The sequence below is a fragment of the Aegilops tauschii genome, chromosome 7, assembly GCF_002575655.3.
Source record: "Aegilops tauschii subsp. strangulata cultivar AL8/78 chromosome 7, Aet v6.0, whole genome shotgun sequence".
NCBI classification, from domain to species: domain Eukaryota; kingdom Viridiplantae; phylum Streptophyta; class Magnoliopsida; order Poales; family Poaceae; genus Aegilops; species Aegilops tauschii.
Window position 1 is genome coordinate 642,951,872 of NC_053041.3, and position 56,907 is coordinate 643,008,778.

General features: G+C 43.7%; 3 protein-coding genes and 1 pseudogene across 6 annotated transcripts; 1 reads left to right on the forward strand and 3 right to left on the reverse strand.

Annotated features, from left to right (window-relative positions):
* Positions 1-1,301: 1,301 nt before the first annotated feature.
* LOC141027588 (uncharacterized) lies at positions 1,302-3,480 on the reverse strand. Its single transcript, XM_073504672.1, has 2 exons — positions 3,009-3,480; positions 1,302-1,411 (listed from the first exon to the last, which is right to left on the reverse strand). Exons 1-2 carry the CDS (start codon positions 3,478-3,480, stop codon positions 1,302-1,304), a joined length of 582 nt encoding a protein of 193 aa, XP_073360773.1.
* An 11,083-nt stretch (positions 3,481-14,563) lies between these two features.
* Positions 14,564-17,018, forward strand: LOC109766623 (disease resistance protein RGA5). Its single transcript, XM_020325393.4, has 2 exons — positions 14,564-15,634; positions 15,777-17,018. Exons 1-2 carry the CDS (start codon positions 14,847-14,849, stop codon positions 16,489-16,491), a joined length of 1,503 nt encoding a protein of 500 aa, XP_020180982.1. The 5' UTR covers positions 14,564-14,846; the 3' UTR covers positions 16,492-17,018.
* Positions 17,019-17,113: 95 nt separating this feature from the next.
* LOC141027589 (disease resistance protein PIK6-NP-like) lies at positions 17,114-20,050 on the reverse strand (annotated as a pseudogene).
* Positions 20,051-20,057: 7 nt separating this feature from the next.
* Positions 20,058-23,555, reverse strand: LOC109766617 (uncharacterized). 4 transcript variants are annotated; one of them, XM_020325389.4, is made up of 6 exons: positions 23,184-23,554; positions 22,261-22,365; positions 22,035-22,146; positions 21,882-21,943; positions 21,356-21,703; positions 20,058-21,259 (listed from the first exon to the last, which is right to left on the reverse strand). In XM_020325389.4, exons 1-6 carry the CDS (start codon positions 23,205-23,207, stop codon positions 20,381-20,383), a joined length of 1,530 nt encoding a protein of 509 aa, XP_020180978.1. In that variant the 5' UTR covers positions 23,208-23,554; the 3' UTR covers positions 20,058-20,380. The 4 variants fall into 4 exon arrangements, with proteins under 4 accessions (XP_020180978.1, XP_073361669.1, XP_020180979.1 ...); XM_073505568.1 differs by lacking the exon at positions 23,184-23,554 and adding an exon at positions 22,738-23,152; XM_020325390.4 differs by lacking the exon at positions 21,882-21,943 and having other exon boundaries at positions 23,184-23,555.
* Positions 23,556-56,907: the final 33,352 nt, after the last annotated feature.

The following is a 56,907-nucleotide window of genomic DNA, read 5'->3' on the forward strand; positions in this document are numbered from 1 at the left end:
CAATGACTCATTGTTTGACATGTAATATGTAGTTATGTATTGATGTAGTGTTTTTCTATCTAAAAGCTGGAGCACACTGGTGATTGTTTCCACTTTTACCTTATTATTGCTTGGAACCTGGGAATTGCAGCAAAAACTGGCTGATTAATTGTCTGTAGAAGTGCATGCTCTAGCCAATGCAACCAAAAGACCGACCTGATGGAAGAGACTATGCATCACATTATACGTCAACACTCCCCCTCACGTGTGGCTCCCTTAGGCCTAAGTGTGGACCAAAAGTGGGCTGCAATATAATTACGCCAGCCAGGTCTTGAACTCAAGACCTCTTGGCTCTGATACCATGTAGAAGTGCATGCTCTAGCCAATGCAACGAAGAGACTGATCCGATGATTGTATTGGCTAGAGTATGCACTTCTACATTGTCGATCGATAAAATCAATTAATTGACCGATTTCCAATTAATTTCTAATCCTCAGCTGACCGAAACGCTAACGACAAAGCCATATCCTCAACATTGATACTAGCTAAGACCTTTTGTTACATTGTGTGTGTAATAAAAGGGTTTGGTGCATCAGGTTTTTCATCCCATTGTTTGTATTCAAGTACGAGCACAAACAGTGGGTTTTTCTGATGCATGTCGAACACATGACCTATTTTTCTTATTCTCTTCTCCGACATTTGCGTCCCTTATGCAAGTCTCTATTGCATGTGTCACCTAAGCTATTTTCTAAATCTTGTAAGCTATTTAAGAAGGCAAGAATTTTATGCTTCGCCAACAAACTGAACTGACCGGCTGTAATTGCCGCGAAATGTCAGGTTCATTTTTTTTTATAAAAATATCAGATCTATTATAAAGATTCATCAAAAATATAAAGCACCCCAAACATATTAAAAATTACATCGAGGTCCCTGGACAACTGAACGACCATTGCCGACGCAAAGAGCCACCGATGTGCCGCTATCGCCACTCCCATACCGGAAGCGGCCTGACCTTGTTGATGACAGTCGGGAAGTCTTCGTGCATGTGCCCCTAAGGACCAGCATTCGGGAGCCTCAATCGTCGCCATTGAATCCTTGAATCGATCTGAAGAACCTGACACTAAATCTCACCGTTGCTTACGCACGACGAGAAACCCTAACCTCACCGCTACGAGGAGCTGGCAAGACTCTATGCCGGAGCTCCATTTAATCCGTCCCGACGAACGAACTTGAGGAGGATCGGAGCCTGAAAGACTGACTCGAAGAAGAAGAGCCGCCATCCGTCCAAGCGCCGCCCTTGCGAGAACCAAAACTCTACCTATCTAAGCCGAGGCACCAAGAATACCCTCGTCGCCACTGACCGTCGGAGTTGCAGGCAGAGGAGGTGAATCCACGGGCTCACCGGCGAAGATCGAAGGGAAGAAGGCTCTCCCTAGTCGCAATGTCAGGTTCGGTTTGTTATAGTATACTGGCTGAACCGGTTGTAGTTGCCTCCAACTCTGAGGTTCAGATTTTTATGATTTGGCAACCAACTGAACTAAACTGTCTGTAGTTGCATCGAGATGGTGCTTCAGATCTACGAATTTCAAGAGCACCTTGGTTGACAGCTTCGGTTTGGTCTTGGTTTATAATTGTTACACCCGAAATTTCATTTTCTGAAACTGTGGTATACACTGTTCAGGTTATGGCCAAGCTGAGGCCAACATTATCATCCCACGGGTAGAGGTAGCGGTAGAAATAGAATGTCCACTACTCAGACTCATTACAGAAGTAGAATGCTCTTCAGCAGAAATGGTTCACATAACAGCTGCGCTTAGGAGCATCTCTAATAGAATATGCAAATTTGGAGATGTAAAAATTTAATCTTAAGAAAAACGAGACCAATCTGGGCTAGACTAGCCTGTTGGCATTTTTTTATAGAAGAAAACTCCGTGAGCACCAAGCGCTTGAGCCGATACTCGAACACTGGTGAGCTGGCTGCTAACTCCCGCGCCTTGCCAACTTAAGCTATCCTCCGTTCTCAAAAAAAAGAGGGGGGGGGGGGGTCCAACAGATGATGCAAAACGGAGATGTAAAAGAGTAACTCGAATAGAAGATGAAAACTAGAGATGCAAAACTGATCGCCAGCCGCACGGCCGATGTAGTTGTTGTGCAGTTGTTGTATAGCCGCACAAATTGAAATAGAACATCCGATAGTCAACTTAAAAATTGCACATGTCCACAATATCAAATTATTACATAATTCATTGGATCCACAAGGTCAAATGCAACACACATAAAACATAGTTTTGCACAATACAAAAAACAATAAATGAAACTAGGCGCCTCTTTCGCCATGATATTTCCAATACTCCTCCAACAAATCCTTCTGAAGTTGATTGTGCGCATCGGAGTCTCTAATTTCATTGTACACCTTCATGAAGTGTTTGATTCGCTCCTCTCTTCTCATCGGCATAACGCGTATGCCCATCAAATGATAGAAGGTGTACTCTAAACCCTGTCCACGATCATTCTCAATGATCATGTTATGCATGATCGCGCAAGCAGTCATGATATACCAAAGGGTTTTTTATCCCGGAATCTAGATGGTCCTCGCACAGTAGCAAATTGGGATTGAAAAATCCCAAAAGCCCTCTCAACATCTTTCCTAGCCGCCGCTTGTGCATTGTGAAAGATGAGTTTTTTCTAACCTTGGGGTTTTGCAATTGGCTTGACAAAAGTACTCCACCTCGGGTAGATGCCATCCACAAGATAGTACTCGTAGTTATATGTGCGGCAATTTGCTTCGAAGGTCACCGGTGATGCTTCTTCATTTGCTAACTTGGGGAAAAGAGGTGACCGGTTGAGCACATTGATGTCATTGCAAGATCCAGGCATCCCAAAATATGAATGCCAAAAGCATGTTTCTTGATCGGCAACGGCCTCAAGAATGATAGTGGCATCCTTCCCACGACCCTAGAAGTGCCCATGTGATGCTCTTGGGCAATTTTTTCATTTTCAATGCATGCAATCGACGGACCCTAGCATACCTGGAAACCCACGAGCTTTGTTCATCTCCAACAGCCTCTGAGTGTCCTGAGCATTGGGAGCTCTCGAGTACTCTGCACCGAACACTTCTACCATAGTCTTTGCAAATTGTTTGACATAGAAAATAGAAGTGCTCTCTGCCATCACCAAGGTGTCATCAATGTAATCTGCCGGAACACCGTAGGCCATCATGCGCAATGCGGCAGTGACCTTCTCTTTGGTGCTATGTTCAAGCAACCATGTACAATTCCTCCTCTGCTCGAAGGATCGGTCATGCTGCTTCACGGAATTGCAAATGTGGATGAACAAGTCTTTGGACATTCTGAACCGGTGTCGGAAGTAAATCTCCAGAAAAATAGGTGGTGAACCGAAATAGTTGTGCATCAACCGCTTGTGCGCATCAACCGATTCTCTCCGAATAAACGCACGGCCATACACAGAACCACCGTGCTTCTGCTCCTTCCCCTTATGCATCGCGACTAGCATAGCAATATCCTCTTCTTCGTTCAAATCAAATTACTCATCCGACAAGGAATCGTCCACGAAAGAGGAGTCAAATGAGCTCATCTACAATGCGGAAAATCACCGTCAAACTAACTCTCCAACCCCAACAAAAAAAGGTCAACTTTCATCATTTTTTTACCTTCGGGAATTTCATCAAACCCCTTGCTTGTGGGGTGGAAAAAATCGGTCGGCTGCGGATTGGGCAGCCGTTCGATGGCGGCGGGTGCGGGTAGCAGCGAATGCTCGACAGAGGAGATGGTCGCAGGTCGGCAGAGAAGAAGGCGGGAGCTCGACGCAGCCGGCGGCTGGCTTCGCATGGCCGGAAGAAGCCTATCCCATCGTAGACCTCGCTGGGGAAGGCATTTAGGCCAGCCGCAGCTGCTGGAGATGCTTCGATTTGGCGGTGGCCGAAAGTGAATCGGCGGCTGTGTGCGGCGGGTCAGCGAGGCAGGCGGCGGGGGACGATGGAGCGAAGTCACGGCGGGCCCGGCAACCGCCGAGCGGGCAGCGGTTGTGGCGATTTGGTGCGGATTCGGCCGGCAGCAGAGGTGGGCAGGCGGCGGCTGGTGGCGCGGAAGTGAAATGAATGACAGTTGAGTTGGCGGGCGGTTGCGTTTTTACATCTCCATATGGTGGAGATGCAAATTTGCACCACGATGTGTTGCAATTTACATCTCCGGGAGGTGGAGATGTAATTTTTTTTGCATCTACACCATCTGTTGAAGAAGTGTTTTTGGGCCTCGGAGATGTAAAAAATTGTTACTTTGCATATACATCTTCTATTAAAGATGCTCTAACAAGATCATTTTATCTTCAGTTTTAATTGCACTTGTTTCCCTCCTTCCTGCAAAGAAAGGTTCGGTTGAAACTGAGTCTTTGGCCTCACAAGGAATCAGGAGCGGGATAAGTAAGTAGTGCTCGTTAATGTGAAAATCAGATATATTTTTTAATTGAGTCGTCATAAAACAAGACCAGCTTTTCTTCAGTTGTGCAACTGTTTCACCGTCCTCCAAACCAGCCTGTCTGCATCACTCAGCTTGTCAAGAATATTTCACCAGACCAATCACTCTGCATAACCCAACCCCTATATCCGGGGATGATTTCGCTTCGACGTTTCGCCACTTGTGTGAAAATGACTTCCTGGTAATCTGGTATTGGACACGTGCATTAGTTTGGTAGGTGGAGGGGTAAGATCTGCTTGTAGATCTTACTGTCCCATGTGAATTTTCTTAACGTGATGTCCAACAATTCGTGTGGATCTAGCGATTCTGTTGGAGATTTGCTTCCCAGGTCAACCGGCTGGTTTGTCAGGCGGTGAAGCCTCATATGGCGACGTGGATGGCCCATGCATGTACATCTAATTTTTTTTATATGACCACGTGATGGCCCATGCAACCGTTTTTTCTGCTGCTTCAAGACTTTGCTACCGTGTCGTGTTTGCGTTTGTAGTTGGAGCGCCGCGATGGTTCCTGACGTCGCTTAGTCAGTTTGTCTGCCGCTTATCGTTGTTTTCGACGTTGTTGGGCTTCTATAAATACAGAGCTAAGTTCTTGACGGAAGGCCAAGCCGATCGAGGCCGGCGGCGACTTCGAATGCCTCTTCTCCCCCTACGCTGACGCTGGGCCGCCCTGGCTCCTCTCGGTCGGCCTGCCCACGGCAGCCACGGAGACGGCGAGCTCGCGACCTTCCAGTCTGCCGGCGCCCCGCCATCCGGCGTCGCCATCTCGATCTCACATTCGCCCAGGCCGCCGGCGCCTTTTCTTCCATCACCACGGGAGGTCTTTGCCCCACGTCGTCGCCGTGTAGAGGTGCTACCTCGCCTAAGCCGTTGTGAGGAGGCGCCCCTGCTCCTTCCTCCTCCGCGTCGTGTGAACCACAGGATGGCGCTCTCCCGCCTCAACGAGGTGTGCGCTTTGCTCAGGACTGTGAGTTCATCGCCTAGACAACCGCGACGGAACATGCAGTGCAACCGGTACTACGGCTGCGACGCCGCCGTAGCCGCCGACCTCGACCTAGACTGGACGCTGTGAACTCTGCCGTGGAGCTACTATCTCCGGGAGGGCGTGCTGGACCTCGATGAGGTACACGCCGTGCTCGACAGGGCCTGGTCCAAGCCGCGTGAGGAGACTGCGCTCCGCGGGATCCAACCGTTGCAGCGTCCTCGATCTCAGAGGTTCGCACACCAATTTGTTTTTGTCTTACCCTGCCGGCCTGTGAATTTGTGATTGATTGCGCCGGTGCGGAAAAAGTCCAAAACAAACCTTCAATTTATAGGCGAAAGCTAAATCAAACCCTAAACTCTCAATCCCTGAAATCAGCACACCAAACTCTCTAATCCCGGTCTATTTTAAACCTTGACAGAACATAGCCGGGATTTGCTGAATTGGGCCGGCCCAGTAGCGCAGTTGCTCGCGCGCGCACTAATCTGGTTTTTTATTAGTTTCGTCCTTTTTCGTTTTCTTTTCTTTTTTCATTTTTACACATGTCTAATTTTTCTCAGTACCCAATGTACATTTTTAACGCACACATTAAATATTTTTGGATAAACTTTTGATATTTTCAAATACATTATGTACATTTATAAATTACATGTTTTCAAAACTTTTTGAATACATGGTAATATTTTTTCAACTACATGTTTTACATTTTCTTAATGAGAATAAACATTTTATAAAACTACACAACACTCTTTTACGTGGTTCAACATTTTTATATTTGCATACACTTTTTTCAACGACATGCCACATATCTATTAAGGTTATGACACATTTTTTTATATCATGCAAACATTTTTTTTACATTATAAACACATTATTTTAAAAATGCCATTCTTTTAAACATTATAAACACATTTTTTTACATTATAAACACATTTTTGGGAACTCATGATCATTCTTGAAATGATACATTTTTTGAATGTATAAAACATTTTTTTTAATCACACAAATATTATTATACATTTTATAAACATTTGGATTGGCCCGTACATTTTTTAAAACTTGTGATATTTTTTAGATGTAACAAAATATTTTCAGGTTTCAGAAAATGTTTATGTATCAAAACGTGTCCCCACTTTAAATTTTTGCTAAGGTTGCAGAAAAAAATTATGTTTCAAAAAGAGTTTGCACTTTAAAATTTTGTTCAGGTTTCAAAAAATGTTTATAAAGGTGTTCACTTTTTCAAAGTTGTTGGTTTTTTAAAAGTATTCAAAATTTTCAAAAAGTTCTCGCACTTTATAAAATGTTCAAAGATTTCATAAATAAATATATTTTCAATAATTTTTTGCCCCTAAAAAATGTTTTCAAAGTTCGACGCTTTGGTTTCTGATTAAATATTTTGGGGCCTCGGACTTTGTCGGTCATAGTCGTTTGGTGTACTGGCTACCAGGTCTCAAGTTCGACTCCACAGCATACTTCTTTTATTTTCCAATTATTACGTCGCCCGTTAAGAAAAAGAAAGAAAGAATTTTTTACGTCGTGTGTTAAGGAAAAAAACTCGCTTCATGTCCGGTGGGCTGGCCCAGTCGAGTCCACTGGCAACAATCCGGAACATTTTTAAATACATTATTTATGAAATAATTTACGAAATTCCAGAAACAGTATATAAAAAACGTCAGACAATTTTGAAAATACGAAATACTTTTCATAGCATGTGAAAAACTGTTGGAATTCTGAACATTTTTTGATAAATGTGATTTTTTTAAATGCTAATAGAGTTGATTTTGTGGGAAACACGAAATTCCAAACAGTTTTTAAAAACACAAAAGAATTGAATTGGTGCAAAAAATAGAAACAGAAACATTTTTAACTTTTGAACAATTTTAGAAATGTGCGAACTTTTTTTAAACCTCACGAATTCTTGTTGTGTTATAGTGGGCCGGCCCAAATTCTAGTCCGTGAGAGTAGCTGAAATCCCGGTCGGGATTGTAGTCTTCCCACTGTGCCAAACTGGTCTAGGGTCCAAAATAGACCGGGATTACAAGTTCAGAGTGCCAATTTTCGGAATTCAAAGTTCAGGGTTTGATTTAGCTTTCATCTACAACTTTAAGGTTTATTTTGGACTTTTCCCCGCCGGTGCTGTTCCACCCGGGACCGGGCTGTGCATGGTGCGGCGGTAGTTGATGCAGCCGCCTTGGGCCCGTGCGCCGAGACGCAAGCGTGGACGTACGCTCAGCAGCAGCGGCACCTAGCGCTGCGGGACAGCCCGCTGATGTGCCTCTATGCGCAGTGCGCCGGCCGGCCGCGCCTCGGCCGGCCTACCATGGGATGGCGAGTACACAACGGTTATCTCTTCCTCCCTCGCACTCTACGCCGTGCGGCCTGCCGTCCGTGCTGTGTTGTTTGCGTGTGTCCTGCCGTCCGTCCGTGCAGGTTGTACATCTTCGTATTTATTTACTTATACGAGCTCAAAGGTTCTTATATTAACTACAAATTACATGTGCTTATACTTTGTACTACTATATATCCTTGTAAGTATGCCATGACACACAAACATGGAGAAATTTTAGAAAACAAATCTCTAGAGCTCAGCGTAATGGCTCTCGGAAAGAAACGCATTGGCTCTGGCCATTATAGTACCAGGCAACAGAACAAGCTTCTGAAGCTGAACTGATGCATTGTTTAACTCATCCTCAACCTGTGTCTTGTTTCTCCATGATTCAAGTGGAAGCAGCAATGATGGCCGCACCTAGACATGAATCTTTTTATCTTATACTGTATTACATTTAATTGGATATCGATTAAGTTGTGGGTTTATGTGCCCACAATTTACATAATTTCCTGAAGTTTTGTAAGGATAGCACTGGTTAGTTGTTGCCTGTCATGCTTTACTAACATATGTGTCACTTGACTACAATTAATAACTGAACCAATTCCAGTCAAAACTATTTATTTACAAGATTTATATTGTAACTCATTTTTCACCAGTTCTCTATACTTACTAAACAGTATGGGTTTACCCCATTCTCATATTTGTTATGTAGGAATCAATACTAAAAATATGGTTTTACCCTCTTCTCATATTTGCTGCATGCAGGCGTCAACTTGTGATGAATTTGGAAGACACACTGTTAACTTACATAATAAGATCCTTAAGGCTGAAAAAAGGCAAGCAATGGCAAGGTATTAACAACCTATTTTTCTCATGTTGCTTACTGAAGGTGAACAACAAGATGCATTTTAATGGCCTTCTTGACCTGCTGTTTATTTTAGATTTAGGTTGGTCCAGATTTTATTATTCATATGAAAACTGTAAAGTTTGTATTGTCATGTTCTAGCTGTTATAATGCTTACCATGTCAACAGGACAATGCAAGGTGTTGTTGTGAGTTGTCGGTTTCAGTATTCATTCTTTTCTGCAGCACACCAACTTTACATGGACATCTTACGTTTTTGTCCCAGTGTTTGATTTTGAAAGCTTACTTTTCTGTCTCAGTTTATATTTCTGAGAAGAAAAAACTTAGTTTATGAATCAAAATTTGTATGCGCGGTCTACCTGGTTTATACTACAATCACTGTACCTTTTCTTCTTTGTGTGATGTGTTCCCATCTCACTAGCTATGTTTCTCTGTGTTGTATATTTGTTTTTCCTTTGAATGTTATGAGACAATTTGCCTGGCTGGTGGCTGAGAAAATGTTTTTCAATTGCTATGTCATGAATGCAAGTAGTCACCAGTCCGACAAAAAAAAACTGCAACAGATGGTCGTACCTATTGGTATTTCTTCCTATACATAAACATTGGTATTTTCAGTTTTATACACAAACATTATCTCGATGTATAGCTGAAGTCTATATGGTCATAAATGATTGGTTCAGGCATAGGTTCATGCACATTATTTGCCCCATGTATGAACTCTCATGTTAACTACTAATATGACAGTCCCTCGGCTAATGGTGCCTTTATATACTGAAACCAACGGAAGGAAGTTATCATTGCAGCATGCTCTTTGTTTTATAGAACGGCATGGCGAGAATAAGTGAGTCTTATTGAAGAGGTCGCAATGTGTATTTCTCTATGCCTCTTTCCAGTTTATCTTTCTACATACAGGGTTCACTTATCTTAAACCAGTAACATTTGTTGTGAATGGACACATCGTATCGATAAGCATTAGGCGCGGCGTGCTGCCGCGCGGGCTAAGCTAGTTACGTACTATAGGATAGACCACAAAATCCCGTGTCTGGCACGGTTGAAGAATCCTATTCCGCCAAACTGCTATTGTATATCTTATTATTGTGATATTTTTCGCCATTTGGCGCGAAATAGTGTGTTATGACACACCCCCCCTAAATCTAATGGGCTAGCCCAATAGACTGCACTGGGTTATACCATGTTTTGAAAGGTTCCCTCCGGTTTTTCTCGTGGGGTTTTCTCTGTTTCTTATTCTATTTTTTTCTTGTTTTAACTCGTTTTTGTTTGGTTTTAATTTTTTATTTTTCTTCTAGCTTTCATTTTATATAAAAATTCATTAACATCCTTTTGAACTGATTTTTTTTAATCATGATTTTTTAAAATTCGTGAACTTTTGTCAAATTTTAACTGTGTAGGTGGGTTTGCCTGAACCTTCAACTCCCTATGTTTCTAAATATAAGACCTTTCAGTATATATATACGTATTTTAGAATGTAGATTCACTCATTTTGCTTCATATCTAATCCGCATTGGAATCTCTAAAAAAACTTATATTTAGCTAAGCTTCCCTCCAGTTTTTCCGACGAGTATTCGGCTTTTTTGTTTCTTTTTTTTATTTTCTATTTTTTATGATTCGTTTTTATTTTTTAATAATTAAGATTTACTTTTTATAATGTGGATATAGTTTACAAGTCGTAAAAATTTTGTGCGAACATTTTCTAAATTCATAGCCAATTTAAAAATTCATGAATATTTAATACATATCTGTACCTTTTTTAAATATCATGAGTTTTAAATCCAAGAACACGTATAGATTAGTAAACATTTCTTTCAATTCATGAAGTTTTTCAAATTCATGAATATTTTTAAAATCCGTTAATATTTAAATAAAATTAGATCTATGAAGTTTCTTTCTTTCACCAACGTTTTCAAAACAAACAGAATATGGTAATGGTTTTTCCCGAGCCAATGACACAGGAACGAGCCAAAAAATAGCCACCTCTAAAAAAAGAGCAAATAAAATAGCCGAGCAAGTCGACGAACCAGCCAACGAGCAAGCGAACGAAACATAATCGTTCACGGCCTAACTTTCTGCTACTCGCACTTCAAGCGCAGAATAGGAGGTCATATTTCGTGTTTCAAGCCACGATTTGCCCCAATAATGCCTGCTCGCCGCGCTCAGTTTGCTCGACTGTATGTTCATAAAAATTTTGCCGATTCTGTTGTATCAATTTTTTTTTTAGAAAACAACATCAATTACAAAAATGTTCCTGGATTTTAAAAATTATTCATAGATTTTCTTTAAATGTTCACAATATTTTTCAAAAGAATGGTCATGAAAATTTAAAATCAAATATTACAGGATTTAAAAGTGTTAACAAATTTTGAAAATGTCCTATCTTTAAAAAATGTTCATACATTAAAAATTGAGAACTTTCCAAAATTTCAATAATTTTATAAAATTGAATCTCATAAATAAATATAAAATGTTGACAAATCATTATCTATATTTTTTTTACCAAATTTATAAATATTCATGCGTTAAAAACTATTAAAAAATATAAAACATATAAAAATTGATAAAATAAAAAATAAAAATAAAAATAAAAAATGCAACAAGATAAACATTAAAAGCTGCATATAAACACCAAACTATAAAAGAGACAAAAGAACCTTCCGGAAAAAAATATTCAATAATACATGAACCTGGATGTATCCCCACAATGAACGGGAAATAAATTTTTTGATATTTCCTATATATTGCATGAACGTTTATTGGGTCATTCTTTTGAGGATTTTTTTTTTCTTTTATCCCGTTCTGTAACGGTGCTTTTGAGAGATTTTCGTGTTTATTTGAGTGTCGTTCTTGTTTTTTTCTATTTCTTTAGGTTTTTTCTTTTTACTTCCTCCATCCCAAATTAGTTGTCTTTGATGTTTTTAGATACGGTAATTTAAGTGAATTAATTTGTGAAGGATGTAATATTTTTCTATTACTCTCAAAATTTATTCAGGAATTAAAAAAACAATCATATTGTTTGTAAGAAAATTCTCAAATTTTAAAAATGTTAAGGAATTTCTAAAGATGTTCACATTTTTTTCAAATGGTCATAAATTTCAGAAACAGCTCACATAAAACTTCATGTTTTTATGAAAAATGTTAAGTTTTAGAAAAAAATGTTTTTATGTGTTAATGAAAAAACAAGAAAAGAACACTTGCAAACCGCAAAAATAATATGAAAGGAGGGCCCCATGACCTACTTGCCAGGGAGGATAGGGGAGAAGACGATGGGAGTGGACTGTGGAGGCTTAGAAGAAAGGGCAGGGCAGAGAAGGAGTCTGGGGAGAAGAAAAACTGGTGATGGTGTGCATCATGCTACAGCGAGGTTTGTCATACAACACTACATATGATGGTGTGCTCTCCGCAATATTTAAGCGCCTAGGTTATAACGTACCCTCTAGATCGGTTAGCTAATGGAATTGATTAGTAGTTTTGCCATGATGGGACAGAGAACCATCAACCATGGCAGCTAAAGTAGATTTTAATGAAAAGGCCACCAGCGCTCACATGGCTCCACGCTCCTCCAAACTACTGCCTAACCGGCTCCTTGACCTCGCTCTTCTCAGGCAGTCAAGCTCATCACCATTACTCCATCCAACACCATCAACCATGGCACTTGTTGTCTAGCGTGCGGCTTCTTCTTCTCCAAGAGGGAGATGGTGGGGACGGGGGCGCTGGGCTCCGTCATCATCAAGCTCGCCACCTTGCTCGGCAATGAGTACACGATGCTCAAGGGCGTTTGCAAGGACATCGCGTTCCTCGAGCGCGAGCTCCGCACCATGCAGATCAAGGAGTTTTCGAGCATCTCTTGTGTATGTGTGGCGCTCCGCAATTTTTAATCTTTTCTGTTTTTAATCATTTTATTCTTTACTTTTTAATATTTTCCTTGTTTATTTTCTTTTATTTTCCCATTTTTAATTTTTTCATAAATATATTATGATTTTTTTCAAATGCGTGAAATGTTTAAAAATGTGGAAATTTATGTCTTGAACCATTTTAAAACATAATTAAATAAATATTTATCTTTAATTTCAAAAAATAAATTGAGTGAACATTTTTTTTAAAATTGTGAACAAATTTAAAATTTCATGAATCTTTTTTTATGTGTGTATATTTTAAAATTTCCATGAACATGATTTTAATATAAGACTTATTTCTGAAAACATATGAAATTTTTTCTAAAAAATTAAATGTCATGAACATTTATTAAAAATGCATGAATAATTTTAAAATTTCATCAATGTTCTTCTAAATGCATGGAATTAAATATGTGAACACTTTTTTAGAAAATTGTGCGAACCATTTTATAAAATGATATGGAAAATGTTATCATCTTTTTTACCCAAATATACTGATACTTATAAAAGTGAAAATAAATAAATAAAAGTTAAAAAAGTAATTGTGTACGCAAGGTCATCGCAGATGCGCTCCACCTTACTCACACTTGGCCCGAAGCATTTACTAGCGCAACAAGCAAAGCAAGGGTAGCGGTTGCATGGAGCTAGATATCGATACTCCCCTCGAGAGGACGGTTCAGTTGGATTTTCAGCTATTTTATCAGTTTATGCTCACTTATCTACTTCGGCATTTTGTTATTTGGATGCTTTTAATTAAAAATGTTCAACAATTTTGAAAAGGTTTACATTTAAAAAAAATCATGATTTCCGAAATGATCATAGATATAAAAATGGTAAAAATTAATAAATATTATTCACCTATTTAGAAAAAACATTCTTAAATTGTAGAAGTATTCATGAATTTTTAAATTGTTCCAAAATTTTGCATACAATCATGACTTTTGAAAAGCGTTCACAAAGTTAAGAATTGTTCACAAATTTAGCCGCGTCCTACTTATGTTGGATTCGCACATAGTATGGTATGTCAAATATAATCATGACTGTTTCCACTTTGTTCCCTCAGACATATCCCAAACTCCCTCTATTTGACATACCATACCATACCATGTGCGAATCCAACATAATCGGGTATAATTGTTTTTTTGAATCCGCAACCTACTTATACTTGTCCCGCTTCCATATACGTATAAAGTCAAATATGATATGGTATGACAATTATCCTACCGTATCGACTCCGGTTTCGTTCTAACAAGCAACCCACTTATCTCTTTGAATCCTCTACAACAATCGAGGGAAAAGCTCGAGATAACCAATAATAACACAAACAAACATCAACCTTCTCCTAAAGTACACAGGGGGGATATGAGATGGGCCGACGGGAGTGGACTTGGGAGGCATGTGAGGTTAGGGATGGAGAGAACATGGCAGTGAGAAGAACATGGCTGGTACTTTTCTTAACTACCCCTAGACTACTGTAGAAGCAGCACTTAGGGTTCAAAAATAGAAAAAAAAAATGAACGTTGGGCGTTGGATCTTGGATGAATGCTCGAGATGGGCTGCGTGGAGCTGGTGAAGAGACCTGTTTTGTATATTGGTGTTAGTCAAGGGGTTTTCATCAAATGTATGAAGCTTTGCACACCGGCTCCCGCACACGAATCTAGAGCATCCATCGAAGATCCGACGGCCCATTTTGTGCCATCATCAGTGTTGGCATAAGTATTTAATCACTAACCCCTGACAGAACATCCAGTGAACACGAACCTAGTGGACCTAAAACAAACTCCATGCTCCAGCGAGGTTTGTCAGACAATACATATGATGTTGTGCTCTCCGAAATATTTTAGTGCCACCTCTAGTGGCTTTGCCTTTGATGGGACAGAGCCGTATTCCAAGGAGTAAAACAAAGAGCAGGACCATGCTGCATCCTGCATGGTTGGTTCAGCAGAACACTTGGTTGCTAAGATAGATTCACATGGGAAGGGATGCTCATCGTAATTGTTTATCTTCTTACTACTAGCAGGACACTTTGGTTCGCTCAGATTCAGTCTGAATGATCCCTTAGGACCCGCCTGGCAGCCTCATGCGATGGGCTTCCGAGAAGCTCCATAGCAACAACAGAGGTACCACACACACACACACACACACACACACCACGCTCCTCCACCATGGCCTAACCGGCTCCTTGACCTCGTTCTTCTCAAGCAGTCAAGCTCACCCACCATCACTCCATCCAAGTATCCAACACCATAACCCATGGCACCTGTGTAGCGGCTAGCTTCTTCTTCTCCTAGGGAGATGGTGGGGACGGGAGCGTTGGGCTCCGTCATCGTCAAGCTCGCCACCTTGCTTGGCGACGGGCACACGATGCTCAAGAGCGTTCGCAAGGACATCGCGTTCCTCGAGCGCGAGCTCCGCACGATGCAGATCCTGGTGAACATGCTGGCGGGCATGGAGGGGCTCGACAAGCTGGCCATGGGCTGCATGGGCAGCATGCGGGATCTCGGCCACGACATGGAGGGGTGCATCGACCGCTTCATGCTCCGCCTCGACGAAAACGACATGGAGATGGAGGCCGTGCCCACGTTCCCGAGGAGCACCGCGCGCCAGCTCAAGACAATGTTTGCCCGCCATGGCGTCGGGGCCCAGATCAAGAAGCTCAAGGCCCGCGTCGTCGAGGAGGGCGAGCGGCGGCGTAGGCTGAATCTCGACAACTACGTCTCGATGACGGTAGATCCTCGGCTGGCTCCGTTACACGGAGTGGCCAAGGACTTGGTGGCCATTGACGGCCCCAGGAACGAGGTCGTCTCTTTGTTGACGGAAGAGAGCGTGGACCTGAAGGTGGTGGCCGTTGTTGGAGGTGCTGGGTTGGGAAAGACCACCCTTGCCATGGAGGCCTATCGCAAGATTGGACGGCACTTCCAGTGCCGAGCTTCTGTGTCGGTGTCGCGCACCCTCGACCGTGACAAACTCTTGAAAGATCTCCTTTCTCAAATCGACCAGGCTGCATTTCATGATTGTCAGTCGGAGAGGTGGGATAAAGATCAACTAATCCGTCGGATCCGACACATTTTGACAGGAAAGAGGTAAATTTTTCTTCATCCGTACATGGGATTAGCATTTGATGATTTTATTTATGATATGTTTGTTTGCAAAGATAAATGTAGGTGTAGTGCTGAACATCATATTTGTGTTAATGGCCTTACTTAATAGTGTAACACTGCACAGGTACTTCCTTGTGGTTGATGATGTATGGAAAGAACAAGACTGGAAATTCGTCAAAGGAGTTTTTCCTGACAATCATAATGGCAGCAGAATAATTGTTACTACACGCATAGCCAATGTAGCCAAGTCAACTTGTTCTAATTCTGGCGGTCAGCTCTATCAAATGCTACCTCTGAACTATATTGATTCCCGAAGATTGTTCTTTAAGAGGATTTTCCACTCCGATAACTCCTGCCCTCCTCAGCTAGAAAAGATTTCAGCTAGGATCTTAAGGAAATGTGGTGGCCTGCCATTGGCTATAATCACCATCGCGAAATTGCTATCCAATAAACATCAAACCCCAGATGAATGGGAGAGACTCCAGGGTTCCATTGGTGCTGGTCTTTCATATAAGAGTGATAATCATGGAAATGGTATGGGTCATATATCGCTACTTAGTTATTGGGATCTTCCACACCACTTGAAGACTTGCTTGTTGTACTTATGTGTATATCCAGAGGGCGAGTATATCTCGTGTGAAGAAGTGAAGTGGAAATGGATACTTGAAGGATTCATTGCCACAAGACGGGGAAATTTGTATCAAGAAGCAGAGAGTTGTTTCAATGAACTTGTCAACAGAAGCATGATCCAGCTAGTCGATGTTGACGATGACAACTTTGAACGATATTGTCAGGTTCATGTGATGGTGCATGACCTTCTAATATCCTTGTCAGACTAGGAGAGTTTTGCCACTGTTTAAATGGTGACAAGCTTGGGCTGCACAGTCATGTGCCATGTCATTGTATTTCCTGGGAATATGTATAACCAGAATTTGAACACTGGTTGTGAAAGCTAGATGACTCCTGATTTCCCAATGTTCAGGGTTGTTCTGAAGATGTCTAGATGAAGCAGCATGTGCTAGAATCAGATTTCTCCATTTGAAGAGCCAATGCTTTTACTTGGAGTGGAGAACTGACTTGCACATCTTCTGCTGGGATGCTAATGTTACCCTGCTGCTATTCTGCTTGCACTTGAATGTAGATCTGCCGGTAATTGTATGATCTGCTGGCTTCCATGCTCCATCTGTGGAAACTTGGCAACCTGATCTTGTAATGTGCTGTTTTGTTTTGTTTTTGCCAAAAGTTCCTGCTGTGTTGACCATGTGCCATGTGATGTGTTTGGTTCTGCTCCTCATGTGAGCGTTTTCTTCACTGTGGAAAAAAAAAACATATAGAGGTAGTATTTGAGAATTCAGAGTCTAGGTATCACCGAGGTTCCTCAAGATAATATATTGGGAAGCTACTCAATTTGCATGGCTGTTATCATGGTAAACCGCCATCAACCATAGCCCGACTACACAAACCGGTGCGCCTATTCGTTGACCGTAACTCTGGCTACAGAATCTTATAAGCTAATTGGAAAGGCAAAGTGTTTATGCTTCAGTAACCAACTGAACTGAACCGGCTGTGGTTGAGTCGAGATGTCAGGTTCAAATCTCTGAATTTCAGGAGCACCTTTGTTGACAGCTTCGGTTTGTTTATATATAAGTAATACTAGCTGAACTGCTTGATATTGGTATGTATATGGATGCTACATGGTTCCAGCAGTACCAGGATCAGGCGGAGCGTCCTCTTCGACGTACGGCTACCTCTGGAAACAAATCTATAATATGTCGAAGCACAAAACAAGGTTCAGTTCAAAACAGAGTCTTCAGACTCACAACAGATGGAAGAAGCAAGTGGTACTCGTTGCTGGATTTTCTGTTGTGTGATAGTCAGTTCCAGAATTAATCTGGAATTTAACTTGAGCTGAACATTGCTTAAGCTGATGTAAAAAAAGAGCGAGATTTTGAGCGTTGATACACACATGGATTGATCTGAAAATGTACACTTAAACTGAACATTGTTTACCGTAGTTTCAGTTCAGTAGCATTTCGCTTCCTGATTTAATTAGTAGTATCCTCTTTGTTCCCCCAAAGGAACATTTGTCCGATGGTGAATCTTTTGACAAGCCGACCAAAGAGCAGAGTTCCGTTTGGACGAGGGTGAAACAATTGCAGAACTGAAGAGAAGTTGGTTCGTTTGCCATAACCTGAGCTGTGGTTACCACAATTTCAGAAGTAAAATTTGGGGTGTGAGCTGGGCACTAACTATGGTTTTCAGTTTTCCACAATTATATATACACAAATGTCAAACAGTTAGGCTTGCGTGCTATGAACAAACGGAAACTGTCGACGAAGGTGCAGCTGAAATTCAGAGATTTGAACATGACACCTCGAGGCAACTACAGCCGGTTCAGTTCAATTGGTTGTTGAAGCATACAAATCTTGCGTTTGCCAAATATCTCAAGAGGATTCGATGAAATGGCTTAAATGATTCGGATACAAAAAAAAACTTGCACAAGGGAAACAACAAGTCTAGAATGGAACAAGAAATTAGATTTCAGGGCAGGCACATACTCACCTGCTTCCCTACGCCTATCCCCCTCCTTTGCCCTCTCCTCGTAACTCTTAAGCATCTCATCTTCAAGACCTCCTCCCGAGTTGCATCATCATAAAAAGTTTGGACCAGGAGGTACACAAGGCTTGCAAGATGTTCGATGCCTATGTTCGAACCATCACCATATCTCAACTAAACTTGAGTTGCACTCCAGGAAAGGTTGTGCCATCGGAGTGCTGTCATCGCACCTGCTGCAAATTTTATACCCATTTCTTCGCCACACCAAATACTATAGTCGAACACCTCTCGCAGCTTGAATCTGTTACTACATACAGTCAGGACGCCAGCTGAATTTGAGACTTTTAGCTGGAGATAGGCCAAACAAGGCACCCATAAGAATATAATTTTCTAGTTTAAGATGGCTGCAGACCTTCTCCATCAAGTAGTTTGACTTTCATCTGCAATTTGAGGATGTTGGTTAGGGTGGCCATTCCCTTGGGAACTTTTTTCATCATATAATTTTCTAGTTTAGGATCTTGAAGGTGTGGAAAGGTTTAACGGATCCCTAAACAAATATTTTTCCCATTTTTCGATGACTAGGAAGATATCGACGGTTGTGTTTGCCCAACTCATTGAGAGATGACTCCAGTTTTTCTCCATTGTATCTCAAAACGCACTTATCCTCATCAGGACAATTCAATAATTCACCCATCAAAATCTTTCTCAGTCTGGTTAGATGTCCAAGGCCTTCCAAAAATTTCTCAGGCTTGTCAACTTTACAGATATCTGACACTTCCTCTAGGGCTTGCATTCTCCCAAACATATCTCCAGGAAACACGGTGTCTTGGTCAATGAATAGGCGCACCAGTTTCAGTAGCAGGGCTATGCTTGATGACAATTTTCTAACTGAACTGACCCGTAAATAAAGAGTCTTTCTGATATCTTCAGGAAGCTAATAGCCGTGATTCCTGCTCTCTGAATTCTGAAATACCTCGGTTGATAGAAAACATCCTATATTTCTTGCATGCTTGTTTTCCGTGACGAATGACCCCTACCACATATGTCAAACACGCGCAAAGACTGGGAGTCCACTAGTGGGGGTATCCGCTTTGTTTCTCCAAACACATTCCATGAGCGGATATGTAACTTGCTTCCTGTGATGGTATGGATTGCCCATTTATGTTTAAACCCACAAGATTGCAGGGAGAGTCGATGGTTCTTGTTTGGCAAAGGATTGCAGACACGGTTTAAAACTGTGGCAAAATTCTCTTCATCTGATAGAGATATTATAAGGTCAAGCACCATATCATGAGCCTGACAATGTTTTTAAAATCATAATAGTGAACATTAACATCAACAAGCTGGATCAATCTTCTATTGATAAGTTCATTACAACAACTCTCTGCTTCTTGATACAAATTTACCCGTTTTGTCGCAATGAATCCTTCAGCTATCCATTTCCATTTCGGTTCTTCACATGACATATTTGCATCCTCTGGATATATACACAAGTACAACAAACAAGCCTTTATGGCCCCAACAATTCCCAGCACCTAAGTAGCCTCTGCTTCTTGCTTGACAGAATTGAATGGTCAGACATCGGCAAACATTGGAATGTTCAGCAACTGCATTGTTCAGACAAATATTCATAATTTGCCACTTGAGAGAATTGAATTTAGCAGCCATGGCAGGAAACTTCAAAGGCATGTATTGCCACCAATGGTGAACAATGTTTCCTTCCATGTCCCACTCTGAAACAACACGGCCAAGCTCTGCCTGCATGCTCAGGACAAAAGGCACCAGCATCTTCAGACTCTTACCAACACAACACCCAGCAACAACCAAACATGCCAGCCTCATTCATTCATTCAGAGAAATCGATTTCCATTAGGAATCAACAAGAGTGACACAAAAATTCTTTGCTTTTACATCAACAACATGAGACAGACAGAGAATTGGCATCCCTACAAAACCTCCTGCTTTTATCCTACAGCACATACAGCAACCACCTGTGCCCTGCTCTTCACAGGGCGCAGGCAGGAAACAACGCGCATTTCCCGGGCCAGACCGCCGCCAATCTCTATGTGCAAGTAAAACCTAAGAATATACCGGAGCAAAGGAATATGTGGAACAGGCTCCTCCTAGGGTTCATAGTTAAATTAGAAACGGGGAAGAAGATCCCCGCTTTCGTCATTCGACTCTACATCTTTTGTACGGCGCGAACCCCCTCACCGGCTCATCTCCGCTGCTGATGATCGGCTTCACTCTCACGAAGGCCGAGTTCGTGCTTGGTTTAAGCTGAAAATTAGAAACCGACGGAGGGGCCTGCGCTGTTCCAAGCGACTCAAGCACTTTCCACTGCTTGCTGGCTGTTGCCTGAGTATTGTCAACGAAGTCTGAGCTTGATTCAACTGGAGGGCTCTTCGCAGCTTCGCTCTCATCAGTAGCTTTTCCATTGTGTGCCACTGCACTCGGTCCACTTGGATGGACCATAGGAAACCCATAGTATGGCCACCACATGTGCAAACGGGCAATTCTGGCTTCCGCTGATTCCCCGAAATGGAGCGGGAATGAATTGTATGGAAGAACCCACCCACTTGGCGGCGCAGCGTATGCTTGAATTTCTACAGCCAATGGGGCTTGTGATGTTGCCATGTAAGAGAATTCTGAGATTTGCTCTCCATTTGTATACGTCGGAACCTCTACAGCCAATGGGGCTTGTGATGTTGCCTTGTAAGAGAATTCTGAGATTTGCTCTCCATTTGTATACGTCGGAACCTCTACAGCCAATGGGGCTTGTGATGTTGCCTTGTTAGAGGATTGTGAGATTTGCTCTCCCTTTGTATGTGTTGGAATATCTACAGCCAGTGGGGCTTGTGATGTTCCTTTGTTAGAGGACTCTGAGGTTTGCTCTCCGTTTTCATGCCCTGAGCCTGTATCCGGGGAGCATCTTTTCCTCGGGTCTGGGATGACGACCGTCTTCCCGAACAGCTTCACGCTTGTTACCTGTACCTCATCAGAAGAATCCTCTTCAGAGGTACCCGTATCTTTGTTTTCCTGATCAGCTTCCTGCGAAAGACACAAGAGCAGTCCAATAAGTTCAACTGGTCATTCAATAAGGATGTTCAGCAGTGCAGCTAACTGGGCTGAATGATGGTTGTTTACCTTGTGGGATTGATCTATCCCTGTTTGTTGACCTTCCCCTCCGTTCACCATTGGAAGAACAATATTCTCCTCATCTGACGACTCTGGGGAGGCACTGCGAGATGACGGGTTTGACATCGATGATCCAAAAGCATCCGACTGCATTGCAGATATCACCGACACGGGAGAACCATTCTCTTGGTCAGAACCAGAAGAAGATGACATATGAGCAAGCTTGGATTGACCATTTGCTGCGTTTGCCCCATTGCAGGAGTTCGCGCGCTTGCGAGGATATGGATGCAGTGGTTTCCTCTTTGGCCTGGGGGGAGGGATCTCGATCTCAATTTTAGCACCAGGTTCACGCACCACCTGCACGACAAGCAACCCCGCATGAGAAAACATGATCGACATTCAAATGGTTCAAATTAGCTGCCACCAATTCTGCTTCTACAAGTACATGTATGATACAAACATATAACATAAACCGCTGTCCACAGAGTGGCGTACAGGCCAAATGTATCATAACTACAGGAAGGGCCATAGTCACCTTGGAGAAAAACTTCTGGGCATGGCTTCGGATTTGGACAGCGGTCTTTGTGCCAATGTGTTCTAAAGAACAGTTCCGATGAATCAGCATCACTATTTCAACTACTTTAAATTATAATGCGAGATGCGTTATACTTAGAAAGGCTGCACACACCTTGTATCTGACGCCAGGACCGGCCATACAGCTTCAGCGCCTCCAGGAACTTCTCGTGCTCTTCCTCCGTCCACTTCTCCCGCTGCTTCGTGATCGTGTAGGGCTTCCTAGGCTAATCAAAGCAAGACGAAGATCATTAGGCATCACGGCGGTGATATATGATACGCCGATGGGACCAACTAGCATATTTGTTCTTAGATCTCAAACTTGGGTAAGAAATGGCTACCTTGACAGGATGCTCACCCATCCCCTCCTCATTGGGCTCCATTGCAACATCCACCGATAGCCCTGTGCCGATCGGCATCCTAGATGAATCCAAGGCATCCCTTTCCTGGAGGCAAGAACAGAAGAAACAACATCAGTACTTCAGCCAGCCCAAAACACATTGCTGATCATGGCTGCAAACAGTTCCAAATACCAGCAGTAATTACCTAGCAAGCCAAAATAGTGTCCAATTTCACCACAGGGGGTAACTGAACATTGCGGCATAATTTGAGCTACAACTACAGATGTTTCTGATTAAACAGGATCAACATTCACATTGCTACTGGAGTACTGGTAAAAATCTACTATCTAGTAATAAAAAAGTGAGCTATGCTGATTGGTCCTCAACCAACCATGCATGAATTAAACGAAGACTGTTAACTACTAGCAGTAATTTTACAGTCAACACTGTAAAAGTGCAGCGCCAACAGAATTTTACCTAGGATGGAAAGCACCATCAATTGTTTCTGGATTTGGCACTCAGGCCTCCTGGCATGTGTTTGGTAGGTGACTCTAAAATAATTATGGGATGGGAGTTGTGTCCTCCTGCCCATCTCTAGTTCTGGAAGCCTCTAAAGATATTCCGGTGGTGTGGTCTGTGTCCTCCCAAAACAGAAGTGTCTAGAAACAGGGCCTTTCTCCCAAGAGAAACGGATAAAAATCCCTCCCAAAAAAGTTGAAAGACGAGGTGGTACTGGTAATAATTGCAGAAATAAATGAATAAAAACTCTTTTTGGCAAATCATCTAACGGAGAAGCCGTCGAGAACAGAAATCTGGACGGTAAATCCCTCCCAAAAAAATGTTTTTACTGCGGAAGTAAAAATTCGCAGCAAGCGAGAACAGCCGGCGAATGCGCGGAGCAGGCAGAAAAAATGGATCTTTACCTCCGCGAGCGCCATGGAAGCCATGAGCCGTCCCCCGGGGTTCCAAATCTCGGCCTCCGCGTCACCGAGATCGAACGAGGCAGGCGGCAGGGACCACCACCAGCCGACGGAGCAGGCGGGGACGGAAGCAGCGGCTCTCGCCGGGATCGGCCAAAAAAACACCCCCCTCGGCGACCGGAGCCGGCCGGCGAAGCACCGCGACCCAAAGAAACCGACCCGAAACAGACGCAGAGAAAAGAGGCGAAACGAGCGGGGACGCTCCGGCGAGCGGCGCGGCTAAAAGGGGGCGCCGGGGCGGGGCGCGCACGTGCTGCCGGGGGAGGCGGAGGGAGGAGGAAGCGGAGGCGGAGGAGTAGGAGGAAGGTGGGGTGGAGGAGCGACGGAAATATATTTTCGCGAGGAGGGGCGGGGAGGGCGGCCACGTCACGCGCGGGGCCCGCCTGTCGGAGCCCCGAAATTTCCAGAAGCGCCGGCCAGCTCGTGGCTGTGGACGCCCCGGCCTCCCCCTTTCCTTTTCTGGCTTTGCCTCCCATTGGGCGCGCTTTCTCCCTTATCTGCTCCTCGGCCTACGTGTCCAAGTGTATATACAAGTGTATTCTCTTACTAGCTCAAAACAAAATTGTATTTTTTTTCCTAGAGTAGTAGAATTTTTCTTTCTCGTAAATCTAAACGATCGATTCGGTACGATTTGCGTGTGATTTTTCTATCTAATTCTCCTGACATTATTTGTATGACGGTTTGGAATAATGTACCGAATTTCCCCGTGGTTTATTGTCTCATACATAATTTGTTTGACGGGACATTGTTGTTGCATTACAGGCTGTTACTATGGTACGCGAAATAATCCACGTGACAACGCATGGGGGTCTCGGCGTTTTTGCACAAGTGGAGACGGAGGGGAAGCGAGGCGGAGGAGAGCCACGAATATCTGGAGCCATTCGAACATGAGAGGCCAGGAGCGAACCTCTGGAGATATTTCCGGGATAAATTGTAGCAATGTTGGTAAATTTTAGATAAGGCCAATTATGTAGTCATGGCACGAGTGGGCTTTCCCTTTCTCGGCTTGTCTAACATTGGTTCCTCTCGTCTTGGCCACATAGTGTTTGACACGTATTTCTCTAAATATAATTGTTGAGGAGATATGAGTGGTGATGTTACATTTGTAGCCCTCGTAGTGTGTGGCTAATAAAAGAATCTCTTCTCATTTTAACTTGATGATTTCATGAACTTATTCGAGAGACTTCGTATGTCTTGGATAGGAACCGTGCGCTCCAGACAAAAGGAAGCATTTATGTGCTTGTCATGTTTCCTCTCGTTCCAAAATAACCCATACATACAATGAGTATTTATTTTTTTGAAAAGAAGGGGAACCATCCGAACATATTTAAGAGCGACTCCAATTGACAATACGTCTGGCTCGACATTGTCAAATTGGCTAGTTGGATAAATCGTGTCGACGATTGTAAATTTCAGAATAAGTGCAACTCTAAAAACATGGTGTGCAAGTGGCCTTTCCATATCTCGGCTTGTCTAAATCTAGGCTTCTCTCCTTTTTCTTTGTCACATAAATTCAGACATTTTATTGTCCATTTAATTGACAGATGCATATATACGAGTTGTGATGCTACATATTTTTGGTCGTGCGGTGACGAGAAGATTCGACACAGTTTTTGTCGCTTCCTTGCGTTCCAGAGACTCCGTAAGTATTGAATGGACACTCGGACGCTCTACACCCACAAAAAAGAAGCACGAATCAACTCAATTGAAAAGCAGGCACAACTGTTCTTTGAACTCACCATATATCACGACGAACAAGCCCACGGTAGATTATAAAAAAACAATTTGTGCATCAAACTATTATAAGTGGGTTTTCTTCAAAAGGGAGAACAACGCCCGCCACCGCATCTATTACAGCTGCAAAATTTGCTATTACTGCTGTGTTTAGGGGAAACATGAGCTCTGCTTGGTGAGATTATTTAGTACTACTAATCTTGACACACCAAGCTGCTGCCTGTCCCAAACGATCAGCTGACATGATGAGGTATTTCTTAATGGGGATGCAGTGCAGGTGGTGATGCCACCATCCATCTTTTTGGTCGGCGTGACCCAACCGTGAAGCAAAGGGCAAGCACGCTCCCAGCCACAAGATCCTATTTGCTCCATGCGCTTTTGCGCCGGCCACGTCACGCACCCATCCGGCCCAACCTTTGGTGGACAGCTAATATCTCCTGGTCAGGCCCGGGCCCACCGCGCTTTTCTCTCCGGTCAGCTGCCGGGAAAATCCCTGGCCACATGTTTCTGGGACCCACGTGTCAGGGTCCTTGTTACTAGTACAGTACAGTAGTAATTGATGTTTGCACTAATTAAAGAAGTGGGATTAAGGAGGACTAGTGGAGGAGTACTGATTTGGACATGGGGTTGGCTTTGCCAAGAAAATGAAATGCTTTGTGCCTTTAGAAATCACGTCTTAAATTGGAAATGTGGAGCGGATTTGTTTCCGCTAGTTAAATATTTTGCTTTTTTAACACAAAATATTTACTTTTTGTAGTACTATTATACAAATGCGGGCAGATGGAAAATAAATATCGCTTGATAACACGGTAGGTTCCTCGGGTTCTTGGATGCACGGCAATGCTCGAAGTTTGAGGTACTAGAGCTAAGAGCAGGTGATTAAGCTGTACTAGTAGTAGAAATAAGTGAACAACAAACGATGAATTTCTCGATAGAAATGTACTCTTATGTCCGGAGTTACTTGTTGCAGAAATGGATAAACAAAAGATGCTTGTTCGGGATCAAAAACTGCACTGCGAACTGAGATCTAGATGCTGATCAATAAGTGGAGAATGGAAAGGTACCAAAATAGGGTGTGATTGATAATCGATCATATCCCTCCCATGAGGGTCTCTCGTTTGTTAATGGCTGCATGACTAGGCATGGATAAGATCGGCTTTGGTTCATGAGGTCGCGGGCAATGTGATTCCAAAGAACGACGCTATACATACGACAGGTTTCGTCTGATTTATACACAATGTGTCGGACCATCAATACCTAGGACCAAAATCGGACAAGAGGCAAAGTATATGTACTAGTTTTGGACCCAATATTTTTGTTCTCCTCGTCCCTGCGTATTCATGGCAAAGAGCAAAGACAGCGGAACCTCTTTTTAGGGAACTCCCTGTAATTTCTGTAACGCTTAGGCCCCCTTTTGCATCGCGTGGTTAATCATTGCACTATCGAGTGGTCCGGAAAATGAAGCAAATGAAGAGAAGAAAAAAAAGATGGCGGCAAATATCTTGAGGCTGATATTGAACCAGACACAAACTGGACCACATGGAACTACCTCGATGCTTCCCGCCACATCACCCCCTAGGTGGGCCCCACGAGAAAGCGCAACAACGCAGATCGCATCACGCCAGCCACCCTTCTAAATTTTCCTGCTTGTTTATCCATTTTCGGTCAAAAAATTGTTTCTTGGTCAAAAAACTGATGCAGGTCTCAGTGCAGTGGCTGGGATGGGAGTTGGGAGGGACCTCCGCCACAAAAGGCGCGATGGATCTCCCGGTCTTAACTAGCGGCGATTTATAAAATCCAAGATAATGAGAGCCACAAAACCAAGTGCATAGTGTCACACATCGCGTCACATGCACGGTTCCTTGTACCATTACCCGGGTAATTACCACTACCGCCTAACAGGGTAGCTTAATCAATGGAAACCCTATCAAAAAAATAACACCGGTGTGGTCCAAAAAGACAGAGAGGGGGAGAAAAAGAAGATTGGTGGGTGCAAATATCCTGCGGCTGATATTAATCTGGGATGAGACAAATCCTGCAGGTGGCGACTCTCCGTCTCAGATCAGATAGCATGATCGTAAAAAAAAAAAGAAAATTGCAGCGGGAGCGCGGCTCACGTCCACTGATCCCGCGCCGAGGTGACGTGGATCCACCACTGGCCGTTTTTATGCGCCTCGGCGCTTTCCGCCAACTCACTGCCCGGTGGGCCCCACGAGGAAAGCCCAATGAAGATTTGCCCGCCACTCTTCTCCGATACTGCTGTATTGTTTTATTTGTGCGGTTGTCACGGCCCATGCAAGGTCAGGTAAGCTTGTGTTGGGTTTATAACGGAGAGGTTAACTCGGCCCGTCTAATGATGGTTTATAACGGAGGGGTAGCAGTGGAGCAGTAGTACTATTTTGGACATGATGTTGTCTTTGCTACTTCTTGCTAAGAAATGTAAAATACTCTTGGTGCCTAAAGAAATTTCATCTCAAATTGGATAGTAGAGCGAAATTCGGTTCCCCTACAGATGCTAAGAGATGAACAGCAGGTGATGATGTTTTTTCTTCTTCTTCTTTTGGAGAGAAATGTACTACTAATTAGACGGGAGAATGGAATGGTGTGGATCGTACCGAGGTGTGACTGATAATCAATCATATCCGTCACATGAGGGTCTCTCCTTTGCTAATGGTTGCATGACTAGGAGGCATGGATAAGATGAGCTTTAGTTCATAGGCCCCGGGCAGTGGGATTCCAAATGCCGATACGGCACATTTCACCCGAGATTTACGCACGACGTTGAGAACCGAACATCAATGCTTAAGACCAAATTGCTTCAGATTCCAAACACAACTTTGCCGAGACTCCCCCACATTTTATTTCTCCTCGGCTTTCTTGTCTTGGTGATTTTGAGCAAAGACAAGTGGAGCATCGACCTGGGGACTTCCCTGTGCTTTTTTGTTGCGTCTAGGCCTCTTTCGCACGAATCCAGTTAATCATTGCACTATTGAGTGGTCCGGAAAATAAAACCAAAGAAAAGGAGGGAAAAAAGAGAGACGTGGGCAGGAAAATGAAACCAAAGAAAAGGAGAGGAAAAAAGACACGTGGGCAAGTATCTTGAGGCTGATATTAAACCGGACACGCTTGGAGCTACTAGCTCGATGCATGCTTCCCTCCACATCACCACCGGTGGGCCCCACCGGAAAGCGCAACGAAGAAGATGGCATCACGCTAGCCGCCCATCTCTGTCCTGCGTTTGTTTCATTCGTGTCGCACTGACCAAGATAAGTTGAGCTCAGGTTAGAGGTTAGATTAGCGATGATGACAGTCACGGTCACGGTCACACCTGGCGACGAGTGCCACGTGGCATTTTAATTATTCTTGCGAGGTGTTGGTGCTCCAGTATTCCCTCTAAAGAGTAGACCTTACACAAAAATTGATTTTTTTTATATAGAAAAATGTTTCTAGGTCAGAAATCTGATGCATGTCTTAATGGAGTGGAGGCGAGGGGTGGGGAGGGACCTCCGCCACAAAAGGCGCGATGGATCTCCCAGTCTTAACCGGCAGCACTATATAAAATCCAAGCTAATGAGAGCCACAAACCAAGGGCGTAGTGCCCGTCATCGCGTCACATGCGTGGTTCCTTGTCCTACCATTATCCGGTTAATTACCACTCACCAGACTAGCTTAATCAAATTAACGCTAGTGGTAGGAAGAGAGAGAGAGAGAGAGAGAGAGAGAGAGAGAAAAAGGTGGATGGGTCGTTGGGTGGGTGCAAATATCTTGCGGCTGATATTAATCTGGGACGAGACAAATCATGATGCAAGTGGCTAATGATGGTGCCACGCGGCAGCAACAAAGTTCTGCTACCGGCCGGAGATGCGGTCTCGCATGTTAGATCCGTGAAAAGATCGACCTTTGATTTGCAGGAATTTTGAAACCCAGTAATATGAGCACATGATTTAGAGTGGCAATGTCGATTTGGAATCCTGTAGTATACCGGAGAGTGTTTCATGCCATGGAAAAACAAAAACAAAATGTAAAAAAGTGGTTAGAGCGAATGTTAGATTTTCTTTGAAATGTAATACAAGTGGTTACTTAGGAAAAGTTTCTTATAGGATCCAATCATGTGAATCAAATGACCAACATAGGAAAATTTCTAAGGATTCTAGTTGTAGAAAAAAAATCTATGAAATTCTTTTGGTTCCAAAAACTTTCCTCTCTTGTCGAGAGTAGGGCGTGCACACACGAGCAAATCAGGTAGGTACACACAGACTATGCAGCTCTCGATGGCCTTAACTGACAGCAGTTTATAAAATGGCAAGATAATGAGAGCCACAAGCTAGGTGCTCACCATTTGATGTTGGATTTGCTATTTTTCTGCTAAAACAATAAAAAATACTTTGTTTTTTTAAAGATCGCAACTTATACTGAAAATGCATAGCAAAATTTTATTTATGTAGAATTCTTTTTTGAAAATTTCAGTACTACTACTACTACTACACGAAAGCGAGCAGATGAAAAGTAAATATCAGCAGATAATCACGGTAGAATCATATGCCTTTTGATGCACGGTCATATCAAGTTTGAAGATGTGAAAGCTAATCAAGGGCGGGTTACTAGCCTGTAGGTACCAGTAAAAATAAACGAACAACGAATGATTGTTTTCAATTTCATTAGAGAGAAATGCGCCCGGGTTTGGGATGAAAATGAGTCGTGGACGATCCAGACACCAAACAATCAGTGCATAATGGAAAAAATGTGGACTGAGCTGTGATTGATTATCAATCATATCTATCTGTCCATGCCATAAGGGTCTCCCATTTCTTAATGGGTGCATGACTCGCGCGAAGGAGATTGAGGCAGTGCGCAACAAGATTCCGGAGCCAACTTCTATTCTTTTCTTTTTTGAGCTGTCCAACTTTGCTTACACTCTCCCCGCAAAAAAAAAAAACTTTGCTTACACTCTCCCATATCTTTTCTTTTTCTTTTGACTTTTCGTCTTCTACGGCTCTTTATTAACGACCTCCTTGTAATTCATGTTGTTTCTAGGGCTCTTTTTGCACTATACAGTTAATAAATCCACCCCTCCTACTACCTAGTGGCCTGAAAACGAAATGAAAAAAATGAGGGAGAGAAGAAAATGGGGGCAAATATCTTGAGGCTGATATTCAGCCGGACACAAGTGGACCTGCTAGGTGTGTGACCACATGGAACTACCTCGATGCTTCCCGCCACAACACCACCTCGTGGGACCTACGGGAAAGTGCACCGGAGATCAGATCACGCCAGCCACACTTTGTTTTGCGCTTGTTTATTCATCTGTCACTGACCATGATTAGTTAAGCTGGGGTTATCTAACTATATACTCCCCCGGCCCCAAAATAAATGTCTCAAACTTAGTACAACTTTATTCTAAACTTAATACAAAGTCGAGACACTTATTTTAGGACTATAAAAAAAAGCTCAGGTTAGCATAACGACGCTGGACTCAACTATGAGTGACATGTGGCATTTTAGTTAGTCTAATGAGCTGCTGGTGCTCTTGTGATCCATGAGAAGAGTACAGCTTACACAAATAATGTTTCTTGGTCGAAAATATGTTGCAGGTCTCAAAGGGAGTGGAAGAACCTCTATCACAAAGGGCGCTATGGATCTCCAAGTCATAACTGGCAGCACTATATAAAATCCAAGATAATGAGAGCCACAAATCAAGTACCAGGCCTACCACACATCACGTCACATGCATGGTTCCTTCTTCCATTATCCGGTCTTGATTACCATTTACCAAGTACCCTACCGCTTACCAGACTGGCTTAAACAAATTATGTAACACTAGTGGTCCTAAACGACAGTGAGAAAGATGGATGGGTGGGTGCAAGACTGCAAATATCTTGCGGCTGATATTAATCTGGGAAGAGACAAATCGTGCAAGTGGCGCGTCACCGTTGCAGATATGAACATCACTATATTAGGTACTCCCTCCGTTTCACAATGTAGTGCTCCCGCGTTTTCTGAGATCCAAATTTGACTATAAATTTAACTAACGAGACCGGCTGGGAGCAAAAATTATACCACTGAATTCGTATCAAGAGACTAATTCGGTGGTATAATTTTTGATCCTGCCACAGTTGGTCTAGTTGGCTAAATTTATGATCAAAGTTAGATCTCAGGACGCATGGGCGTACTACATTGTGAAATGGAGGGAGTAAAATAATCGTAGGGGAGCAGCGGCTCACGTCCACTGATCCGGTTCTGAGGTGAGGTGGATCCTACCGTGACCCCTTTTATCTATAAAAAAATCTCAGCCCTTTCCCACACCTCACTGGCCTGCGGGTCCACAAGGAAAACACAGTGAATATCTCATGGAGCAGAAATAAAATAAAATAAACCTCAAGAGGTGGCATGATAGCCACTCATCTGTCACAGTACATGAGCATCCAAGATTTGGTAAGCTCCGGTTAGGTTAGCAGAGTGGTTTGCTTTAGCAGATATCTTTGACGTGTCTTCAGCAGGAAGTCTGCGACTGCACCAGTTCACCTGGCATTCATTCTAGGAACAAGTTGTTAGGGCATGTACAATAGAGGCACCACCTTGGTGTTGTTCAGCCCATCCAGCTAGATAGAAAGAATGATGCACCAGTTTAGTTTATTTTCACCCAGCTCATGTAGCTCAAGCAATCAGTAGTGTGGGGCTCTAATGTCGTCATCTCCTTTCTCCCAACCATGCATCTAGCGCCATCTCTCACTCCTTTACTTTGCTATCTCTTCTATTTTTCCTATCTCTCTCAGGGCAATGTACAATGCATAGCCCGAGGGTGATGCCTCGCATGTCATGTAGGATCGGATATTAGGTAAAGTAGGTTCGAATAGGAAAGTGGGATCCTGTGCAGGAGGCGGGTGTTTGGAGAGAAAAAGTGTGGTCCGATGTTAAAAGCTGAAAAGGTTGGAGTGAAAAGTAGAGATACATGTGTACTAGAGTCTTTATTTTCTATTTCTTAACGAGGCCCACTAGTTGTAGCTTCCATTGGCGAGAAGAAATAAATGTAGGTGCCTCAAACTACTTTTTGTCATGGGGCATCTGTATCCATATGCCACCATTGTACATGTCCTCATGGAGCAGCGACCTCTTCAGCAGGCCACTCTGACACATTGCGAGGCTACTACACTTGCTCCACACTGACACTAGCACCAGAGCCTAGTTGGCAGCGAGCAGGTTTGAAGCATACCATTGGCCATGCCCTTAGAGCACCTCCAACGCTGACCCTCGAAGTGATGCGAAAAAAGCTGACCCTCAAACCATTGCCATCCAACGCGCTGCACCATCGGTCCACGGATCGGTACGGTTTTTTTATTGATTCGTAGGAATTTCAAAACCTGGTATATGAAAAGTATATGATATACAGTGGCATGTCGATTTGAGTCCTATAAGATACTAGAGTGTTTGATGCCATAAAAAAAAGGAAAAACAAAAACCAAAAGTGGCTAGAGTGAATACTAGATTTTCTTTGAATTTTGTAAAACAAATGATTACTTCAGAAAAAATGGTATAGGATCCAAACCTATGAATCAAATGACCAACATAAAAAATCCTAAGAATTATAATAAAAAAACCTATGACCGAAAAAGATAGGGTGTGGATGCTCGATCCAAAAACTTTTCTTTCTTGTCAAGAGTAGAACCTACGCACACGAACAAATCCGGGACACACAAAGGATGCAACTCTAATGAAAGGATAATGTGAGCCCAAGCTAGGTGCTCACCACTTGATGTGGGATTTGCTACTTTTCTGCTAAAAGAATAAATACTTTGTGTCTTTAGAAACCACATCTTAAATTGGAATTCCAGACAAAATGTATTTATAGAGTTTAGAGAAAGTAGTATTCTCTCTATAAATTTTTATAAGACATTTTTAAAGCCCATGACATTGTAAAAAACGTCTTATATTAATTTTTATAAGACATTTTTAAAGCCCATGACATTTTTAAAGCCCAGAACAGAAAATAGATGAGAAATAAATATCATCAGGTAATCAAGCTAGAATCATCTATCATTATTAAGTTTGAAGGCACGAAAGCTAATTGAGAGCAGGTGATTAGTCTGTACGTATCTTGAGGCAAGAAAGCTAATTGAATCTGGAAAAGAAAAAACGACAGAGAAAAGAAGATCAGGGCAAATATTTTGAGCTGATATTCAACCGGACACAAAGTGGACCAGCTAGGCGTGTGACCACATGGAACTACCTCGATGGTTCCCGCCACATCACGGCCTCGTGGGACCCACGGAAACGCCGGCCACCCATATTTGTTTTGCGCTTGTTTAATCATCTGTCACTGACCATGATTGGGTAAGCTCGGGTTAGCTAAACGCTCAGGTTAGCTTAACGATGCCACATGGCGACACAACGAATGAGTGACATGTGGCATTTTAGTTAGTCTGTTGAGCTGCTGGTGCCCTTGTGATCCGTGTGAAGAGTAGAGCTTCCACAAGCAATGTTTCTTGGTCGAAAATCTGTTGCAGGTCTCAATGGAGTGAAGGGAGGGGAGGGATCTCCACGACTCCACCATCCAAGGTAATGAGAGCCACAAACCAAGTGCCTACGGCCTACCACACATCAGGTCACATGTATGGTTCCTTCTTCATTATCGGTTCCCCTGCGGCTTACCAGAGTGGCTTAAACAAACTAACGCTAGTGGTCCCAAAAGACAGACAGAAAGATGGGTGCGTGGGTGCAAATATCTTGCGGCTGATATCAATCTGGGATGGGACAAATCGTGCAAGTGGCAACTTTCCATTTCAGATGAAGTAGGAGTATGATCATTTGTGTTATAAAATAATTGCAGCGGGAGCGGTGGCTCACGTCCACAGATCCGGCTGAGGTGACTTGGATCCTAACGTGACCACTTTCACAAATCTCGTGGTCCTGGGCTAGGCGCCGGCGCCGTCCACGGAGCCGCCGCTGCTTGGGACCCCCCATTAGGCAGGGGGGTTTTTTTGACCCCCGTCCAAGGGTTTTCTCCTGTCGGCGGGCCGTCCTCGACCTCCGGCGTGGCGATGAGCACGGGGCCGATGCCGCAGGCCGTCGCCAGGGCCTGCTCCTCCTCTGCTCCGCTACCTCTCTCCTTCCCGCCGGGGTTTTCACCCCGGCCTCAGTTTGCTGCGGCAGCGCGTGCTCCGGTGAGTCAATCCTCCTCAATGCTTGCTCGTAGTTGTAGATTAGAGGTTTATTTCTTAGACATGTGCTAGTAGTTAGTGGATTCGATAGGATTAGATAGGATTTGATCGGATTCGAGTAGATCCGATTGGATTTCATCCCAATCAATCCAATCGGACCGATCTGTTCTTGTTTTGTACAGTGTGTGTCCTAGGATAATTTTCTTCTACTACTGCTAGTGTGTCCTATGATCTGTGTTCGTGCTAGTAGTTGTGTTCATGCTAGAATCCCCAATGGTAGTGTGCTTTGCTAGGATCTGTGTTCATGGTAGGGTCTTTCTAGGATGTGTGTTCATGCAAGGATCATGTTGCTACATACATGCATGGATCATGTTCATGTTTGTTCGTGTTGGTACATACATGTTCAAGCTAGGGTTTGTGTTGATTGTTATACGTGCATGTAGTAGGACCATTTTAGGATGCTGCCAAATGTGCATGGGTGCACATGGGTGCTATTGGCACTTGTTGTTGCTATTTTTAGATGTTTCCATGCTTAGGATAGTGCACTGATGGGTGGTGGTTGCAGAAAAGCAGATGCCACTGATCAGTGGACTTGCCCAACAACAAGTGCCACTGATCAGTGGCATTAGCCCAACAGCAAGTGCCATTGATCAGTGGCATTTGCTCAAAGAGTTTGTGCACTGATCAGTGGCATTTGCTCTAGGGCAAATGTCTCTGATCAGTGCCATTTTGCAAAGAGTTTGTGCACTAATACTTGTCATCTTACCTGACAAGGTATTGAAGACTGACCGGGATGTGGCGGGTGGAGGAGCTCATGTGGTGGCCGGAGCTGAGGGCGCCGAGGATTTCATCCCCATGAACAGGTGGCTCAGGACGGTGGCCCTTCCTGGCACGATCGCCTTCATGAGCCTGCCTCGTTCAAGGGGACGATCTCCTAGGCAGGGCCACGAGGAGGGAGCCTGGAAGCCGCTGCGCTTCTACCAGCAGATCAAGGACAACGAGGACCTCGCCATGCTCGTCGTCCCTCCCAAGTTCGTGGAGGTGATGAACACCTGGCTGGTCATCAAGCGGTCCCGCGCGTGGTCAGGCTGTTAGCAAAAAGCGGTGCGTATTCTGGGTGCAGGTCCAGAACTTCGAGGGGCACATAGTGCTTGGCCGGGGCTGGAACTACTTCTGCCGCCGCCACCGGATCGTCCCCGGCGACCTCGTCGTTGTGCGCATCTCAGGACTCGGACTGAAGGTTCAGATCTACAACCACAACTCCTCAGTCATGTGCAGGTTTCGTTGCAGCAGGCACAACTGCCATGGTGACATCGAGCATGCTATGTAGTTAAGTTAAGTAAGGTATTAGTGTTGAACTTCTATGGTGTGTGGAGAGACATGCGCTGAAAACTTGTTCATATTTTGGCCAGCAGCAGCACCCTGGCATGGAGCAGGGAAGGAGGATGCTCCAGCTGTTAATCTAGACTTATGGTATGTAGTTAAGTTTGCTGTCATTTCCTTGATGGCTGTGTTAAGTTTGCTGTCATTTCCTTGCTTGCTTTGTTTGATCTTGCTGTTGTGCTGATCATGTGGTGGTAAGGCCACCATATTTGAATGGGGCGAGCAGAACACAAACGCTGTTTGCAACCAAACAGCTGAAGGTTGCATCTCTCACACCCTAAGCACAAAAACGCCAACCAAACAGCAGGAGGGTAAGTGCCCCTCCATGCGATGCAGGCAACCAAACAGGTTGCAACTGCTGCATATGAGGCTGCATTTCAACAACCAGGCTGGCTGTTGATGGACATGCAATGCAACTACTGTTGCAACCTGCAACGAAACACGCCCCAAGCGTCGCACGGCCGCATCTCGCAGAGTCGCATGTATCTATCCATCTCCAAATCCATGATCCATCGCTCGCTTCCTCGTCTCATCGTCACTCCCGATTCTTGCCACCGCTCACCGCCCAGGACCGTGCCGGTTGCCGCCGGTGCAGCCTGCTGCCTGTCGGCGTTGAGTTGCCGCCGTGTCGTCGTTGGCCCGTCTTGCTCTTGCCGTTTTGCCGTCCGCGAGGCTTTGGCTGTGCAAGTTCATCGATCATCGTCCTCTCGGTCTTTCAAAAGTACCTATCTCATTATCCATCCCCAATTTCAGTATACATGGTATATGATTGTTAAGGTGTTGAACTGTTGATGTACATGAGGAGTAATATTTTTTTTTCATAATTTTAGGTCATTATTAGTCTAACAATATTGCCTCCGAAACATTTGTCAGGTGCAAAACGGAGAAAAAGAAAAGAAATGCCTGAAGAATTTTTTTGAAGCACAGAAGCAAAGCAGTACTATTGTTGTCTACGGAGTCATTAGAATTTGATTCTTATTTGAGGTAATCTTGTCAGTCTCATTTTGCTATATTTTATCTTTCTATTGTAATATGAATTTTCCCAGCAATTATTGTTAGACATCTCAAACTGGGGATGTATAGCTCAAAAATTACTCTTAATATTTTGCAAATGAAGTTAGACATACACATGTTTATAAAGTATGCAAACACATACATGTACGTATAGTATTAGGGGCCCATAGCGCCGAATTCAGCCAAGGGCCCTCCGACGCTGACTCCAACGCTGAGCCTCAAAGTGATGCAAAAAAAACACTGACTCTCAAACCACCCGCAACCATTCAGACCGACTGGTGACTCATTTTGCCATAGACGGTACATCATCGGTCCGCGAACCAGCCCGGGTTTTCCTTTTTTGCGGGTTGATTCGCAGGAATTTCAAAATCTGGTAGTATGAAAAGTATAGGATTAAAGTGGCATGTCGATTTGTGTCTTATAAGATACGAGAGAGTGTTTGATGACGGAGAAAAAAAGGAGAAATAAAAGTGGCTAGAGTGAATGCTCGGTTTTTGTTTGAATTTTGTAAAAACAAATGATTACTTAAGGAAAAATGGTATAGAATCCAATCATATGAATCAAATGACCAACTTAGAAAAAAATCCTAAGAATTCTAATTAAAAAACCCGTATAAGATCCTTTAAATCAAAGAGGCCCCAGTGGGTGTGAAGACTAGAACCTACATTTAAAAAACACAGACCTAACATTTATACATTATTTTTCATACATTAAATTTTTTTGAATCCTGTGGCAACGCATGGGCAGATGCCTAGTTATGTAAAAATAATTGTAGGGATGCAGGGGCTCACCACTCATGTCGACTGATCCGGTTCTGAGGTGACGTGGATCCTACCATGACCACTTTTATGTACTCCAAGGAGTATCAACCATCATGGCGGTTTCCCACGCCTCAATGGCCCATGGGCCCCACAAGGGAAGCACAATTAATATCTCATGGAGCAAAAATAAAATAAATTAATCCTATAAAATCATTTAAATCAAAGAGAGGTCAGTGGGTGTGGATGCTCGATCCGAATTTTTTCTTTCTTGTCAAGAGTAGAACCTACGCACACTAACAAATCCGGGACACACAACCGATGTAGCTCTAATGGCAGGATAATGTGAGCCCCAAGTTAGGTGCTCACCACTTGTTGTTGGCTTTGCTACTTTTTTGCTAAAAGAACAAATACTTTGTCTTTAGAAACGACGTCTTAAATTGGAAATCCATTCAAAAAAAAAAATTCAATAGATTTTTAAAAGAGTAGACTCTTTCTGTAACTTTTTATAAGACATTTTTAGAGTCCATGACAATGTTAAAAACATCTTATATAAAGTTACAAAGAAAGTAGTAATCAAACACGAGTAGATGAAAAATAAATATCACCAGGTAATCAAGATAGAATCATCTACCATAAATAAGTTTGAAGTTATAAAATCTAATCGAGAGCAGGTGATTAGTCTGTATACAAAGTAATAAAAATAAATGAACGACAAGCGATTGTCTTTAAAGAGAAATGTTCCCAGGTTTGGGATGAGACTAAGATCCAGATGGCCATCAATCAGTGCAGAATGGGAAGTGTGGACTGAGGTGTGATTGACAATCAATCATATATCTATCCATGCCATAAGGGTCTCCCATTTCTTAGCGGGTGCATGACTACGCACGGACAGGATGGTGGCCGTGGGCAATGGATCCCAGAGCCTATTTTTCTTTTCTTTTTGAGCTGTCCAACTTTGCTGACACTATTTCATGTCTTCTACTTTTGACTCTTCGTCTTGACGGTAAGAACAGCGGCAAGGAAAGACGAGAGAGTGAATCGGGGCAAATATGTTGAGGCCGATATTAAACCAGACACGAAGTGTATCTGCGCATGACCACTTGGAACTAGTTCAATGCTTCCCGCCGCCACATCGCCGCCTCATGGGCCCCATGGGAGAGCGCACCGGAGATCGCATCACGCTTCACGCCAGCCACTCTTCTTACCAGGATTAGGCAAGCTCAAGTTAGCTTACCAATGACATGCCACATGGCGACTCAATTAGTGAAACGTGGCGTTTTAGCTAGTCTAATGAGCCGCGGGAGTTGTTGTGATCCCTCTGAAGAGTAGAGCTTACACACAAAATATTTCTCTTGGTCGAAAATCGGAAACAGGTCTCAATGGAGTGGATGGGAGAAGAGAGGGAGCGAAAGGACCTCCACCACAAAAGGCACGATGGACCTCCATGTCTTAACCGGCAGCAATTTATGAAATCCAAGAAAATATGAGCCACAAAATTAAGTGCCTACGGCCTACCACACATCACGTCACATGGTTCCATTACCATTACCCGGTTAATTACTAGATACACTACCACTTACACCAGGCTAGCTTGATCATATTTTTTCCTTTTGCGGGTAGACTAGCTTAATCAAATTAACGCCAGTGGTCTGAAAAGACAGAGACGAAGAGAAAAGCAGATGGGTGGGTGCAAATATCTTGCGGCTGATATTAACCTGGGATGAGACAAACCATGCAAGTGGCGCGTCCCCTTTTCAGATATGAACAACATTAGTATTTGTAATAAAATAATTGTTGGAGATAAGCGGCTCACATCCATGATCCGGTTCCAAAGTGACGTGGATCCGCGTGTGACCGGTTTTATCCGTCTCGGCGCTTTCTGCCGCGTCACTGGCCAGCGGGCCCCACGAGGAAAGCGCAGTGAAGATACCCTGAAGCAAAAATAATACTACTATTAAACATAAAAATCTCACGATCGTATGCAGCCACTCATGTGTCACGGTCCATCCATGATTTGATACACTCCAGGTTAGGTTAGCAGAAAGAGAGGCTAGGTTTAGCTAATGTGATGATGATGATGGCTGGCGGCAGCATTCTGGCAACAAGTTGAGTTACGGTGCAGCTCCATGTGTTCCATTCATGGAAAATTTGGTTTACTCGATCGGTTGACAGGCCCAGTCTACCTGGGCTGCAAGCTCCAGCTTAATAAAATTAGGCCAGTGGGTGTGGGTGCTCGATCCAAAAAAACGTTTTTTCTTGACAAGTCACGAGCAAATTACCACTCGCTCCTGCGTTTCACGGACACACAGACGAACGATGGGTGCAGCTCTCGATGGATGTCCTTCACTGGCATGGCAGCAGTTTATAAATGCCCGGATAATGAGAGCCACAAGCTTTCCTCTTCTTTCTTTTCCGTGGACTGGTTTGACTTTAAGATTTCAGAGGGTAGGGCCTTGCTGCTTCGGGAGGCTTCTACCACTTTGGTTAGGTAGGTTCACGTGGGCACCAGTAGACAATACCGTATACTTCTAGTCTACTTCTAAAACAACGTAGACAATACATTCATTCCCAGAGATGGAGGCAGGTGCATGCAATGATGCAAGCGATGCAATGGGTACTACTGTGTGTGTCTGTGTGAGACACATTAAGAATCGAGTATTTGTAACATCACATTTTTTGGTTTCTTTTGAGTCCCGCTCCAGTACAACTCACTTTAGTAATGTATAAAGGGATATGGACCTTTGAAAATGTATACGCCGTACCAAGACCCCTGTACGAGGCTCTCTGCGTCAGTTCTCGCGCGCCAGGGCCGGCCCATTAACTCAAGTCCGTCTGTTTTATATAAGAAAAATACCGCGAAAGTATTCGAACTCATGACATCGTACTATTGGCGCACGCGGCTTGCCACTCCACCAGCAACTGCTTGCAATTTCATATATCACGAATTATATAAGAACACACAACAACTTTCATACATATAAAAACATATCTGAAAAAAATGTGAACAATTCAGAAATAATTTTTGGAAAAGCAAATCATTTATGAAACTCCAAATCTTTTTCCAATGTTTGAACAAATTTCGGAACCCAAAACATTTTCGAAATATGTGAAGAACTTTTGGGTTTCCGAATTTTTTTCTGAAACAAATTTTAGAAACAATTAAAAAAGCCAATGTTTCCAAATAAATTTTTAGAAACAATTTTGGGTTTCCGAATGTTTTGTAATCCTGAACAGTTAAAAAAGCCAAAAAATTGGAAATTCCAAACAATTCTAAGAAAACACAGAAAAAATCAACGCACAATTGTTTCTAAAAATAGGAACTTTTTTGAAAACATGATAACATCTAAAAATAACACTTTTTTTGAATTTTTGAAGAATTTTTTAAAGTGGGAACATTGTTTGATATCCCATTTTTTTTGAATTTGTAAACAAGAATCGAACATAAGAAAACTGTTTTAACTTCAGTTTTTTTTTTAAATGTGCAAACATCTTTTATATTCCGGAACTTTTTCAAAATTACGAACAAATTTTTTAAAAACGAACATGTTTTCTAGTTTGAACAATTTTTTTAACATAAGAAATTTTGTAAATTTTCAAACATTTTTTGAAAACGTGAACAATTTTTAAAAACTGCAAACAGTTTTAGAAATTTCCAACAGGCGCCCAACCGGAGCGATACCATCGCCTAGTTGGCCCAAGGCTCATGCGTTTTTTTTCACTTTACTATTTTTCATTATTCTTCTTTTTTTGTTATTTTTTTCTCCGTTGTAAACTTGAAATATTGTCTGGAATACCAAAATAATAGTTTTAAGGAAATGTTCTAAATTATGAAAAAATAAAAAATAGAAATGCTTAGGCCTTGGCCCAACTAGGCGTTGATGAAAAGTTTGTAAAAGTTGAAAAGAGTTTGTGGATTTAAAAAATATTCTCGCATTCGAAAAAAGTTCATGGATTTTAAAAAAGCGCACGAATTGAAGGAAATGTTCACGACTTTGAAAGGTTCACAAATTTAAGAAAAATTCTTGATTTGAAAATAAAATTCACGAATTTTAAAAATGGAAAAAGAAAATGAAAAAATGAAGAGAAAAAGAAAATACAAACATAGGAAAAACCGCCCAAACAAAAACTTAGAAAACAAAAGAAAAACCAAACAAAGAAGCCGTTGTGTGTGTTTTAGCGTTGATTTGAAGACGGAAAAAGAAGTAAAGTAAGCACGTCGGGTCAGTTGTCCCACTTGGTTAATACAGTTGCACTTAACTAGGAGGTTAGGAGTTTGAATCACGTTGCTGCCCTTTTTTTTGAGGTTTAACAGAAAAGAAATGGTGCAGATGGGCTAGGCGGGAAGCGGACAGGGTTTGTGCGCTCAATAGGATCGGGAGGTATGTACACAGGACGCACTCGATGCGGACGACGTATTTTCAAAAGACTATCATACCTTTTATTATGAAGGGGTAGGGAGAGATCTTCCCTGATGTGTTTAGGGAGGTTGTACAGAAGCAGAAGTGTTTCTGTTTTGCTAGAGATAAAGGAAGAGGCCGTGACGGCGAGCTGGACAATGAGGTGGCTCATATGAACTAGCGCTCGGTGTTTAATGATGAAAATCATCTCTGCATTGTTGGATGCTCATTCATGGGGCAGGAGAAAAGTGACTTGGATTTAGGTACAAAAAATTAGACCCTTTCCCTTTATGGAATTTGCAGCAACGGATTAACCACTACGTCAGGATTTAGGCCCAATACGTGACTGTTAGAACTTCACAGTGGAGCAGTGCCGAGCTCGGGCAGCAGCCATGGCAGCGGATGGGTGCAGTGCGGGAGCCCTGAGGACGTAGAATCTTCTCATTAGAGCAACTCTAGCAGATTTCCTAAAAAATAAAGGAGTATCCGGCTGAGTAAAGTTTAGTGGAGTGTTTTTACTTCACTATTTTTTGGCCGGACCTAGCCGATCTTCTATATTTAGTGGAGTAAAGATTACAATTAGCTTATGCATTTTGTTAAAAACTTGCTATGCGCCTCCACGGCGAGCGGAGACGATGGTGACCATGTTGCCGCCGCTGTGGCCTCTTCCACTCCTCCTACTCCAACTCCTCTATCAGGGCCGGTCCTAAGATTTCGGGGCCCTGGGGCCCTTATTTTGTTGGGCCTCAAAATAATAATCTCATCTTTTTACAGACTCGTTCCTTAGTGAATTATTATCATCTTCTTTCATAATAATATGAAAATGTCAGCTAAGGATTCAGTAGTACAACGTGTTTGAATAGGTGAGAAATAGCATTGATTAAAGGTTTGAAATTTGAATGATTGCATTATTATCCTCAGGTTTGAAGTCAGTTTCTAAAGCTTCATTCGCAACATCAAATTTACCTGATGTTTACGGGAGTATGAGTGTGTTTTTTATATAATAATGTGTGGATTGAAGCTATGGCTGTACGAATTGTTAAGCCCATCTTCTAATTCTAAGTTAACTTGCAATCAACAAAGAAGGCCCTCGATGTAGCAAGAAATAGTCAAACAATGAACAGTGCGACACCAAGAGCAAATGAAACAGCGGAACCAGCACATGGACTAAATTTTTTGCACTACAGCACATGGACTAAACATTTTGTACCACAGCACATGCGAATCCTCATAGGAGCTTAGCTATTATATACTGCACCATTGAAACGTGACCAAACAGAAAGGGAAAAAGAGTGAAAGGGCTGGCGTAGACTCAGAACCGATTAGGGATTACCTAATGGGCGGCTTTTGCACATCAGAGATTCACAGAGGCATCTCGCGGATGGAGATAAGCACAAGGGGATTTCGACGAACTCACGATCACAAGGGAGCCGTCCAAGGCTCCAACTGCATGGCGGCGAGCGGATTTACTTCGGCGGCGGTGCGGCACGACTCGCGATCGAGGCTCCCGGGGAAATAGGATCGTCGCAACGCAGGCGAACTCACGATCTGAAGAAGGAATACATGACGACGTGGGCTACATGCGACTTGGGCCATGGGCTACCTGCAGACCTGGGAGGGGGCCCCTGGATTTCGGGCGCCCCCTGCCCCCCCCCCCCCCCCCCCTCAGGGCCGGCCCTGTTTCAATTGCTAAACAGCAATTTGTTTACCCACCGTATGCTTTCTTTTAAGAGAGAAGCGTCTAGTGAAAACTATGACCCCTGGGTCTATCTTTTATCATATTATTTTCAGATTTACAAAATCAAAAACACAAAAATACCTTGCTGTAATTTATTTATTTTTATTTTGTTTACACTTTTACTTATCTTTTATATCCATCACTATCAGATCTCATCCTTGCAACTACCGTGTAGGGATTGACAACCCCTTTATCGAGTTGGGTGCAAGTATTTGTTTGCTTCTGTAGGTAGAACTATTGGAGGTTTATGTGTTCCTCCTACTGGATCGATACCTTGATTCTCCACTGAGAGAAATACTTATCTCTACTTTGCTGCATCACCCTTTCCTCTTCAAAGGGAAAACCAACGCAAGCTCAAGAAGTAGCAAGGAGTTCCGTACACCGGCAAGCAGCACCATCAATACCGAAGGCCATACCGTTGCTCTCTCTCATGACATGTATGAGATTTTATATGAACTAGCTGCAAGTCATGGGAAGGTAAGATCAACTTAGAGATCAAATTGACTACGAGTTAACCGAATAGGGTGTGAATTTCACTAAGATCCTATAAATAATCTAGGAATGGCTAGACTGAAGACTAGAACTAGCCGACTAGGAGCTAACTAAATGTACAACATACTGATTGTGTGAATGTGTCAATGAGTCTGGTGAATTAATTTTATGTTTGTATGGCTTTGAATGGTGATTGTTCTATGCCCATGGAGCTCCATGGGTACCCGGGTATCTGACGAGTTTGGGCATGGATACTTTGATGGATGGGTAGAGGACAGGAAAATGGGGTCATGGGTTGGATTTGGACCAGCTCCATCCGGTCCAAACCCGACCCATTGCCATCCCTAGCTACAGTCACAAAGTTGGTTCAGACTTTCAGACTAGTCAGTGGTCCTACAGCAGAACACAAACCAAGGGCATTATGTTTTCTAGAAAATAATTGGTAAACCACATCATACATCAACAACATGAATTGGCATAATTATTTTTCTAGAAAATAATTGGCAAGCCACATCATACATCAACAACATGAATTGGCATTATTTGTTTTCTAGAAAAAACAGGCTTTTAGGGAAGAACAGAGATGCGTGAATACCATAGTGATTGACTAGTGTCCCCAAAGTAATTGCCTTGAGCTGAAGGACAATTTACAGGGCCAGCTGCGCCTACATCTTAATTTGTGCTAGCGATCAGGTTGCTCTGTTCAAGTAGTAGTAGTATACCTTCATGAACTTCCTCGTGTCAATCGATTTCTTCCATAGTATTATCGACCGGATATGCTTTGGTAATATAACGCAAAAGAGGAGCAACTAGATTTGGTATTTTGTGAGAGTAGAAGATCAACTTGTTTACCCTAAAAAAAGATCAACATTTTTTTGAGTTAGAGTAAACTTTTTTTTTGAGGTAATAATTATGGGACATGTTTAGTAGTAGAAGATCAAATTACGGGCCATGTTTCGTGATGGACCACCGGATACTTATAGCAGATTCTCAAAAAAGACAAAAAAAAGCTAAGCTACTTATAGCCAAAAAGGCTTCCAAACTCAAACACATACTAGAGCCGATGGTCGTATTGGATGCCCCCGACGGATCTCCGGCTCAAGTACGCCAATTGTCCGCATCTGCCTTGTCCGATCACGATCTGGCTAATTTCTCGATCGATCGAGTCCGATCAGGTCGAGGATTCTCTCCCCGGTCCAATTCAGCTTGGCTACGTATTGTGAAATATTAAATGCCAGGGAGGATTTGAGTTTGCGCGCACCCGGCCGGAGACGACTTACGTGCCGGCGTTCCTTATTCCTAGCTGGTTATAAGAAGGAAGCGAAGGCCTCCAACTCAAACGCACACGATTGTTGGTTGGGATGGAGGCGACGAATATTGCAACGACGCTTCCAGTTGATCTCCTCCTTGAGATCGTGGCACGCACCGACTTCCTTACCGTCGTCCGTTGTGCCGCTGTCTGTAAGCACCTCCGCCGTGACATCCTTAGTGCGCTGTTCATACATCGCTTCAGCCAGCAAGCGGCTTCCACCATGCTCGCACACTGCCCCTATGACATGCAGCTCCTGAATCCGGTACACCCGGCCACGTCCGCAGCCGCGCACTTCTGCCACAGCTACCTGACGCCTTGCATGTCACGTCACGCCGCCAACCTCTTTGGCCGGTACTATCCGGTGACGTCCCGTGGCGGCCTCGCCGTCCTCGGTTTTTACGAGAAATCCGAATCCGAGCGCTCCTCTGGCCTTTGCGTGTATGATCCCATGACGGGCCGCCACACCATCCTCTCAAGACCGACAGGTGACCTTACTACCCGGGACAACCGGCAGGCATACGTCCTGCTCACCGCCGCAGACGGAATCGACTGCTCCTTCAAGCTGCTCTTCATCAGTGTCTGCGAATGGGGCATCAAAGTACAGGCTGCCACATCCTCCTCTGGTACCTGGCGGCCCCTTACTTCTCATGTGAGCCACCCTGCCTTTCCATGGATGCACACAATTGGGTACAACACCCCTGCTATCCTCCGTGGCGGCATCATCCACTGGCTAGTGTATTACAGGGACAAAATCCTCACATATGATGTGGGCACAGGAGCGCCGGGACGGGTGAAGCTCCCACCCACCATTCACAATCAAAGCAAGCTCCACTTGGCAACGTCACTAGACGGGAACCTGTTGAAACTGCTCGCCATAGAGGGGTTCAAGATATCGGTGTGGCGACAACTACCTGCGGTCACAGCAAGTTGTGGTTGGTCGCTGGAAAATGTGATCGACATTGAGCACAAACTACGGTTGGTGTGCCCAGACATCCCCCACAGGAGTGGCGATGTAGTTGTTGATTTCGAAGGCTCTGGGAAGAGGAGCGGCGACGTGCTGCTGCTGCAGGTATACAGGAAATACGGATGTACTGCGCTCATAGTTCTTGACCTGCATACCAAGGAGATGCATACACATAAGTGGGGCTTCTCATTTTGGGAGATCAACCTATCATCCCACCTAGAAACTATGAAAGTATTTTCTTAGCTAGCTAGCCAAGTAAAGAGAGTAGTATGCAAATAAACAGATGTTCACGTGACTAAAGCATTATTGCGCCTAAGCGGTATGGAGTGTTTTTTGTTACTGTTGGTAACCGAACTTACTGGTGCCCTAGCTCAACCAAAGTAAAATGTTTTGACTCCTAAATTATAAATATGTAATTTTTCGATATTTTATTTTATGTCATTGTTTTTTTATGGATCTCCGATGCAATAATAGAGAAACAGGGGATGACATGACCAATAAATTCAGAAAAGCAACATTTTTTACACGGTTGCTATATCGGTTTTACCAAATTATCTTTCAAGATCACACCTCTATTGAGATACCGTAATTTATTATATATCTATTTGACGGAACATTAAGTTTCTAAATGAATTTGCTGGGGCATTAGAGCATCTACTGCCGGACCCCCTACTTTTCCCCTAAACGTCTGCCTGGTCAGTATGCGGTCAAAAAATAGTAACCCAACCGGACCCATGCTTCCTCCCTAAACGTCCGGACTGATCGGCACCCCTCAAATCGGGACCAAATATGAGGGCAATATGAGGGGTTGCAGGCATGCCCGGGCAAGGCTCCACGCCAGATGTAGCGAGCCGGCGACCCCACCTGCAGCGACTTGGGCCAGAAGGCCATAGCCACGATGTCGCCATATGGCTCGCCGCCGGAGCTAGGTGCGCTGGGGACCGGAGCCTGCGGGCCGCGCCGCTACGGAACTTGCTGGTGTCACCCTGGAGCTCGCCCGAGCCTCGTTGCAGCCGGAGCTCGCGCATCCTGCCAGGCTGCTATGCCGCGCTAGAGCTCTGGTTTGTTAGTTACTTGTGAGATGAAGACAAGTAAGGTTTATTTGCTGGCTAGCCGTCATTGTTGAATCTATAATATCTAAATAGTTCATCCCCACTATTGTATTTCTCTTAACATGCAGCCTATCTACGTTAGCAACACTGCCACATAGACGTTTAGTTAGAGGCTTACATGCAGGACCCACCACAATAGAAAACAGCCACGTTAGCTTTCAGTTACTGTTGGTAGAACCCACGAGAGAGGCTGCCCACAAACGCCCCTTTCGGTCATCTTCTGCGCCTGATCCTCTCCCTCCACTAAAAACTAAGAGCATCTTCAACAGCCGCCGAACGCGCCGCGCGCTAAAAACTACTTTGTCGTGCGCCCATCGCCTGATTTGGCGCGGCGCGCAGCGCTGACTCCAGCAGCCGCGCTAAAATGCAGCGCGCACGCGCAGCTCCAGTAACGCGCAAAAATGCAGCGCGCGCGACTCTCGCACAAACAACATATGCATTCCAAAACAGAAGCAAAAAGATCAAACACAAACAAAAATAAATCAAAATAAATAGTTCAATTTCGTTATTACAACTCAAACAAACAGTTTATCGTTCAATACAACAAATAGTGCAATAAACACAACAAATAGTTCAACAATACAATATCGAACGCACAAATCATGATGCTCTTTGTCGTCCATTCCGTGCCCACCACTCCTCAATGAGATCCTTCTGAAGATCATTATGCGCTGCGGGACGTCGAATGGCATGATAGGAGGCAACAAAACGGGCCACCCTTTCAGCCCTCCGTCGCACTCGCATGGGATGTCCCAAGAGCTCATACTGAGAGTAGTCTACATCTTGGCCACGCTCATTCTCGATGATCATGTTATGCATGATCACACAAGCGTGCATGATGTACCAAAGCATTTTCTGATCCCAAAATCTAGCCGGTCCTCTCACAATAGCAAATTGGGCTTGCAAAATCCCAAAAGCTCTCTCCACATCTTTTCTAGCCGCCGCCTGAGCATTGTGAAAATCAAGATTTTTCTTACCTTCCGGCTTTTTCAACGGCTTGACAAAGGTTTGCCACTTTGGATAGATGCCATCCGCTAGATAATAGCCATAGTTGTATGTACGGCCATTTGCTACAAACTGCACCGGTGGCAACTCACCATTTGCAATCTTATTCATCAGTGGTGACCGGCTGACAACATTGATGTCATTCAAAGATCCAGGCATTTCAAAGAATGCATGCCAAATCCAAGTCTCTTGATCGGCCACCGCTTCAAGGATTATAGTGGAACCTTTTTTTTGGCCGTGGAATTGCCCATGCCATGCCTTTGGACAATTCTTCCAACTCCAATGCATGCAATCTATTGAGCCAAGCATGCCGGGAAAGCCGCGAGCTTTGTTCATCGCCAATAGCCTTGCGGCGTCTTCAGCATTGGGAGATCTCAAATACTCCTCACCAAACACTTGCACAATTTCGACACACATGATGGCTTGGCACTCACCCACAGCCAAGTGATCATCAACTAGATCAGCCGGTATACCATATGCCAACATACGCAAAGCGGCTGTCACCTTCTGAAAGGTGCTATGCCCGAGCTCTCCGGCGACATTCCTCCTTTGCTGAAAAAAGCGGTCATGGCTCGCTAGTTTCTCTGCAATGCGCCTGAACGACTCGGTGCTCATCCTAAACCGGCGACGAAAATACGACTCGGGGTATGTGGGATTCTCCGCAAAATAATGCCTGATCAATCTGTTGTGGGCATCGATCCTATCCCTCCAAATTTTCTGCCAACCCATAACCGAACCACCGTGCTTCGGTTTTTTATTGATATGCATAGATAGGATCATTGCAAGATCCTCCTCCTCTTCCATATCAAATTCTTCTTCGGAAGAATCATACGACGAACTCATCTACAACGTTCAATACTATGCTATAAAAACTACAATCAACATGCACCAAATTCATGGCTTTTGAGCAATACATACTTTCTAGGCGTTTTGCCGAACACCTTGCGGGCGCCGAGCGGCAGCGAGCGCTCGGGCGCTGTTCGTCGGAGGACGGACGTGCGCGAGGGGCGGCGGGACTAGAGGGGGGAGCCGCCGCGGGGCGGGGATAGGCCGGGGAAGCGCTGGAACGGTCGCCGGGTGGCGCGGTCGGCGTCGGCGGCGCGGCTGGATGGGGGGTGGGAGTTGCGAGCGAGCGCGCGGGAGCGGGCGCAGCAAATAAGCGGCGCACGATTGAGTTTCGGCCGCGCGCTGAACTATATATGCCGCGCGCGCTGTTTTTGCGCGCCCGCTGGAGCAACTATACCGGTTGCACGTGCTAAAACGGGCAATTTTGCGGCACGGCGCTAGTTTGACGCGGCTGTTGGAGATGCTCTAATAAGAGTAAGAGGGATGGATCTGTTCTCCCCTTCAAACATCAGATTCGTTCTTTTCCCGTAGCGTCCAGCCCGGGTCCTCCACCGACATGGCCGCTGCCGCCGGTTCCTTCGTCGCCTCCCTCCCGGCCCCACTCTCCCTCAACGACAAGATGGGTACTCCTTGGATCTTCTGGATTGTATCTGCTCCTTTGCTGGGTATATGGTGATTTAATCTGGTTTGGCTTCTCTGTTCCTATCAGGCAGCGGCCATGGGCAGCGGCCATGGCGGCAGCCAGGAGGCGGGGGGGCTGCAGGGTGTACGCAATCTGCGTCGACAAGATCGCGCTCCAGGAGACGGCGTTCCCGCCCTCCACCACAAATACCAAGCCCGAAGGCAAGTGAGAGCGACCAATTGCGTTTGTATATTTATTATTAAATCGGCTATAAATTTCCCCTCATGTGTTCATCTGTCCCCTTCCCAGCCCATCTCCTCCCGTCCTGATTCCAACTGACCTCGACGCCTCCACCAACGTACCGATGCCCCGCCGTCGCCGCAGCAAGGTGAGAGCGCCAAGGACCCTTGACACCCATGCCGAGGAGGCAGATTGTGATTTCGTCGAGCAAGCAGATGGTATATTCCCACAACCTAGATTTAATTTGGTATGCTTACCATCAGTATTTCTAATTAACATGCAACTTCTTTTTGGGGTTGGACTTTTTGGTGCAGGGATTTACTACTTGATATGCCTTTCATAGATTGCTCTATCCATTACTGCTAGCTTCTAACCATGATGGTAAGATCCCATGACGATGCAACAATTCTCTTGGTATTGTTGTTGTTTGCCTACGTATTTTGTGCTGCCTTTCAATTCCTCCCTATCCTCGATTTGCTCATAAAAAGGTTACAGTGAAGCATGCCAAATCAATTTGTTTATACTATACTTTTTGTATGTGGCTCTAACTATTACTATGTGATCTGAATTACTCATCAGCTTTACGACATGGTTTGGAGACTGGAAGATAATTGTTGCATCTCTGATTCAGTTTGGCTTCTATATTGAAAAGAAAAAGGCTCAGGGTAACTTAGATTCTGAGATCTGTTTTTCCTATTGATTTTTTAATCTTTTGCTGCTATTTTTCAACTGTTGCTAGGCTGCATATGCCTTTCATATGTTATTTCGGCAGTAACTTAGTATCTTGATTTTTCTTTTCATTAACGGTTGCCTGGATATTTAGTTTGGCTCAGATTGTGTACTACATTAACATAAAATGATTCTGTGTAAGCCTCTAAGATGGGATCCAAATATCAAGTTCTTTTAAGGGAAAAGAATAAAACATTTCATCTCATGCACTCTATTCCCTAACCCCACTCACATGCAGGTGGACAGCACGAGTTCAAAAGCTACATGGTAGCAATGCCACTTTTGTAATTTGAGGCAGGCCTAGAAGCACATCTGTCTTTGATGAACAAAATGTATAGATTGTAAATGCTCACAGTGCAATATATTATAATAATCCGAGTAATGTTTCATTTACTTAACATTGAGTGAGCATTAACCGAGCATCAGAGTTCTATAGATTTCTTTAAAGCCTACACTGAAATGTGTTGTTTCAATAATTTATCTTTTTTATATATTTTTTCCCAATCATGTGATCATCTCCATCTGTATATGTAATATCTTGTTTTGAATAAATGTGCCGCAGCAACGCGCGAGGAATCATCTAGTTTATTTAGCAGCTCAAGCTCCAGCATGGCTGTCTGGCCTCCTTTGTAGCTCTACGACCACTCCCTTTCTTCCTTCAGTTTCAATTTGGCCTCCTTCTCCTCCTCCTCCTCCTTTGTAGCTTCGAGAGGCTTCTATTTTTCCTCTTTGGGTCAGTAGGTTAGCCAATGCCGGCACCGGCGACGCAATGTTCTTTCCCGGTGTATTTTTCCTCGTGTGGTAGTGGTTGGTATCAAAGAAGAAGGTGGTGTGGCACGCAATGCACCTGCAATGCAATGCATGCCCGAGTATGGGACGGACAAAAAGAAAGAATCTAGTATTCACAACGATACATTTTCCGTATGTAGAATTTTGCAACAGAGCGCGCCAAAACATTTTGCTCCACTCAAAAGAAGATGGCGGTCAGGATGTAGAAATATAACGAGCCAATAATGCTCCCTGAGCTGGTGATTCTGCAAGCGGTTGTCATATGGCTTGAAGCAGAATGTAAACGGCGGGCCGATGTTGGCCTTGGGTGGTTGGTCTGGTATGCCATGTGTTGCATGTGTTTCCCCTTCGTTTTGGTGTTCCTCTCGGGGAGCCCATGGACCCTCGCCCGATGGTTTACATGCAATTGAAGTACAATTCCATTTTGGTCGCCGGGGTTTGGAGTTGGGACTTGGCCGGGTGGAATGATTAGAGCATCTCCAGCCGCGTCCCCAACAGCCCCCCCTCCTCCCCAGGTGACTTTTTTCGTGCCGGCACCGAAAAAACGCTCCAGTCGCATTTCAGGACGCCGAAATCCGCCGGCTCGGCCCGTTTTTGGGTCCGGCGACCGCAGACCGAACCAGGCGCACTGGGGGGCGATCGGGGGCTCCGGCGCAAGGGAAAAGCACGTCTGGCCCACACCGTCAGGCGAAAAGTCAAGCCTATCGTCCAGATTCGCCTCCCACCCCCCGCGCGCTCGGCCGCCAACCGGCTGATCCCGGCGTCGCCTACCGCCCACCACCGCTAGATAGCCCATTCCCAGCCGGAAAAAGAGTAGAGGTTTCGCCGAGGCAGCCTCTCCACCACCGGATGAGCGATTTTTCCGGCGTTCCAGCCGCGGAGGGGCAGTGTAGCGGCGGGTGCGCGCCCACCGCGCCCTCAAAGGTGTTCGGCGATTTGCCTGCCTCGGCAATGGACTCGGACGAGGAGGAGGCGCTCGCTGCGCTGCTGGAGGAGGAAGCCGAGGCCGACGTCCAGAAAGAGGAACATCTCATGGTCCTCGCCACCCTCGCCGGCCTGCTGGCGAGCAATGAAAAGCCACGGCGAGGTGGCTCGGCGCCGGGGCGGATGAAAGCAAAGAACCGGCATCGTCTCGAAGGCTACTACATGCTCTACTCCGACTACTTCGCCGACGCTCCACTGCACGGCGACAAAGTATTTCGGCGCGTTATCGGGTGAGTCAAAAGCTTTTCCTCAGGATTGTGAATTCCATCCGGGAGTTCGACAACTACTTCAAGTGCAAGAAGGATTGCACCGGATAACTTGGATTCACCTCAATCCACAAGTGCACGACAGCGATGAGGATGCTTGCATATAGAGCTCCCGGTGATTCACTCGACGACTATGGGCGCATGGCCGAGTCCACCATCATTGAGTGTTTCTACAAGTTCTGTCGGGCAGTGGTGGCAGTGTTTGGACCGCAATACTTGCGAACACCCAATGCGGAAGACACTGCTCGGATCCTAGCACAGAATGCAACAAGAGGATTTCCTGGGATGCTTGGAAGCATCGACTGCATGCTTTGGAAATGGAAGAACTGCCCATTTGCTTGGCAGGGGATGTACAAAGGCGTCAAAGGCGGTTGCAGTGTGGTACTTGAGGCGGTGGCCACACAGGACCTCTGGATTTGGCACTCCTTCTTTGGTATGCCAGGAACTCACAATGACATCAACGTGCTGCAGTGCTTCCCTGTCTTTGCCAAGCTTATTGAAGGTCATTCTCCTCCGGTGAACTTCGAGGTCAATGTGCGGCACTACAACAAGGGGTACTACCTAGCTGACGGCATCTATCCGAGATGGTCTACATTTGTGAAGACTATCTCAAACGCTGTGCCAGGAGGCAAGAAGTCCCACTTTGCCAAGGTGCAGGAGGCTTGCAGGAAGGATGTCGAGCGGGCATTTGGTGTGCTCCAATCTCGATTTGCTGTTGTCCGATACCCTGCTCAGACCTGGCCAAAAGATCAAATATGGGAGATCATGACTTGCTGTGTCATCTTGCACAACATGATCATCGAGAGCGAGTAGGAAGAGCCAGTGTTTGACACTGGACCATACTACATGCAGGTTCCTCTAGCCGAAGTTGATCACCAGCTACCGGCAATCTAGACTGCCTACCTCAGTATGCGTCAGGAGATCCGAGACCCACAGGTGCATCATCAACTGCAGCAGGATCTGGTGGAGCACCTATGAAGGATCAAGGGCGACGCCTAGCTCGACGTGTGATGAAATATGAGTTTTTATTTGTTGAACTATATAATTTATATTTGTTGTTGCACTATTCAATTAGGTGAAAGAAGGAAACCCGACCGGTTAGAAATATCCCCCCCCCCCCCCCCCCCCCCCCCCCGCCTGTGAATAGCACTTTTCTTTATCGTCTACTAGGCCACGTAGGATATCTCTTGAGTTGTTGGTGCATAAGGTTTCGTAAAACCTAATTACGACGAATAACATTTCTCATTGTACTTCTGCTTTGCTCTCTGTGTGTGTACTACTCTTTGTATATTTCCCCTCCTAGTAGTTTGTAATATCAGAGAAGAAGATGCCGGTGCATGCAATGCAAGGTTACCGAGTACGAGACACACAAAAAGAATAATCGAGTGTTCGCAGCAACAGATTTCCCTTTTATGGAATTTGAAAAAGCGCACACCAAAGGCGTGTTCGGACTCCCTCCGCTCCGCGGCTTCGCGCCGAAGCAGAGTGGCGATCCAGTTATAAATCGAGGAGCTGGTAAAAGGGCGCTCTGCCCACTTCGCTCCGCTGAGCCAAATATCCTACTAAGAAAGATGGCGCTCTGCCTCCGGAGGAAAAAAATAAAGCTTCCCAATATGGCTCCCTAAATAGGTGATTCTGCAAGCGGTTATGTATGATTGTCATGTGGTTTGAAGTAGCACGTAAACGGGTAGGAGGATGACTTGTAAATGTGTATGGAGGTGCCGGTGGGTTGAAATATTGAGACTTTAGTGGATGACTTGCTGAACCAGAAGAAGATTATCACTTTTTTTTTTTGCAAAGTGCAAACTGGTAAAGCATATTGCAAGCTCTTTTGTTGGTCATTAACAATATAATCCAAAATTTGGCAACACACGCTTGGGTCTCAGATAACCTGCAAGAAATTAGGAATTGACGATCTATTAAAAACACAATCACTCCGGCAATTTCATATTTCCCAGAGAATGAGAGAAACTCCCACATGGATTTGGCCCTTCAATTTATGATGAATATCACCCAACCAATTTCCAAACTAATATAGATCACTCGTTGGCCGTGCTAAATTGCAAGTAACAGGAATCGTACGCCAAATTCGGAGATGACAAAATAAATAATGTATTGTCTCCTCCTGATCACAAGAACCACATTGTTTGATACCATGCCAGTAACACTTAGCAAGATTATCTTTGGTAAGAATTGTTGCTATTCTTTGCTGCCATAATCACAAATCTGTCTCATCTAGAAGTTAATATTCCAGCTATGATACAGTTGCTTCCGTTTCACTACAGCTGAATGATGTCAGTGCATGCATGCATGTCTTTTCCGGAAAAAAAGAAAAATGTACTCCCTCCGTTCCTAAATATAAGTCTTTGGAGTGATTCCACTATGAATCACATACGGAGTAAAATGAGTGAATCTATACTTAAATTGCATCTATATACATCCGTATGTGGTTCATAGTGGAATCTCTACAAAGACTTATATTCAGGAACGGAGGGAGTACGTGCCATGGGGAGCTCTTATTGGACGCATTAAGGGTCAAATTGCCAGCCTCCCACACGGGAGCACCCGACTGGGCTGGCCCATTGGCGCACTATAGCGGCTTAGCTAATTTAGCGAGCCAGCTACTATAGCGGCCTTTATTTTATTTTTATTTTTCATTCATTTTATCTAAAGAACTTTTATATTTATAAAGTGTGAAATATTTTGAAAATTTATGATTTTAAAAAAGAGGAATCTTGCTTTTTTTTCAAAATTTTGACCATTTTTTGAATATGCAAACATTTCTCAGAAAACCTGAACGTTTTTGAAACATGAATATTTTGGAGTTTGAATAACAAATTTTAAAACATGTTTTAAATCAGGAATAAATTTTTAAACTTCCCTAATATTTTTTGATTTTTTTAAATGGAAACATTTTTGAAATTTTGATTTATTTATTGTAACATGGACATTTTTTAAATTCTGTTGATTATTTTTCATTTTCAACATTTATTCAAATGGGAACTTTTCTGAAAATGGAAACAAAGAAAATCGGTAAAAGAAACAACAAGAAAAGAGAGAGTGAAAAAACATGACCTGAACTAGTAAGGAAGCTAGTAGAAGGTTGGAAAACTGGAGGCAACATCCAATTCTCCAAGCGTAAATGTCCAGCTTAGTTGCTTCGGTGTGATCGTGCCGACTACTTGATGCATTATTTGTCATATAGGATTTACCTGCGCCGACGCACGTAAAAGAGGCGGTGGTAGGCGTGTGACTATACCTCGCTTAATGCATGATTGAAGGGAGCGCCCACCTTCAACACTGTCGCAAATGGGACGTCCCAATACGGTCACAATTTTTTCTTTTCCATTGACTTCTGTTTTGCTTATTTGTTTTTTTACTTTTGTTTCTATTTTCTTCTCTTCTATTTTTTATTTTCATTTTTAGTTTTGCCTTTCGTTTTTTAATGCGTCCGTCACACATTTAACAAATGTTATCATGAATTTAATAAATATTAACATATGTATGAAAAAAGGATTGAGGCATATTCAAAAAACTTTTGATACATATTTGAAAAAAAGTGCAAACACATATATTTGGAAAAAAATAGTCATGTATTTGAATATATAAAATGAGTAAAAGATAATGCTCCAGATGTGTAGGAAAAATATCCAAGGTGTATGGAAGAAATAGACATTAAAACATATATTTAAAAACAATTTAATTCAGCACGCATTAGAAAAATGTTAACACATGTATAAAAAATGCTGCTGGTGTATGGAAAGAATTTAGAAGGTCTATGGAAACAAGTAGACAAAAAATAAGTTAATCATATTTTTTATTTATGTTAATCATGTATTTTAAAAATGCTAAAGGGATACAAATGTGTATAATGCGTATGAAAAACAAAATACACATCGAAAACATATATTTGAAAAAAATCACGTATTTAGGAAATTTAAAACGTGTAGAACAAAAAAAATTCAGTTGCATATGAAAAATGTTAAACATGTAAATAAAAATGCTCTTGATGTATACAAAAAATGCACATTGCGTGCGAATTTTTTTCCTTTAAAAAATATTTACCGTGTATGGGGAATTTATTGACCATGTGTTCAAGAAAATAAAAATAAAAAATGCATTTA

Bases quoted from the DNA above. Each gene is read 5' to 3' on its own strand.
- LOC141027588 (XM_073504672.1), bottom strand. From the start codon at position 3,480: ATGCATAAGGGGAAGGAGCAGAAGCACGGTGGTTCTGTGTATGGCCGT. The intron at 1,412-3,008 runs GTATGCTAGGGT...CATTGCGACTAG, and splicing joins CAAAGCTCGTGGGTTTCCAG to GGAGAGCCTTCTTCCCTTCG.
- LOC109766623 (XM_020325393.4), top strand. From the start codon at position 14,847: ATGGTGGGGACGGGAGCGTTGGGCTCCGTCATCGTCAAGCTCGCCACC. The intron at 15,635-15,776 runs GTAAATTTTTCT...AACACTGCACAG, and splicing joins CACATTTTGACAGGAAAGAG to GTACTTCCTTGTGGTTGATG.
- LOC109766617 (XM_020325389.4), bottom strand. From the start codon at position 23,207: ATGGCTTCCATGGCGCTCGCGGAG. The intron at 22,147-22,260 runs GTAGCCATTTCT...TGCTTTGATTAG, and splicing joins TGGGTGAGCATCCTGTCAAG to CCTAGGAAGCCCTACACGAT. The intron at 21,944-22,034 runs GTGTGTGCAGCC...ACTGTTCTTTAG, and splicing joins GTCCTGGCGTCAGATACAAG to AACACATTGGCACAAAGACC.